The 50,910-nt window shown below is 30.1% G+C and overlaps 6 protein-coding genes and 1 pseudogene across 6 annotated transcripts; 2 read left to right on the plus strand and 5 right to left on the minus strand.

Annotated features, from left to right (window-relative positions):
- Positions 1-219: 219 nt before the first annotated feature.
- LOC145182835 (uncharacterized) lies at positions 220-12,468 on the plus strand. The gene is made up of 15 exons (XM_090085209.1): positions 220-442; positions 1,046-1,210; positions 1,617-2,172; positions 2,260-3,486; positions 4,200-4,230; positions 4,367-4,523; positions 7,259-7,360; positions 7,591-7,668; positions 7,934-9,495; positions 9,843-9,998; positions 10,294-10,441; positions 10,617-11,368; positions 11,655-11,735; positions 11,948-12,039; positions 12,234-12,468. The coding sequence occupies exons 1-15, from the start codon at positions 344-346 to the stop codon at positions 12,338-12,340; spliced, it is 5,313 nt and encodes a 1,770-aa protein (XP_089941335.1). The 5' UTR covers positions 220-343; the 3' UTR covers positions 12,341-12,468.
- Positions 12,469-17,103: 4,635 nt separating this feature from the next.
- On the minus strand, positions 17,104-27,189 carry LOC149890000 (uncharacterized). Its single transcript, XM_090085065.1, has 3 exons — positions 26,888-27,189; positions 22,580-22,752; positions 17,104-17,384 (listed from the first exon to the last, which is right to left on the minus strand). The coding sequence occupies exons 1-2, from the start codon at positions 26,987-26,989 to the stop codon at positions 22,600-22,602; spliced, it is 255 nt and encodes an 84-aa protein (XP_089941191.1). The 5' UTR covers positions 26,990-27,189; the 3' UTR covers positions 17,104-17,384; positions 22,580-22,599.
- On the minus strand, positions 17,438-21,726 carry LOC149890001 (uncharacterized). The gene is made up of 2 exons (XM_090085064.1): positions 21,194-21,726; positions 17,438-21,067 (listed from the first exon to the last, which is right to left on the minus strand). Exons 1-2 carry the CDS (start codon positions 21,462-21,464, stop codon positions 18,819-18,821), a joined length of 2,520 nt encoding a protein of 839 aa, XP_089941190.1. The 5' UTR covers positions 21,465-21,726; the 3' UTR covers positions 17,438-18,818.
- A 2,202-nt stretch (positions 27,190-29,391) lies between the features above and the next one.
- LOC149890002 (uncharacterized) lies at positions 29,392-30,384 on the minus strand. Its single transcript, XM_090085900.1, has one exon. The coding sequence runs from the start codon at positions 30,382-30,384 to the stop codon at positions 29,392-29,394; it is 993 nt and encodes a 330-aa protein (XP_089942026.1).
- An 8,952-nt stretch (positions 30,385-39,336) lies between these two features.
- LOC149890003 (uncharacterized) lies at positions 39,337-40,971 on the minus strand. The gene has a single exon (XM_090085210.1). It carries the CDS (start codon positions 40,969-40,971, stop codon positions 39,337-39,339), a length of 1,635 nt encoding a protein of 544 aa, XP_089941336.1.
- Positions 40,972-42,521: 1,550 nt separating this feature from the next.
- Positions 42,522-50,260, plus strand: LOC149890004 (protein cornichon homolog 1-like). The gene is made up of 5 exons (XM_090085945.1): positions 42,522-42,736; positions 42,899-42,967; positions 49,475-49,587; positions 49,882-50,025; positions 50,108-50,260. Exons 1-5 carry the CDS (start codon positions 42,662-42,664, stop codon positions 50,130-50,132), a joined length of 426 nt encoding a protein of 141 aa, XP_089942071.1. The 5' UTR covers positions 42,522-42,661; the 3' UTR covers positions 50,133-50,260.
- On the minus strand, positions 44,539-46,868 carry LOC145191475 (uncharacterized; annotated as a pseudogene).
- Positions 50,261-50,910: the final 650 nt, after the last annotated feature.

A 50,910-nucleotide genomic window follows, 5' to 3' on the forward strand; every position in this document is an offset into this window, starting at 1 on the left:
ACAATTTCTTAGGCAAATACTTATTCTATTAACAAATCTTACCTAAATTAAGGACTTTAAAAAACACTCTATCAACAAACTAATGAATTTTTGGCTAAAAGAAGCAAAAACCCATAGACGGGTCGAATACGTTTTTTATGCGGCGGTAACCTAACCTTCAGTAAAATCGCCGGGACTGACTGCCGTAAAAAAAACCTTGTTTATTGTACCTCCTACTGTCTTAATTTAAATATTGTTAACCATTGGTCATCTATCCGTTAACAAATTATATTAAAAATACTCCTTACTTTTTAAAGGTTTGTTTGAAGGAGTTTTCCGTCTTTTTCCATTTTCATTTTCTTTGATGGCGTGTAACGGAGAAAGTTTTTCTTTGCCAATCTTGAATCCGCTTGAGGCAACACGGTTTGCTGTTGAAAAAATAACAGATACATTTTTGGGACAGGTAAAAGTTTTATTGGTTTTATAGAATGTTTTTGTGTCTGTTTTATCTATTCTCCTTATGTTAAATGTGGAATAATCAGGAAAGTGAGTTTGTTGACACGAAAGCGAAAGTAATGTAAGTTGAATATGTTTTCTGCTGTTAGTGGGATACGGTATGCTTTATGTGTAAATGAAGTATAATTTGGGAGTTTTTTAAGCCCAAATGTCGATGTATATTTATGACTTATTTTAGGATATATATATATATATATATATATATATATATATATATATATATATATATATATATATATATATATATATATATATATATATATATATATATATATATATATATATATATATATATATATAATTGATACATATAGCATAGAATATAGAAACTACTTAACATCATTTTTTGTGCATATATTTGTATGGTAATGATAATGATGTAATTAGTCTAAATTTGAAATTCAAAAATTATTTTTGAAACTAAATATATTTCTAGCCCAGAGAGCTTTGAAAACCAAAAAAAGTATACATTTAATTGCATCTTTAGGAGCAGAATAATTTATCAAGGATATAATGATTTTTTGAAACTTTAAGAAATACTTTATTCCAGGACAGTAAAGTATACTACAAAGTTCGATGGCAAGAGACATGGGAACCAGAAGAGAGATTAATGACACTTTGTGCTCCTTTAATAAATGATTTTTGGAAGGATTATTATGCTAAGGCTCAGAAGCAACAACAAGTACTCCAGCATGAAGGCCATAGATTGAGTCAGGTACTTTCATTCTTATAAATTTTAATGAATCTAGCTTTAATAAACTAACTTTATTACTTTCTGTTCTTTTTCTCACTTCTTTTTATACTATCTACTAGGATATATTTTTACAAATAATCAATAGTTTCTTAAAAATCAAGCACTTTATTTTAATTGTAAAAGCATGCTTTCTAACCTAGCCATAGGTTATTTGATTTTGGCTGGAAAACTGTCCACCATTTATACTTAAATAATGATGTGCTATTTAAACTATTAATACTCAAAACTGTTCAGGTTGCAGTTTTGCTCAAAATATTTAGCCGTAGTTTTTTAAAATCAACCATTAAATGTTATTTTACATATGTCAGCATTTCTAGTATGTTTTCTGTTATTGTTTGGAAGTCTTCACCTTTAATTTTTTTTTCAGTTTCTACCTGTAAATACCACTAATGAGCAGCAAATATTTACCTCTCCTCTTGCTCAACAAAGCAATATTGTACTTCAACACAGTGCATCTGAACCAACCAATGTTTTACAACAGGATTCACAAAATAATACTCTTCACCTATCTCCCTCATCTGGAGATTTTACTGTTGAAAGCTTGCGAATATTTAACAATCAAGAAAAACGAGCATCAAATATATTTTTACAACCACGTTTTTTGTCACCTAATGCTATTGTAAATACAAGATTACAACTTGTTGCGCATCCTGTGCAAAACACTTTTGACACACAAGAGCAGAGCTCTCATAAAGATCTTACAAAGTTTACTAACAACACAGATGAAGATTTTGTGTGTTTTTTTTGCCAAATTCGTTTTCTTTCCAAGCAAGACCTACGTAAGCATGAACTCAACCAACATTCTTCTTCTTCACTTAGTTGCTTAGAATGTGGGAAAAAATTTGATAAGCGAACATCACTTAGTCGCCATATGTTGAGTCACACATCGATGAGACCCTACGTCTGTGAAGAATGTGGAAAAGGTAGTAGTTTATAAGGTTTTGTTGTTTATTGATTTGAAGTTGATAGAAAAAAAACGTTTCTAATTTCAAAAAAATTTATTTGACTAGGTTTCAAGGAGCGGTCTAATCTCAAAAAGCACCAAATTATCCATACAGGGGTACGCCCCCATGCATGTAGTATTTGTAATGCTCGGTTTCGTCAACTTGGCCATTTGCTGAAGCATCGTTTAGTTCATAAGCCTGAGAAACCATTTAAATGTGATGTTTGTTTTAAGGCATTTAAGAGAAAAGAGCACTTAAAAGAGCACATGATCATTCACTCTGAAGATTTTCCATACAAATGTGATACATGCGAGAAGAAATTTCGGTTCAAGACCAATTTAAAAGTTCATATATTGCAACATAATGGTCGAAAAGATTTTATTTGTAATGTATGTAATAAAGAATTCACAGGGAAACCAAATCTTGTACAGCATCAATTGATTCACAATGTGCTTTTTTCATATTCCTGTGAAGTTTGTCAAAAAAAGTTTAAGCGTAAAGGACATTTACAACGTCACATGGAGATTCATAAAAATCAAAATAGTATGAAATGCGTATTTTGTGATGAGAACTTTTTTAATAAGTCTTCTTTCAAAAAACACTTGTTATTGCACACAGGCTCAAAACCCTTTATTTGTATGTCATGTGAAAAGCGCTTTTCTAGTAAAGCCTGTCTCTCACAACATTTGAAGCTTCATGCAGAGGAAACACTTTTGTTTTCCTGTGGTCAGTGTGATAAAAAATTTGAAACTGAAGATTGTTTAACAAAGCATTTAACTACAATTCATTTAACTTCTAAAGTGTTGCAATGTAATTTATGTCAGCGCCAGTTTAAAAAGAAATCTAACTTTGAAAAGCATGAGAAATTGTGTAAGGGCCAAAAAGAAGTAAAGAATCTGAAGATTGATAAAATAGCAAAGAGATTGACTGATCAGTTTGTAGATGTGCTTGAAACAGCAAGTAGTGGTTCAGAGATACCTGAACAGCTAAGGCATCAATTAGCAGAAAAAATAAATGTTAGCAAACGCAAAGGGCTAAAGCCAACTAAATCAGTTGAGGAAACATTTCATTCAGCTGAAGTTTTGAACCAAGTAGATAATCAAGGTGGTATGATTTTTGAAGAAAATAATATTTCATGCACCAATGTTGACATGAATATTGTCTTATCTCACAATCCAACAGAAAATGTCACAAGTGTTCCTATTTCTAATGGCATTTCTTATAATACTCAATTTGAGAGCTTGACATTGCCACCAAATTACTTTAAACAAAATGAGGAATCTAATAAGCCATAAAGCCTTTTATGGTTTTTATTATTATATATTTTTAGTTTTATAGCGAAATATTAAATTTTTATTTAAGTTTAATTGTTTGTAATTTAACTTATCAATTTTTTGTGCTTAATTTTATGCAATTTATTTGCTTACCATGTTATATTTGTTGTTATTGTTGCAAAACAAATTTATGATTTTTTTTTATCTAAAAAAAATTAATTTGGTGGTACTGTTTAAGTATATTTTAGTGTACATTATCTATTCTCAAAGTATTCATCAAAGAGTATTAAAAAATGTAGATTATCACATATTTTTTTGTTTAATTGTTACGTTTTTTACTTTTATTATTGTAATTTATTTTAGACTTTATTTATATTGTAACTTCAAATTTAATTTATTTTTTATTTATGCACTCTAAAAGCATTCTTGTCTTGTTATTGCTAAGCAGTCAGTTATTTAATTTGCTTTCATTATTTTTGTGCAGATGTACACACATAAAGCACTTCTTTAAGTAAAAAACAGAAAAAATAACAGAATTCGTATTTCCAGAGTTTGTTTGTATTTAAAAAAGTTTTTTTTGAAGCATTGTTAATTGTTTTAAAACCTTATTTTAAACACTAAAAAATTTTTCTCTCTTTTTTTTTTTTAAAAAAGAAAAACAGGTTTGAATAATTTTGAACCAGTCTGTTTTAATCAGAAAAATTGTTTTGCTGAGATAAAGAAATGATTTAGTGACAACTTTATATCATCAATTTAATGAAATGTAAGCTATGATTTAATAAGTTTTTTTTTTTTTTTTTGTTTTTTTTTTCAGATGCTTTTAATAATGACATAATTTTATGCTAAAGTGTGAAATTTATTTGCAAAATAGTACAGAAATTTTTTTTTATTTTTTCAAGGACAAAATTTTCAGATTTAAATGACTGCTTAGAGAAGATAAACCGTGCAGAAGCAGAGAGTATGAAAAGGAATGAAGAATTACTTAGAGAAATATCAAGTGTAATTAAGCAAGCTGATTCTCATAATAGAAAGACAGAACAACTTTTAAAAATTAGGGTCAGTCTTCCTTTATTAAAAATTTATGCATTTTTTGTTTTTTTAGTTACATGTTTTTAGTTACATGTTGCAGAATAGTATTAGAGCTTCTAGTTTGAACCTTTATTTTAAAAATCAAACTTTTTGACAGAAAAAAACAAAAAATTTATCAAGAGAAATTTTCAAAGGTTTGTTTTAAAATTGACAAACCAGTTAGTTTGGTTTCAAACAATCCTAGACTAGAAAAAGCTCTTTCAGGTTCTACGGATGTAGGTAGAATTATTTTTAGGGCTTTAAAAAGTAAATGTGAATTTGATGGCCTTGAATTGCTTCTATCAGAAAGGGTCATTCCTTTTTAAAAAGATTCCATTTTACTCATTTTTCTAAGCAATATTAGTATGTATTATATCTATAATTAAATGCAGATTGCTGCCTTTTATTCTTGAGTTTCTGGTATTATTGCTAGGCAACTAGAATAGTCTCTGGATAAGATTATTGGTTAGGTACATTCTTTTTTTTAATACTATTTCTAAATTTTTCATCTTGGTGTAAAATGACTGGGTTTGAAAATTTTTTCATGGGCTGAATTTAATCTATTTGCCTTCTTTCAACATATCTTTTCTCAAATCATTGTTTAACAATAAGACTGGTAGTTGTGTTTGCTACTTCCAGTTTTTTTCTTAACTCAATTATTACTCTACAATATAAAAAAACATATCTGTTTGAAAGGGGATGGATTCCCAATTGGAAAAGTTTGAGAGCATTCAAAAAGTCTGTATATTTATAAATTTACAGACCTCTTGGCATGGAAAAAGAGAATTCAATATTCATTTCAAACTTTACTTCTGTTTGAACCTTAAAATTGCATTTGAGTATAGCAATAGAGGTGCTCTATCTTGTTCTTGAATTAACCAATCAAGGCTTTTTCTTTTCGAAACTTGTTAAGAATACTTGGTTGAAATTTATCATTATTGCACACTAGGGATTTTTAGAATTTTTGTACCAGTATTATTTTCTAAATAAATTTTTGAAGTTCTCACTTAAACGATGAAATAACTTGAATATCCTCATCATCATCACCAGATTCAATTAGATCTTCATTTTCAATTTTATGAAAAGCTTACTTAAATAATCACTCAAAAAGAAAGAGCATTAGCTTTACCAACCATATTCTATTCACTCAAATTGAATATGGCTGGTAATGCTAATGCTCTTTCAAAGTTAATATTCAGAGAATTGATTAGGAAAAAGATGTTGCATGTCCTGTTTTCATATACTTAGACAATCATCCAAGTCACATTAATGATCATTTACTTTAACACATATCTATTTCTCCTAATTTCACACACATTCTCCAAATATGTAATGCATCAATTTTTTACCAGCCAAATTAGGATGTAAGAAGGAAGTTCATAACTCAAAAAAAGAAAATGACTGCAAGAAGGTTAATGAGATTGACTTAAAATTTTTTTTCAATTTATAAATAAAGTAATTATTACAAAACCAAAAATATATAATGGTTTCCATGGTACAGACATTTTTCTATTGAATATTTTTTATTTTATGCTGTGTATCAACACATTGATTGATTGATTGAAAACATAGATGATGATTCTGAATCTGCTTCCAATTCAGTAGAACAAGTCACTTCTGAAAGTTTTAAATCTCCTACTTTTTCCAACGCAGCTTCATTGCAGTATCAATGTTATTAATAATCAAATTCTTGCTTCTAAGTTAGGTCTTTAAAATACAGGAATATATAGAGCCATCAATTTTTTCTCATAAGAATTTTGTAATAGTTACTTTTAAAAAAAAGCCACAAAAAAACAGATTTCATACCACAAAAATTTGTTTGGTTAGTTAATTTTGTTTTTTAGTAAAGCTGTTAAGGTGCAATTAAGGTCTGATAATTATGTGCATAATACTTTCTCTATTGCACATTTTGGTGAGTGTTTCATTTGAAAAGAGCATATTAAGTCTCTCGGGCATAAATTTGAGGCAAAATTATTGCATTTTATAATTTGATTATTATATTTTCTATTCAAATATTTTGAAATTACTGTTTTGTAGAGCCAGGAGATTGACAAATAATTTTATAAAACTTATACTTTGATTTTTGTATTTCTTATTACATCACACATCAGATTTTTTTTAGATGAACTCTATATCATGAAACATGTCTAAATTTGTAACTTTTTTAAAATGAAGAACTTTTAAAGACTTTTTAAAAATTTATTGAATGCTGCTTTGTTTTTAAAATGATACCAATTTATTTACAATTTTGTTTTCAGATTTTTTTTGTCTTGCCAAACCAAAAACATTACCTCAACTTAAATCACCTTATTGATATTCATCTAAAGTATGGGCATAGGTTTGGTAATTTGAACCTTAGCCAGGTTTAAACCAGAAACCTAGGTGAAACCTTGCTATCACCAGATGCTACCTTCACATAATAATAACATATAACACATTTTTAGATGAATTTAACAAAACTTTCAATTTATACTATATTTTGTTGATTGCATAAATAAATAAAGCTTCTAAACTTATAAGATTTTTGATTATCTATTTACCTGAGAAAATTGAATAATGAAGTTTTCTTATTAGTTTCTTCTTATTAGTTTATTTTCAAAAAAATCTCAGGAGGTTGGTGTTTGTAATAGAGACATTTCCTCAAATTTTCCTCCTCCCTGTAGATGTCACGGATTGAATCATAAGCGATTACAGATAAAATAATAGTATAGCAGCTTTTCTAGAGTGACTATATCAAGCATATTCAACGTTTGTACCCGGAATGGAGCAACAATCTGATTAAAAAAAATGAAGTGTATGGAAATATATCTAGAAAAACAAAAAAGGTAACAACCTGTTAATTAACTTCTTGGTTGAGTATTTTATGGGTGCTAAGGTGTGTATTTAGTCTTAACTTTTGAAAATTCTATTAAGTATTTAAAGTTAGTAAAAGGTTATTGTTTGAGATATAGTTTTTATGATTTTGATTTTGTTAAGTTTTGTTCATGATGTAGTTAATCATCAAATCATTTTTATTATCTAAACCAGTATTTTATCTTGTTTTTGTTATTCTCAGCAAGAATCAGCACAGAAATCAAACCCATCATTTCTAATTAATTCCTATTCAAAGCCAAAGCTCTGCACAACAGAAAAGGTATAGTTTGCAATAATTATTCTCATATACATGAAAGTATATATTTAGAAATATATAAAATATAATACACAATATAAAGAAGTTTAAATATTTAGAATAATGTTTAGTGTAATTTTAAAAATAAATATAAAGGAATACAAGTCTGTATTCCTTTTTTTTTATATTCATTTATCAATGTTTTAATGGCAAAATTTTAACATTTATTACCAAATTTGTTATTGTAAAAATGAGAAGAAAAAAACTCCCAAGTTGTGTTATTTTTTAGGAAACTGAGTCTTTATATCCAGAGTTTGTTCATAAAAAAATGCATGAATGGAAGCATGACTCCTCTTTTTCTACCAGTGTTCATAATAATCAATTATATAAGAGACTTAAAGCAGAAACTAGCTTAACACATGATGAAGCTGTAAAAGTTGTTCATTTTTTAGAAGACTCTGTTCAAAAAGATCAAATAAGTACTGCTGATAGTAGATCATACCTTACTTATCAGCAGCCCCCCTCTTTTAACTGGTCTCAAATGAAAGTTGGCAAATCAGAAAAAGATTTTAATAAACAGTTTTTGAATGAACCATATTATAATGCTCCAATAAATCATACTGATGATGAACGAAAAAGAATTTTTTCTGAATCCCTAAATTCTACAATATTTCAAAGTAAAACAAACCTGCCGTTAGTTGAAAATGAAATAAGAATTCTTCCTCAGCTTGTTGGTATAGCACCTGATGGTCGATTGGTCTTATTACCAATGTCATCTGCCCCATTGAATTCAACTTTTTCTAACAATCATGAAAGTGAGTCATTAGGTAACTCTAGAATCACTTTTTGTGAAGATATGCACTATGACAAGATAAAGTTTGACTCAAATATTCAAGTTGAACAAAAATCTTTGAAACTAAATAAAAATGGAGTTAAAGACAACATGAATCTTAAAGTACCACTTGTTGATAGTGCTATTCAGACATATGATAATTTTTTTTCACTAAATGCTACTGAACCTAGAAGTACCATTCTTCAAACAATGCAACCTGAAAGTATTGAGACTTCTTTGCCATTTATGAATAACAATTTTAATCAGTCAGTTGAAAAATTCAACAGTACTCAAGAAACTGAAATTTTAAAGGAACATATAAATCATAATTTCAGTATAAATTCACTTGACGAATTTAAATATAAACTTGAGAACATGGGAAACACTATACATAAACACAGCTCTTCATCACTAAAGCTTGAAAATGTAGCAGAGCAGTTATCTAGCATGAATCAGTCAAACCGCATAACAACACCAAAAGAACCAATAATTTCTATTAATACTAATCAATATCCATTAGGTAATCACACAGAAAATCATTCAGATTTATCTTTACATATTACAAAAAAATCTCCAACTCTCTCTGAATTTGATAATCAAATGTTAAAATCAACAAACATTTTAAATGAAACAATAAAATCTACTGAAAATTTAAGTCAATCATCAGCTTTAAGTGTTGATTCTTCCCATTCAGTAATGTTGGCTGAAAATTTTATTCAACCAGCATTATCTACTGATAGTTTGAATAAGCCAATAATATCTGAAAGTAAAAACCAATTAGAAATATTAAAGAGAAATACAAACGATGTATTATCTGCAACCAACTTGAATATCCTAGAAACCCATGATAAAGAAGGAAGTTCAAGCTCTAATTACATTGGATCGCAACATGAGAGAGCTTTTGAAGAGTCTGTATTGATCAACTTGCTGGGGTTGCTTATAGAAAAGGTAGAAAACACAAATGAACAATTTGTCTTGAGCTTAGAAGAGGATTTTTCTTCAGTTCATGTTATCTTAGGGTAGGAAATATTTACATAGTACATTTATGCTTTTTTTTCAAAACAGTTCTATAAAATGTAAAGACATTTCCTTTCATAATTTGTCAATTCACTGATTTGTATTGTTTTCTTTAGATTTTTTCAGAAAAAAAAAATGCAAAGAAAACAGTACAAATCAGTGAATTGACAAATTATGAAAGGTTTACTTAAAAAAAGTTTAACTTAAAATAATTCTGTAAATTCATTTTAAAATTAAAAACTATATTATCTTAAGGTTTTTGTACATTATCCTAAGTTTTCAGTAAATTTTTCTTAATGTAATCTGTATCTTGATAAGTGTGTGTTATCGTAGGCACCATTAACTTTAGTGCATTAGATATAGAAGAAAATATGACAAGTTACAGCATTTTGCAGCTATCTATGGCTCTACGTTATTACTTAAAAATGTTTGTGTTGCAAAGAAAAGAGACCCTGTTTGTAATGGGTTCTGTTGACAGAGAAATTAATTTTGAAGGAGATCTCAGGTAATCAAAGAATTTTCAAAAAATGTTTTTCAATACAACTGATGTTTTTATATTCACTGGCAGTCTTAATACTTAAGTTTGTACTTTAAGTTCTATAAGTAATTTTATAAATTTTTTGGATAATTAACTTTTTTTCCTAAGTTCTCGTAAGTTTGATAGAGAATCAGTTTTTGGCTCTAGATGCTCATTCTGTCAAAAAATATTTTAAGCATTCCCTGTCATTTATAGTTAAATTGTGTATTAACAATTACTCAAGTTTCAGTTTGTATTTCAACTTTATATTTCGCTTTTACAGAGATTGCATTGATGAGCTATTCATAGGGGTTTGGGACCTACTCTTTATATTTATGGTTACTATTATAACTAATTTCCAGATTCAATATGAACATGTAGCAAAAGTCTTTGCTTACTTATTGTTGCCGACTGAGCATGAGGCTGAAAAGGTATCAGACCGTCATTGAAATAATACATCTTAACAACATAAAGTAGAATTAAAATGTTACAATAATATTAATAATGTAATAATATTAATATAGAATTTCAAATGAAGTAAATGATATTAATATAAATGATAAAATATGTTTTTAATAAATTGTCTTTGTTTTTTATTTGATTTAGTTAAAGGATGTTTTAGTAGCGATTCTCTCTGGTTCAATGGAGAAATTCTCAGACTCTAACAATGAAGATTCATCTGTTCAAGAAAGTCTATCAAAAGAAACAATCAACAAATCCTCTCTTCCTGATGCTGTTAAAAAAGACAATCTCCCTGATGTTGGAAAAGACATTTCAGTAACAGAATTACATTCTTTTGAATCAAATATCATTCAGCCATCGCCAGTTAAGACCAATGCTTCTTTAGAGGAATTTGGTAATAATATAAAATTATCCAAAGTTTCATCTACTTTTAAACAAGATTCAGATTCATCTATTACAGAGAGTTTGGAGTTAAAAAATTTTAAGCATAATGCAGTAAAGGGAGAGGAGGCAGTGGGAAAAAGTATCAAAATTAAAGACCTAAATTCGTCATTGATGGATAGAGAATCTGATGTAGATCTTCAGCATGGTTTGAGCCTCTCTGAAAGTGACAATGAATCATCATCAATATCCTTTGATTCAGATGGTATGCCAGTCAATAAACCACCCACTACTTTACGTGAATCCAATCGTAGTAAAACTCCAATTTCTAATGAATCCAGCTCTCCTCTGCAAAGCGCTCAAAAAGAGAGGATTCCTCATACTGAAAATCCTCTTGATATAAGTTCAAGTGTCTATGAAAAATTTCGTGAACAAACTTTGATGAGCTCCTCGCATACAGATAGCGATGATGATATCGACATGTTAATGAATGAAAGTTTAAATCTGAGTAAAAGGTAATATTTCTGTGGATATCTTTATTGAGGTGTTTTTTTTTAATATAAATGCATGATTGTGTGTCAATTTTACATAATCAAGCATTTACTTTTATTGTGGTACCATTTTCAATTTGGTTTTTTAGGTTTTATGCGTTTTAGTTCTCTGATGCACTAAGTACTATAATCAATCTTTTTTACTTTGTTCAATCATAATCACTTTTTTTTTGTTTGTTATGTATATTTAACTATTTATGTGAATTACTCATCTAAACTATACCGTTTAAATTTTTTTTTTTTAAATTAGATTGTCAAACAGCCAATCACAACAAAGTTTGAAAAGCGAAAAACAAAAGCCAAAGCAGAACACCATTTCCGATATGAAAGGGTAAATTTATTCAATCTTTGTTATTTGATTCATATGATACATTAAGTATTCATATTTATATAAATAAGTAAATTTATTTTATATAAGAATATATAATATCTAATAATTATGTACTATATTTAATAGTTTTAATATATTACTATTGTTATTATCATATTATAAAATTTACAAGCGAGGAATTGCATTTTTCTTTTTACAATATATATTTTTAGACGCGATGAAAGTCCCTTACCATCTGCCAACTCAGCAAAGTTAGCTCTTAAGAAACCAGGTAACCAATTAAAGTTAGCTCTTAAGAAACCAGGTAAATATGTAATTAAAGTTCCATGGCAAGTTGAATGTTGAGTTTTTATATCTTACATATTTTTCCTTTACGTTTTTTTCCGAATTTTCGGATTTTATTTTTTGAAGTAAGCAGATAGTTAATAATTATTTAAATTATCTTTTGTATTTAAATAGATATTTTAGTTATATAGAAACTTTTTAATTACAAAATAGGTTTTTGGGATGAATCAGAATCAGATTCGGATGTTGCAACTGCACCGATTCTTTCTTTAAAACAAAAAAATGACGACGACGATTTTGACTTTGACTTTTATGAGTAATAAAAATGCATATAAAAATTACGATTGTAAGAAATTTAAGTTTTCTTGTTTTTTTTGTTTTTTTTGTTTTTTTTTAATGCTGTTATTGTTGTTATGTCGTCATTAATTTATGAACTCAGTATGAATATACTAAAGTAATAATATATAAGATAGAATATTATGAAGATTTATCTGATTTTATTGTACATTTTTTAAAAATGTTTTTATAAATATTATTTTATGACAGTAAAAGTGTTTTCATCAAACTTAACTTTCTATTAGTTTTTTTTTTTTTAGTCTTTAAAACTCGTGCTTGACCTTTCCTCCTCATGACGAATACCTTTAAGACAAGAAACAGGAGTTAAAGCAGTTAGCAATTTTACAGCAATTGTTGATTGTTTTCATGAACCATAATTTTTTTTTTACGTTATCGTTAATGTTAACGTGTTTCTAAGAAAGCGCTGTTTTGCTCTAATATCCCACATGCACAGGAAGCAAGCGAATTCACTGTATGTTGGATAAATACATATGAGGTTAATTGACATGCGCAACACCTTACATAAGTTTTAAAATGCTCAGAATAACCAAATTTGTTTTAGATGAACAATCTGGAAATCTCAATTCAAGAGTATTGATAAATATCAATCATACATGCTAGTTTTGTAGGTGTTAAATATGTTCTTTAGGTCATCTCACACGGATTCAATGTGGAATGTAGGTTTCGACACCTTACTTTTTCAAAATCAATGGCTTTTGGTAAAGAATGTGATGATAAAATACTGTATTTCAGCTCTCTATCAGTGACACTTTTAGAGATATAGCTAATTGGAGCTAGGTCGAGCACGAGTTTTAATAAATTTATAAAATTTAAACGTATGAAATTTGGTGGTAGAGTATTTTAAGGGGTGTGGAATCGGAAAATAACAATGAAAATTTACCAAAACAAATTTTTACATCTCAAATTTCTATTTTTAAAATATTTCGGAAATATTTGTGTTCAATGTATAGAGTATATAAATAATATTAAAATAGAGTATAAAAAAGTAAATGCTGGCAAATCAAAACTTTTTGAAATTTTGTTACATATTCTAGGTGTGTTTTTAACTAACTTTGAGACGCCGAATTATAACCACATTTTTAACATGGTTATAATTCGGCGTCTTAAAATACGAAAAATCAAAGTTTTTAAAAAAGAAAATAAAAAATCTATATTAAGTCCCGGGAATCACGATTTAATCACAATTAAGTATTAATCAATGGTACATTCTCTCATGTCAATGTTACATAAAAGGTACTTTACAGCTCCAAAGAATTTTTTAATGTTACAACTACTACTGCTCAAAATGATTAGATGTGAATTTCAATATTTTCTTAAAACTATAATTGTGGAACGTGTCCAGGTTTTCATTTTTGGTCAATTACACTGGTACACACTTTTTGTCACACAAACTTTTTGATGATTTCTTGTTTTTGTCAATGTACCCTCATTAAAAATATAAAATAGCTTTGTTTCAATTACATCCACTTTTTTTTGTGACTGCTACATATTCATTTCTGACCTCATAAATGTGTCTTTGTTTGAATAACATCATTTAGGCGATTGTGTAACTATTGCATTTAATTAACTTGCATTTTATTTACGTTAGTTTTACATTTTAAAAATGCCACGAACGTGTTCCAACAACCTCGACAGTTTTTTTTTATGTATGTGGAGAATTAACTTTTACATCTCAGCGTCGAAATTTCACACAATTAAATGAACAGTGCTGTTAAGATTACTTTGGATTTCCTGTACGATATCAAGATAAACCCTGGTTTCCACACAATTGTTGTGTAACGTGGGCGAGACTCCTATTAGGTTGTGGTAAACAACAACCTAGACATTTGCCATTTGCAATACCAATGGTTTGGACGGAACTAAAGGATCATATAAGTGATTGTTTGACTTAAACAGAAGGCATTTCAACCAAGTCCAAACACATTATCCAGTATCCATACATAACTTCAGCCGACAGACCCGTCCTATATAGTGCCGAACTGTCTGTGCCGAAACCTCGGAATTGATCAGAGAGTCAAGATTCTAGTCCGGATTTTGTTCTAACTTCGCGTAAGGTATAACAAGATAGTGACCCAAGTTATGAATCATCAACTTCAAAAGACTTACACTTAGTACATGATTTGAATCTGTCTAAAAAAAAGGTTGAGCTTTTGGGGTCTAGATTAAACGACTGGAATTTACTTTCTCCTGATACGAAAATTTCTTATTTTCGACATCGTGTGATGAAATAAAACCTTACTTTTCTAAAACAGATGATTTAATCTATTGTAATAACGTTTCTCTTGAATTTACTAAATATAATCCAAGTCACTGGCGATTGCTCATAGACTCCTCAAAAACTAGTTTGAATAAGTGTTGCTACATAACAGAAACAAATTTTCTTTAGTGCTGGTTGCTCATGGTCCTGATATGAAAGTGATTTACGAAAATATGAGATTTCTTCTTGAAAAAATTAAATACAGTGACCACATTTGGGAAATTTATGGCAATTTTAAAGTGATTGCACTTTTGCTTGGATTACAGCTTGGTTATACAAAGTTTTACTGTTCCATTTACGAATGGAACAGGAGAGACAGAAAAAGTCACTATATAAAGTTTTGACCCAAACGTGAATCGCTTACTCACGCCATAAAAATGTTTAAAAGATCCTTTAGTGAACCCTAATGACATACCTTTACCACCGTTACACATAAAACTCGGCCTGATAAAAAATTTTGTAAAAGCATTGCCTAAAGAGGGCAATGGATTTTTATATCTAAAAGAGAAATTCCCTAAACTCATCGAGGCAAAAATTAAGGAGGGAATATTTATAGGTGCACAAATACGGGGATTGATGAAGGATAAAAGACTTGAAGGATTGATGAAGGATAAAAGATTTGAAGAAAAACTGACTGATCAGGAAAAACGCGCCTGGAAATAATTTGTCCATGTTGTCCAGAATCCAGCATATGTATTTAAAAATACATATGCTGGACTCTGTTCTGGATTTCTTTCCAGCAAATTTGGGCGCTGTGAGTGACGAACAATGCAAGAAATTCCATCAGGAAATTTCCAAAATGGAGAAGCGCTATCAAGAGAAATTCGAGTCCAGGATTGCTAGCAGATTATTGTTGGAGACTTAGAACGGACCAACCAGAAGCCAAATATTTACGAAAATCATAAGTATTTATTGAACATTAAGCAATAATTTCTCTAAGGGTAGCTGATTTTTGTACTTTTTACGAAAACATGTTTTGAGGTCAAAACCTGATGTAAAACTTTTTTTATGTAAGCTGTTACTTATCACTAATTAAAAAATTGACAATTAAGCATTAAAAAAATTTTGTTTAAGTAAAAATTATGGTGTGTAAAGATTATGCTCGTAAAAGTAGGTGAATTAATATAAACACAAAAAACAACAACGTGGTGTTTCGTTTCTTTGCATAAATCATACGAATCTTGGAGAAGCATTTCACAGATATTAAAATTCTCCAAGGGAGTTGTGCAAACATTTTATTCCGTAAATACACTAGAAACTAACTGCAAAACTAAAACCAGCTGCAAAAGTAAACAAGTTTTATAATAGTGTAATGTTCTGATGGTCAAACATGAAGTTGCATCAGTTTTGGAGTTTTTTAGGGAACCAGCTACTCGGTGATTTTCTTAAAATCATGGGAACTCTATAGAAAATAGGGATGTCGTGACATTTTAGAATCGAATGCACTGCAGTCAGGAAAATGTTTATTTGGGCAAGAGTTTGTATTTTAGGAAGGATAACACGTTTGTTTGTTGAGTGAAATTGAAATGGATATCCTTAAAAAGCTGACTGAAAGATCTTTATATAAAGTGGCCATGTTTATATAAAGCAGTCATCAAAGCGAATGAATTTTTTGAAGAACAGATTATTTATGCACCTTTCTTCGTACGGAAATATAAACTCATGACACTTCAACTGAAAAGTTAAGTGTGTTTTACTTTTTTTTTTTTCTTGTTAAGAAAATAAAATTTCTCACTATGGAAACATTTTGAGCGATAGTGTATAAATTCTTTAGGGTGATCACTATAGTGTACGATTTTTTGATGTTCATTTTGCTTGATAATGCTCATCTAATTATATGTAGACACACACACACACGAGAACGCATGAAAACACACACATTTTGATCCTTTTATACTGTTTTAAATTGTGGAATCTATGAATGTTTTAAAAATAGCTATAAATTTATGAAAAAAGCTGTTTTTAACTCTTACATTTAAAAAACCACATGGAATATTTTTGTGTTTCCACACTCAATTTACCATACAAGTTAAGGATCATGGAAAAATTGGAAAAAATAAAATTTTGCCCTGGAGCACCTTCTAGCCCACTGAGGCACTTTCCCGTTATTCAGCGTGGTTTTTTTGGAGACTGACCTCCACTCAAGTTGGTACTTTAAAAGAACTTTACGATCAAGCTGTGGCATTATTAGAGAGTTTCTGCGCTATTTGCAAAGGTCCCTTTTAACTTCATCCTTAATGTCACCAAACTGCGCTTATCTCTTGCACTAGCAATTAATGGCCGTCCCAAACGCTGAATTAACGCATGATTTCGGTATATCGATGAGCCCTAATATTTGACGTAAAGAGAATCTTTGTTCGTAAGCGCTGACTATAACGGCTTTGATTTGCGACTTATTAGAAAATTTTTCTTATATCTATACCTATATATTTTAAGATTTTTATATCTTTCAACTTAGAAAAAAACCAATAGTTTTTTTACATAATACTCAATAAGTTTTTACATAACATTTGGTAACTTTTTACATAGCAATTAGTCTACAAAAATCCCAAAAAAAGATCATGACAAATCTGAATTGATAATAAATAGGTAGGAATATCTGAAGATATCAAGCCCCGCGAAATTCATTGGCGGGCAAATACGATTTTTTTTACCCATAATTATAAAACGCTGCATTGATACATGTTGCATAGTTATTTATTGCATAGATACTTGTTGAAAATGTGTAGCAAATATTCCGTTTTTGGTCACTAAAAGAAACACAAAAAAGAAAATTCTTTAATGGTATTTGGATTCATTGGATTAAAATTAAAAAGTATCTAGGCATAAAACTTTTGCAAAAGAAATTTAAAGAGTAAACCCATGTTTACAGACATGCGGTGAGATGTTTGAATTGCGGAGAAAGAGGACTGAGTTATCGAGATTTACTGTTTATTTACACCTTATCAAAAATTGCAACAAATTAAAACTATCTTGTATTAAATCCTTGTTTTATCACACACACAAATCTTTTAGCATAAATTGAAATTTATTAAATTGAAAAAAAAAATTAGGTAAGGGTCATTCCATATGAAATCATCCAGACCATGACACCCTTACATCTCAGAATTTGTTCATTTTTACCTCACTTGCAGTCCATATTAAAAAAATAATAACTGCGAAAATTTTAGTTAAAAATACACATGGGTTCCAGAGATATCATCAGTTAAAATAATGCTGACTCAGCATTTTAGTGATTATCTGAAGCGAGTACAAAGCAACTTTGACATATAGTATCTTCATAATGGCTTGGGGAAATTTCCTAAAATTTGGTACCCCAATAGATTTTAACTTGCAGAATCCAAAAAGAGCACTCTCAAGACTTGATTGTCTCAGGAAATGCCTTGTTTACCCAATTTTGTTCAAAATTATTGACTTGTAAATTCATGATTTTTGGAGGTAAAATGAAGGCTGTGGCCCAAAATCCCGAATAAAAAGTTTAATTGTATATCATTATTTTATCTTAGGTCTACTGAAAAAAATTAGGTTCATCAATTGTCTCTCTAGTACTTGATCAAAATTTGCGTTTAAAAATTGTGTCTTTATAGAAAAATTTAAATTTTTTAACGAAAGCACATGAAATGTTTTTGAAACATTTATTTGAATAAAACGTCAAATAGTGCTATTTATTGACTAGTTTAGGACATTTATAGTCACAGGCCAAGTAAGGGCATGGGAGCCTCTGACCAATTTTGCTTTGCCCCCCCCCCCTAATCTCCCTGGATTTTTTTTTTTTTTTTTTTAAATGCGTTAAAGGATATAATAAATAATTATTAAAATTCAATTTAAAAACATTTTTTTTTTTAAGTTTAAGTTTCAGAAACAATTTTTTTTCATTATTTACCTCTTATTTCAAAGTAAGCACTCAAAACTTAGATCTTTTTACGATTTTAAAAATCATAAATTTTAAAACCAAAAATATTGAAATGTTTTTTAAAACATTTTAACAATCAATATCTTTATGTTATTATTTAACAATCAGTATCTTATGGTATTAATACTAATATAGTCATTGACATAATAAGGTGGACAGTGGGATTTATTTAAACCCTTCTCAGCCTTCCATACAAGGATTTGAAAAAAAGAAAAAAAGAAAGACAAATTCTAAATGCAAAATAGGTAAATAAAATTACAACAAAATTATTTTAAATGTATTTAATTTTTTTTTGTAACCAACTGCTTATATTCTCTAAATCTAAATCAGATATGTTGTACGTACGACCTGATATTGTTGTGGGTGTAGAAATTAGACATATAACTTCAGAATTGAGCACCCAACACTCGTCATTTCTCATTGGCCAAAAGAAGTTTTTACTTGGTCCATGTGGATGCATAAATCTGACTTTTATATCAAGCTCACTTACATCTTCAGCAATCCCTACCCACCAAAATCCGTCATAAAAACATGCAATATAATCCATTTTTTTAATGTTTAATGAAATCTCTTTATCATGTTGGCTTTTTGGAATGATATCAAATATTTCAATACATGTATCAATACTTGTTTTTTTACAACTTATAGTGTTTGAAGCAATTGGAATAAAATGATGATATGTCCTTGTGCCAGGAACTGTTCTTCCACCTAAATATCTTTTTTCTAATTGTGCTCGTGTTTGATCGATTTCATCTTTAGAAAATAATATAAAACAAATTCCATTTATCTTGGCTTTACAAAAGCAGTACATTAAATTAACATCTAAAATCTGCCCAGTAGTTATTTGTTTTAGACTTTCTTGGCATACTACTCTTTTAACAGTCCCACCAATACCATCACAGGGGGATTTACCATGACTGGTAGCAAAAAAAACCCATTCAGCATTTAAATCAAAGTCTTTACTGTGATGACAAAGATTGATAAAGTTTTTAAAATTTTTAAATTGTGCTGCACAACCATCGGAAAAGTATTTCACACTTGATACATCAGGTAGATTTTCTTTGATATATCTAGTTATATCTTCCTGAGTCTTGTAAATAAATCCTGTGTCATGATTAACATCTTCTGAAAGGTAACAAAAAGATTTGTGTTTGAGAACTTTTTTCTCTATAAAATAAAGTACAATTGTAAAAAGTGAACATTGACTTTTACTCCAGTGATAACTTTGAACCTCATCCTGAACAACATATTGATAATTTTCAGCAAAATCTGCTAAAATTAAGCATTCGTTTTGGTTAAGATTTTCTTTACAGTTTTTCAAGTATCTACTTTGTGTTTTTGCAATATATGAATGAGTGGTAAGGTTGTCAATGCTGTCACATAATAAATCATTAAATTCATCAAGTGGCAATGATTGTAATAGTAGTGTTGTACGATCGGTACTCTGCCATTGCTTGAATGCTACATCTTCTTCGAGCTCATGGTCCATAAACTCCTGCACTAAAAAACTTTTTAATGCTTCAATACCAGGGCATTGGTTACATCGATGCAGCATACATTCTGCATTTTCAAGCGAACAAACAATCAATGCCATAAAATCTTTATAATTTTTATTCCACCTAATGGCATCAATGAGAAGTTTTGTATTTTGGTGATGTATGCATACACATACATTATGAGTACCTGAGGCATTAGTTGTAATACACCATTTAGGTTTAAGAGTACAAAACTTTGACAAACTGACTTTGATGTTAGGGTAGTCTTTTTTAAATGCAACATGTAATTCATTAAGATTGAGTAGCAATAATCTTTTTTGAACATGCTGGTTTTTCTTAACACTTACAAAATCTTTTTTTCCTGGCATCATTCTCGAAAATTCATCACTTTGATAAAAGTTAATCACTAAATTAACTGTTTCTGGTGAAAGTGGGTTTCCAGTTTTTTTGGGGGGCAATGAGAGAATTCCATGCTCATTTTTAACTTTTCTCGCAGTTCGAACAAGATACTCAGACACTTCAAAGTAGCTTGATATCTTTGTACGTGTCCATGATTTTGGTGCGTGTGTTAACATTTGCACCTTATGGCGATAAGAGTCAGTCCCTGAAATTTTTTTTTTTATTTCATACATTAAAAGGTCTAGATCATGGTCATTGTTAATGTTGTTATTTGAAATGGGGCTTTTTATTTCTGATGTTAAAGAAGTTTCTTTAATGTTATATGCTAATGAGACCATTTTTGCAACTCTGTCAATAGTGTTCTCAAACTTTTGTTTTGCTGCAGGCAATTTGCTGTGTTTTGAAAGACTTTTTAGTTTGACTGGTGAAATTCCAAGCAATTCTATAGTGGTATCTAACTTAATTTTTTTCTCACTTTTTGATTCCCATTCCTCCTGTGAATTTAAATCTCCATCTGTTTCTACTGCTTTTTTGTAACATTTACTGCACAGTTTCCAACCTGGGGTTACATAAACATTATTTTGTTGCAAAAATTTCGCTAAGTCTAGGGAAATCTTTATATTACCTAAGAAAAAAATTTAGTTTTAAGTTTTTAAAATAATTGAAAATATAAAATTTTTTATAAATAATAAAATGTTTTTCTTTTATTTTAATTTCCATATAAATTCTGTTGTAATTAATTTTAGATTACCTTTTATAGCAATTTTTTTACTTTCCATGTGTGTTCCAAAAGGATTGCAACACTTTGTAATTTTTCTCTCAAAATATTTTCCATAGAATTGCTCATGATAGCAACATATAACTCTTATTGAACAATATTTTTCCTTTAAATTTGCTCGCCATATTATTACTTCTTGTTTTTCACAAGAAAGTTCTTTGAATTGAACAAAACCTTGTTTTCTAGAAAATCCAGTTTTGTGGCAATGAATGTTAAGACTTTTTCCAATGTCACATTTCTCCATATTAAATATATTTATTACTTATAATATTATCTGCTAAAAAAATACAAAAACAATAAAATTCACAATCACTCTTTAAAAAAATACAAACAAGGAAACAAAACATTTGCTTATTTTTGATATAATAAGAGGTAAGCATTCACTGATTTGAATTGAAATAATGAAAAAAAATTGTTTCTGAAACTTAAACTAAAAAAAATTATGTTTTTAAATTGAATTTTAATAATTATTATCATTTAACGCATTTAAAAAAAAAAAAAAAAAAAAAAAAATCCAGGGAGATTGGGGGGGGGGGGGGGGTGAGGTGGGCAAAGCAAAATTGGTCAGAGGCTCCCTGGCCCTCACTTGACCTGTGACTATAAATGTCCTGAACTAGTCAATAAATAGCACTATTTGACGTTTTATTCAAATAAATGTTTCAAAAACATTTCATGTGCTTTCGTTAAAAAATTTAAATTTTTCTATAAAGACACAATTTTTAAACGCAAATTTTGATCAAGTACTAGAGAGACAATTGATGAACCTAATTTTTTTCAGTAGACCTAAGATAAAATAATGATATACAATTAAACTTTTTATTCGGGATTTTGGGCCACAGCCTTCATTTTACCTCCAAAAATCATGAATTTACAAGTCAATAATTTTGAACAAAATTGGGTAAACAAGGCATTTCCTGAGACAATCAAGTCTTGAGAGTGCTCTTTTTGGATTCTGCAAGTTAAAATCTATTGGGGTACCAAATTTTAGGAAATTTCCCCAAGCCATTATGAAGATACTATATGTCAAAGTTGCTTTGTACTCGCTTCAGATAATCACTAAAATGCTGAGTCAGCATTATTTTAACTGATGATATCTCTGGAACCCATGTGTATTTTTAACTAAAATTTTCGCAGTTATTATTTTTTTAATATGGACTGCAAGTGAGGTAAAAATGAACAAATTCTGAGACATAAGGGTGTCAAAAATATTTTTTTTTGGATGATTTCATATGGAATTACCCGTAAATCAATAAGAAGAATTGGTTTGAATTCGGAAAAAAAAATTAAAAATATAAGAATTAATAAAAATCAATTTATCAAATAAAAGTATAATTTTTAACTAAACTAGAAAAAACCAACCTTAAAAGACTCAGAAAACTTTATTTATGTTTTGAGGAATCTATAAGTCCTTGGTCAACTTTCCAAATAGGATCGTTTGAACTTGCTGATCTCTGGAGTGCAGCAAAAACTTTTTCATTTCTTTTCTCAATTTCCCTGAGATTCTCTTCAGATTTTAAATCGCTAGGAAGCATCTAAATAAAAAAGCACACATTTTTTTGGTGAACTGCTCTTGCTTAGAAAAGTTATTTTTAAATACAAAGATCACTCAGTTTGACTCAGTTTTAAAAGTTTTTTAACTTGTTCACTACTTTTTCGCAATTTTTTTTATTAGATGGTTCAAACTTTATTACAGTCAAATTATTTAAACTTTAATATCAAATTGAAGAGATTTTCTCCCTCTATTCATAAGAAAACAGTTCTTATTGTTGATATATAAGTTATATATCTAACCAATATGAGAATATTCATAGTGCTATTCATCTTCAAAAAAAATTAAGAAAACATAATTTTCAATTGTTTATTAGGCATACACACTAAAAATCAGTTAAATTACATATATAAAACATTTATTACAAGAACAAACAAAAATTATGTTTCAATATCTCACTCATTCATAGTGCTATTCATCATCAAAAAACGAAAGAAAACTTAATTTTCAATCATTTAATAGGCACACAGTAAAAATCCCATAAACAAAAACATTTATCACAAGAATACAAAAAATTACACTTCAATATTGAACTCATCTGCATTAGTGTTGTTCAGAATGAAGATGACTTAGTCTTAAATGATTTTTTTCTTCATCTTCATGTTACAATTGTTGTTTTTTTTTTATATCATCCTTCACTTGTTGGCTCAAAAAGTGATTCCATACTAGATCCATAAGATAATTGGATGCTGGTTCCATCACTGAGATCCTCCTTACATAGGAACCATTCTTCTATAAGATTCATTTAAGCCTTATCAGGGACAACTTCCATCATGAAGTCATCAGATAGGACTATCCAATCTCAGACAAGGGTCCCTTCATACTCAAAATGGCAGAAAATTTTTTTAATGCCCATTCCATCTTGTCTCACTGAAAGTTGATATTTTAACTTCATCTATACCTTAGACTTTGCATTCTGCCAGGAGTAATTTGTTGCTGAGAATGGAATTATTTACAAAGTCCTTGCACATAGGAAAGCATCAACAAGGGTTGAGTCAACCTTAACAGATTTATGACCAAAATCGATTAATACATTTTTAAAATCAACTAAGTCAACTAATTTAGTTGAAATATTGGAATAAAAAATTTAACTTAATCATATACTTTAATGTTGCTTGACAATTTATTTTTTAGGTGCTATGAAACAAATAGAACTTTAAGTTAGGACTTGCAGTGTTTCCATTCTTGATTTTGATAGTCTAAGCACAACACTTGCATTTTGTTTCTCTTTCTGAAAATAAATTTTTTGATAAAACCTACATGTGAACAAATCTGAAATAGGAAACAGTGTTTGTTTGTTAAATGGAGCTTTTCAGAAATAATCAAATTTGAAATCAAACATTCTATAAACCAAAGGTTTAAGGTACAGATTTGGTCATAATTCTTAGTAAAATGTAACAGTAGCAAGCAACAATAAATACCCTAGCAAAGCTGGTTAAAATGCTAATTAAAAATCTCTTCATTAAAGAAATAAAAAAACTTACCTTCAATTTTTATGCAGTAATCCCACACAAGTGATTGCATTAAAATTCACTAAGAAATGTTGAAGGAATTCACTCCTTAAGTGTTGTTTTAAGACTGGTGTTTAATTCAAAAATGTCATTCTTAAAGTATTTAATATCAATTTTATATTTAAGTTAGGGAGGCACTATGTCAGTGGGATGACATTTTAACATTAAAAAAGTATACATTTATATTGGTGTGCAAATACATTTATCTTAGTACAAGATTAAAAATGTTTTTTTTCATGTTGCTAAATAACTTTTAAAAATTATGAACGACATTGAAATTACATAACATAACTTGATTTGACATATCCCTGCATCTATGGAATCAATAAAAACATAAATGTTATAGAAATATTAATTTTGATCTATTCATTTTTTTGTGAATTTAAATATATATATATTTTATTTCTTACACATTTAAACTTATCAAATTCATCTTGCATGAAATTAAAAAAAAAAAATTTCAATTTTTACATAGTATTTACATTAACATGTCTATACTAGCTCGTAGCAGGAAAATATAATGTTGAAAACGTGATTTTAAAAATACATCTAGACATTGCATTGTCTAGTGCCTACAGTGCACAGCTCTTTCTCAGCCAAGGAGAGGCTCTTTGCCAAAAATCCATGCTAACAAGCTCGTGAATTTAAAGTAATTCTGGAAAATACATTTAGTTATTATGAACATGCTATCTGCTTTATTAGAAATCTTTGAATTTTAATTCCTCTATTATGCTCGATCAGTGTTTGACAGCAAGATTTTATCAAAACGGACTATAGTACCGATTTACGTCCAAGATTGGCAGATTTAACAACATTGACAATATGTTGGATAGTATAAAATATAAAAAAAACATGTGGTACTGTTACATATGATACAAGCTAGCTTTGATACATAGGACACAATCCACTAAATGTGATTGGATAATTATGAAAATATTGTTAGAAGGTGAAGCAATTATCATATAGAAATGTTAAGAAATTCCCAAGTAATGTCTATGAACTTACACCATGTTAAAAATACCCCTTTTTAACAAAGTTTGTTAAAAATATCTATTAGTATACCTAAAGTATACAGAAGAATCAATAAAAGAACTTGTTACTTTATATGGCACATTCTCAGATATTAAAAGTATTTGCATTGGTATCCCTTAGGGATCCATATTAGGTCCTCCTCTCTTTACTATTTATATCAATGATCTTAATCTTTCTATCAAACATTTGAATGTGTATCATTTTGCTGATGATACTAATCTTCAATTAGTGACAAACCCTCTCAAAAATCTAAATAAATATATTAATCAGGATATGGCCAGTCTTGTTCAATGGCTCCAAGCAAACTTCTTGTTCAATAGCAAATAAAATCTCATTTTAAAAAAACTAACAAGAATCTTCCAAAAAACTTGAACTTTAGAATAAGTGGTCAAAAGCTGCCTTTGTATAGTAACATAACTTATCTTGGTGTTGCGATAAATGAGAAGCTTTCATTTAAAACACACATAAATGACCTTACACTCAAATTATGCTGTTCCAATGGTATGTGAGCAAAAATACGAACAATTAATTTCTGCCCAAGAAACTTCCCTGTATCTTGCATCCAAATTTCTTTGTTTCTATGATTTAATTCAGTTCCAGAGTTGTTCACTTCTCTTGGATTAACAACAGTCTTTTTCATACCATACTTTATAACTACTTTAACAATAGGACAATGCATGGGCATAATCTAAGATCAGTCAGTTGTAATAACTTGATCACCCCACTAAAATAGACAACTAAAAATGGAATAAATTCCATTATATACCAGTGTATCCTTTCTTGGAACACCCTTCCATACACCCTTAAAAACAGATTTTATCCTTAGGTCCAAGAGTCTGTTCTTAATGCCACTCCATTTCTAACTAAAAAGTTCTGCTTAACTTTATTCTTTACCTCTGTTTTCTGTTTTTCTTTATGTTTACATACATCTTATAATTTCTTATTTGTGCATATGTGTATATGCATATGCATATGTGAAGACATTACAATAACTATTTGACCTATATTTTAGCTATTTTAAAAGTCTGTTTTATAAGTGTTACTTATAAATTTTTGTTCTACTTTTATATGAATAGTTTATTTCTAATGTTTTTCTTTTGTCTTTTATTTACCTTATTTAGGACATTGTGTTTTATAAGTGAATTACTATTTGCAATGACCTTTGTTTTTTGTAACAACATTAACACAAAATATATTGATTGATCGATATTGATTGATAGGCATCTTTTTGTTTAATAACATTCCAAGTCTGATGCATTTGTCATGATAAAAAGGCTTTGGAAGTGGTCCTTATGCTCACACTCAGCTCTCTAGGTTTAGTCTTTAGTTTAGTCTTTAGTTTAGATTGGAAATAGTCTTAATGAAAATTTCTTGGAAGGTTTGTTCTAGTGGTTTCTTGTTTGAAATCCTCAGTTTTTTCAAAACCAGCATATTCAAAAAGAACTTTCTGTACTGAAAAAGAAAACTTTAGCCAAACTATAATTTTTGATACTGCAAAGTTTTACATTCTTTAATTAGAAAAACGAATTGCAAATGTAACTTTAATCATTTCAACAATACTTGAAAAAAGGTTACCTCTAATATCTTCTCCTTACTGGGTGTAGTTAACTTCATTGTGGCATAACCGAGTACTACTACCCCACTTGTTACAAGTGTAACCCTTAGTAGATTTTCCATTTATTGTATTTAAAGTATTTTAGTTATAAACTTTCAAAAAGATTAAGAGTTTGCTTGCAATTACACAACATGGATCTGATAACGTATAAGATAATATTGATCTCAGAATATTGACAAAATTTTTAAAATTGAAAAGTTAATTTGACCTAGAATTAGCGTCGATTCCATTCAATAGTCTGGCTATGAAAGGAAGGTTTCAAATTCATAATCTGACCCCCCCCCCCCCTTACCCTAATTGCCTTGTTTATTTAAAAAAAAACCTGATCTTTTCAGAATGATCATCCAAATTTTCCTTCGACGGTTAGCAAGTTTCATACGGGAAGGTCTGGGTACTAATAATTGAGCTGTAGGGACAAAAAATTTTATTGCGTTTGTTTACATTTATAGCAGTTTAAAGTGAAGCAAAATATAGCTAATATAAATATAAACTAATTTACTATTACTGTTATAAATGGAATTAAATATTAATGTAGTTAACATTTCAACTGCATCAAGAAAGATTTGTGTTGAATGGCTTGTTAACCACGGACTGGGTGTCACAGGCTCTGTTAAAGAGTTGCAAGGCAGAATTTTGAAGTTCTTACCATATCCAAAACTAGTTAAGAAACTTTATCTAAAAGCAAAAAAAAACTACTTATTCAAAACAAGCTTACATGTAGACGAGATACCACACATGTCTCAAAATTGGACTGGAAGTGAAAACCTCTACCCTTGTGTAAACTCTGAACTTTTTAAAGAATACATACTCAATAAAAGAGAGGGTACATTTGGACAACAGCAAAAAGCATACCAAATGTTAACTAGCAGAAAAATTATATCAGTTAAAATACATTCAGATAACAATATAGTGTATGTAAGAGCTTTTATAAGAAAATCTTATAGCCATATGCACGCCCTGCTTATCTACTTTTTGTAGGAGGGACACCTCGTAAAGGTTATTGTGAATGCCCCGTTGGTCTTAGTGGGCTTTGTTGTCATGTTTTAGCTATCCTACTTTACTTAAAGCATTATGAGGATACAAAGACAAAAATTTTAGAATTAACGTGCACACAAGTGATACAGAAATGGCATAAAAGATCAAAAAAAGGTTCTATTCCAATGGTCCCACTATCTCATATTAAAGTAAAATCAGTAAGAAACAAAAGCACAATTGAAAACTTAAAAATTACTCCAGCAGATCCAGAAAGTTCATCTTTTAAAAGAGATGTTTTAAAAATGAAGCAAAAAATTAAGGAAGGGCTGAAAAAGGAACCCAATTTTGAAAGACACGTATATGATACTCTTTGTTCAATAGATCTTGGATATGAATCTTCACTAATGGGGCACTTAAGATTTAGATATGACCCTGAAAGTTTTAAATCCCAATTCAATAAGTTAAGTTCTATAAATGCAAAAAGTCGTACTTTAAATAAACAAGCAGTAAACCCACAAAAATGTCAAGATAATTATAGTGAAATACCAACAATATTGCAAATACTAAATCAAAATAAAGTAAACATCGAGGTAATCATAGCTTCGCCTGAACAAGTTATTGTTTTAGAAAAAATTAATAAACAACTTTTAAATGAGGATCCTGTTATTCGCATTGATTTGACAAATCTGATACCATCACAAGGACAATACACAAATCATACTAATGTCAAACAAAATACCCAGGAGTGGATGGACACAAGAAAAGGGAAAATAACGGGGAGTCGATTACCAGCATTGCTTGGAATATATGGACAGGAAAAATTTACAAATTATTGGAAGATAGTTAAGGAAGGATTAAATGAAAATGATATTTATAACACACAAAACATAAAAAATTTTGAGCGTGGTCATAAATATGAATTTATTGCACTTCAGCACTTTGCAAAGATATCAAAATGTTCCCCTGAAATGTGTGGATTTTTCTATCACCCAGATGATTTAAATTATGGGGCAAGTCCAGATAGCCTTGTGTCACATCAAATTATTTTGGAAATTAAAACACGAGCAAAAAACAGCGACAGTTCATTGACCCATTTAAAAAACCAACCTCAGTATTACGTGCAGGCTCAGCTTGCACTACTATGTACAAAATCTAAATACTGCATTTTACAATCTTATCATCCTGAAACTTTAAACTCAAATTTCTTTATTATTCAACTAAATAATTTACTGATGTCAGTTATCAAGGAAATATCAGATAGCATTCTGCATTCAAATCCAATAAAAAATTGGCAACATCATGAACATTCTTTGCTCACTACTCTTGGAAATAATGTTGTGGGGAAAATTCCTGATTTTAAAGAACTAAAACCACTTAGATCGTATATTAAAGAACTTGTAAAAACATCAACTTTTCCATTAAAATTGATATAAATGTTTAAAACAATAAAATATGTTTTTATATGGTTATATATATTCACAAAATATTATTATTTACAAGATTCTGCCTTTGGCCCGATGGGGCGCATTGTAAGGTTTACAACATGACATAACATTTTCCATGTTGAAGAAAGTAAGTCCATTCTTTGTACCGGCCACACCGCATTAAGAATTGACCAATCACGTACGCATCCTATGAATCTCTCTACATGAATACGGGTAGAAGCTATATCAAAATTACCAGCTACATCAGCTTGTGGGAACTGATGGCTTGATTTTTGAGATGGTCGATTCAAATATATTCCTTTTGAAGCGCATAAATCTTGAATTGAAAACCCTCTATCTGCCATAACTTTGTGTTCTTTCTCAACTAGTTCTAAAATATGAGATTGTTCTGTTAATTCATTATCTGTGATCAAACCAGGGTATATGTTTCCAAAAAGCATTCCTGGCCCATGTGGAGAGATTCCAATTAAAGCTTTCCCTGTTGTACAGTTTTTATAACTTGAAAACATTAAAGTATTAAGGTCATAATTGGTTGGTTGTTGAAACTTAAATTCTGTAGCATCCACAACAATATCGGTTTCACCATGGCCAGTTTTTTTAAAAACAGAAGGCATCATCAGGGAAATATAAGTGCTTTCGACTTTTAAATTTATCTCTGAAAATATTGTGTCTAGAAATACAACCCATCCAGTGAAAACACGATACATGGTGCTTTTAGAAACGCCAGCCATAAATCCAATAACACCAAGATGAAGTGCATGTCTGCACAATGTTAAAACTGAAAACAATTCGGTTTTCTTTTCAAGGAATCTGGTTCCTGTACCTTTGCAATCCGGATATTCAATTAAGTGGCAGTATGGTGCTACACAATTATAAAGGAGTTGAAATTGCAGGACAGTTAAACCACATAAATATTTAAACTGCTTTGGTTTGTCTTTAAGTTTGGAATATTTAAACATTCCTTTTTCAAATTTGTCTAGTTCTTTTTTTGAAATTTGATTTCTTACAGATAAAATTAAATATTTTTTATGTAACATATCGTTCTTTACTTTGTTTATTTTTTTTTTCTTTTTTAAGCTGTTTTATATAATTGTTTGCATTGTTTATTTTTTCTAGAAGAATTTTGTTAGCATCTTCTTCTTTTTGTAATTTAGAAAGTAACTGTTGTTTTGTTGGTTTAAGTAATGATAAAGGAGATTTTGTAACATAAGAAGGTCGGTTTGTTGGTTTTTTACGAATAGGACAAGGTTTAGACAAGGATATCATCATACTAAGCTTACGTTTTAACCCTTTCAAATGTTTTTTATCAGCTTCAGTCGTTTTTCTTGATTTAGTTATTTTAGCCAGAGCATTTGCGTATTTTCGTTCCATTATAGCAATTTGGCTTGGTGGTGCAGCTATGTCTGGAATATCAGTGCATAACTCTCTTATTCCAGATGAAAAATGTTCACAACAAATATGCCCATTTCTGAAATTCATTCCCTTTGTATTTAAAACTCGGATATATTCTTTCTGAATAGAAACATCTTTGGGAAGCCTGTAAAACTTTATACGTTCTCCGTTAGTAGTTTTGGTTCTAAAGTTGTTAAAACATAATGCTGCGCCACAAAACCAGTTAACCATTTCTTTTAAGTGATACAATCAATATAGTTTGATATCTAATAATGTTTAATATCTTTTTATTAAAATAAATAATAGTTACATATCGTTAACTTATTTTATTAGCATATTAAAAAAAATGTTTGTTTTGATTTTTACATATATTTTTGACTCGATGTATCAAGTACTACGCTATTTTTAGTAGTTTAATCGAGAAAAAAACTGAATATCACTTAATCTAGAAACATTATCTGATTGGCTAGAATTTTGTCCCTACAGGCAATATTCGCTTACTTAAACCGCTTAAACGGTTTAAGTAAGCGAATATTGCCTGTAGGGACAAAATTCTAGCCAATCAGATAATGTTTCTAGATTAAGCGATATTCAGTTTTTACCTTTTTTTATCCTCACGGAGTTTTTAAATGATTTATGCATTGTATTTTTTAAAATTTTCCATAAAATTTCAGACTTTTTGTTTTATTATCATCTTTATTATCTTTTTTTTCTGTTATGTTCATGGTCGCCTCCAATCATTTAGATAATAAAATTTTTTCTTTCATTTTTTTAAGCTGTTTAAAACCAGTAAATAGTTCTTAAAGGATTGAATCCTCTGACCTTGGATTTAACCAGGGTCAAAATATAATGCAATAAAAATTAGCAGAGGGTATGAAATTATTACTTTTAATTATTTACTTCAAGATTGTTTTTACCACGTGAAAAATAGGTTTGTTATAATTTGTATTAGGGAGGGGGAAAGGTGTTGACTTTAAACTTCACAATTTTTTATCTTTAAAGCTCTCTTTTTACATTTATTCTTTTTCTTAAAAATTTTACATGCTATTTAACTCTTCCCCCCACCCGCCACTTTTCTTAATAAATTTTAAAAAATGAGTTTTTATGGAAGCTGAAAAAAGCTGAACAATGTTGTCTTTCAACTGTATTCAGTAAAGAGCATGTTGATAATCAACTTTTGAAGAATATTTATGCTAAAGAAATTACTAAATTACTTATGAGAACTTCAGATGGAAATCCTGTTTTTTCTGCCACTAACACTTTTTAAAGGAAATCAAGACAATCAGGTATACAAATACACCTTCTGTGAAATAAGAGTTGTTATAAACTTCGAAACTTGGTTTTTCCATTAAACGACAAATAAAAACGAATAAAGTACAAACTTTTATTCCAGTATTTAAAAATAAGTTGAGTTTTCTGAAGTTTGTTAAAAAAGAACTCATTATGCGTTTAAAAAAGCATGATTTTTTTGATTGACAAGTTTATATTCATTCATAAATTTGAAATTTTTGAAAAATGAGTTTTAACGGGTTTAATCAAATAATAATTCAGCGCAAAAGTTTGGATGATTAACACTCAGCCATTGCTTAGAAGTATTTGCTCTGCCTAAAAGCAAAAGCCTATTAACAAATGCTCAAAAATCCATGAATAAATTTTGCTTATGTTCACAAGTAATTTCTTCTACTTTTGAGTGAAAGCTTCGTGTTTCTACCAATAGGAATCTTTTTTCACGGAAATGCAAATATGACTGCAGCTGATTCGTCTGATATTGTTAACAAAAAGAGAAGAGATATCGTTTGCCAATACTTTATGTGACTGCTGATACTTCTTCAAAGAAAGCTCTTGATGTTGAAATAAAGAAAACGCAAGACTAATTAACTATGCAAAACCTTTTATAACTATCAATAGTTATAGGGGAGTGATATTAAGATATTGGTTTAAAAAAATTGCTGACTTAAAAAACAAGGTTTCGAAAAAAATCTAACATAAATTTTATAGGAACAAAGCCTATCAAGCATTCTAAAGCTGAAAAAGAAATTTCTGAGCTACTAAATTTAAAAAAGAAACCTATCTTCACGAAAATTTATGTTAAAGATGTAAATTTTACAAAATCCTGTGTGTGCGTGAGTGGTTATGTGTGCGTATGTGTGTGGTATATATATATATATATATATATATATATATATATATATATATATATATATATATATATATATATATATATATATATATATATATATATATATATATATATATATACATACACACACACATGACCGTAGACAACTTATTTAATCTGGAGGGCTAGAAAGAGTAGGGGCGAAAATAACATGTCTCTTAACAATAAAACTCTTCGGAACTCTGTAGTAATGCCTATACTGTATGTATTACACTAACTTTTTTAAATGTAATATCTTATAGGTCTTTGAAGTAACTTTTTGCCTAAAAATATTTTTAATAATATGAAGTAAAATTTGGCCAAAAAGTTTACGAATTTAAAAATGCGTACGTGATTCGGAAATTAAAATATAGATCAGAAACAGAGACCAAATTTTGGCTAATTTTACAAACTTCAAGTTTTATATAGTATAAGAATTTTATAAAACATTACAGCAGCTTCTAGATTTTTTTTCAAAATTGTCCGAATACAGTTTATGCCACTATTGTATGCATCTCCATTAGCATACAATAGTACATAAAACTGTATCGTTACATTCGTTGTAATGCAACCATGGAAACAGTTTGTACAATTGCTGACAAAATGCAATTTTTCGCTTCTGACTGTCACATGTACGTTTTGGAAAAACTAATACTGTGGTTGATGCGGACTTTTACTTAGGTGCTTTTTTTGGTAGACTGTAACATTGGAGGCGGAGTTAACATCATTGTTGGCTGAGTTAGTAATCGAAGAAGAAAAATTAAAGACAGAAGATGATGCCGAAGTAACAGTGGATACAGAGCCAGCATAAGAAGAAGTATTAGCAGCAGTATCAGGGTTAGCAAGAGATGCAGTAGTAAAAATACTGTTAAAACCATTAGAATTCGAAGTATTATCTAAAAAAAATGCTGTAATAGCTGTAGTTTCAGGGCTTGAGGTAGAGGCAAAGTAAGGAGAAGTTGATGAGACGACAGTTCTTGCATAGAAAGTAATAGTGCGGTTGGTATCTGCCCCTTCCAACAATTCCTTCAGTCGTTTACGACGCTTCCCTTCTGCACCAGACATTTTTCGTTTTAAAGACATACCACTGAAGTAAATAATATAATAGATTGTTACATAATGTTACTATAATTATCACAAACTTATTTAAATCTAATTTGCAAACTGTAATTATTAGATAATAAATATCATCTAATTTAATAATTAAATTGATGAAACTTTAAAACTCTAAATAAAAAAAGGAAATTGCAAATTTATTTAAAAAAGCTGGGGGGGGGCCACTTGTCTACGCTCATTATATATATATATATATATATATATATATATATATATATATATATATATATATATATATATATATATATATATATTTGTAAATTCACTTGAAACAGACACTTTAAAATAAAAAAGTAATCTTTATTTATCTCAATTTTATTTATCTCAACTTAAAAAGTATTATACAAATTTATCTATTTAGAAAAGTATATTGTAATCTACAAAAATTTTATGAAAAAAAGCTAGAAAACAACGCTAAAAAAAAAGTAAAATCCTAACCCCCCGCTCCCCTTGACAGGATATTCATACTTTAGAAAAGGAATGTAGAGAAAGTTTATTTCATGAAATATTACAATTTATTAGGAAATAATGAACCTAGCTAATTAAATTGTAACTAAATGATAGTTGCTCGGAATAGCATTTTCTTCGTAAAATTCTATTTACAAGAAGACCTTGCGCTGAACGCAAAATTTAATGTCTGTTTTAAGTTAACTTAGCGTCAAAATTTGCGTAAAACAGACTGGTAGTATAAAGAATTTCGCTGAACGGACATCATATTTTTTTCTTCATATTTGTAATTAATCAGCTAGTTAACACTTTACTAAAACAACTAAACAATAGATTTATCTAAGATTTTTAGCAAGTTATATTGAGTTTGGCGTAAGTTAAATAGTGTTCGCTTTAGGTGGACTTTTTTATGACTGTCCGCACTAGGTTGAAATAGTGTTAAATGTATATATATATGTGTGTGTGTGTGTGTGTGTGTGTGTGTGTGTGTGTGTGTGTGTGTGTGTGTGTGTGTGTGTGTGTGTGTGTGTGTGTGTGTGTGTGTGTGTGTGTGTGTGTGTGTGTGCTCCGAAAGATTTTGTTCGCTTTTGATTGCAAATTCTGTCGGAGCTTTAAAAACTTTAATTATGACAAATATAGCAAAACGGTACAACTTATTGTCGCTAAGATACCTATGATGAATGGAATTGCTTCAAAGATTTTTAGATTTTAAATAAAAACAAACGCTTTTTTTTAAAAACAAAGGTGATCGTCAAAAAGACATTTAAAAGGTTGAAAGCTGATCGAAAATACCAAAAAATTGTTTATTCCGACAATCAAATTTCGACAATCAAATTTCGACTTGGCGGAACATTCTTTCAGAAAATCCGATTCTGATGGAGTTCGGAGTTTTTTGACACGCAGACCCCTACTAGCAGCTAAGTCAGTATGTATTAAACTATCGCCATGTTCAACTATTGCTGAACTCCACTAATCAACTAGTCACCCAACCTTTGCATTTTGACCTGTTAAAGTGTAAAATAAATTCAATAGGTTATTAGTTTATGCTAAGTAAAATTTAGTAAATGTTTTTTTTTTTCTTTCACTATTTACTGATGCATGAGAAGAAAATTTTAAAACTTATACACGTTAATATTTGCTTACTGCAGCATTTCTCAGGTAGCACTTTTACACAAGTATCACTTTCCACCATGCCAAAAAGAGTTAAATTGCCAGAAGAAACAGAAAAGATAAAAAGCTGGAGCAATGCTGAGCTGAAGCATATTGTGATGTTAGAGCAGCTATTGCTGTTTAAAGTGTTCTCATTAAGAGTGGACTTTGAACACAACTGTTTACCAAATTGTAGATCGAGATGAACATATTATTGAGGCAACAGGAAATTAGTTTTAAAACTAGTTTATAGTTGAAATAAATACTATCTGTGGATTATATTACTCAGATCATAATAGTGCTGAAGCAATTTGATTTCTGCGCTGCTGACCAAGCAGGCGAAATTCTTGCTCATTTTTTAAAGTCATTTACAGGGAAAATCTGTTCTTCTTAAAATAAATTATCTTCGTTGTCCTTAAAATTTAGGTCGTTTAAATGTTTGGCAAAGTTGTGGAGGATAAAGCATGTATTGATACATGTGGCAATCATCTACAAGTTGACTCTTGTCAATAATTTGATAATCGTATAAGAATTAATTTCAGTTATTTTATTGAGGTAAAAAAACTAAATATTTCCACTATTTTAAATTAAATTTGCTAGGAAAACACCTTTACGTAGCTCATGCATATTACTGAGAAGCCTACTACTGAGAAGGTCAAACTTTTCTTTTTTTTCTTACTTTTATTCACAATAAGCATAAAGACGGTAAATTGCGTAAAAATTGCGTAAAAACAGTAAAAATATTGGTAATTCCAGCAATTTGTGATAAAAGTTAGTAAAAGCAGTGATTATGGGTAAAATAGCGTAAAGTTTTAATTTTTTTTTAATTAAGTCAGATTTCGCACTTGCGCTATCATTTATTGCCGTTTTGTTAGTCTACCAAAATCGTAACTTAATAAAATTGCGCCTTAATTATGCTATATTTTCTTAAAGCTCTTGTAGCTGATATTTGGTTCGAAAAAAAGTTCTTTCGCTCATGCGCCATTTTAAGTGGATCTTATTAGAACATGGAAGTTCAATGATTTTCAAGAATGTTCTAGCATTCCATTGTTTTGCATCAACGGTACATCATTTTACAGAAATTTACGTGCAACTATAGGTGATTCACTTAATATAAAATATCAGAGAAGAAATCCCATATTAGAAAATACATCTAATATGAGTTACAGCTCGGCCATTTCGCTGGTGAGGCAAAGCCCAAGGCTAAGACAATATTACAAAATGCACTTGTCAAATTTGGTTTCAACATTTTTGTTCCAATGACTTCTAACTCGAGGATCTTCTAAGATCCGGTCGTCCGACTGAAGTTGATTCTGAACGGTGCACAAACTGGTAGAGGAAGACTCAAGACTTAGTGCAGCTATGTAGCCTCCACACTCCGATTATCTCACACATCAGTGCTGCTCTGGCTTCATTCATTTGGAAAGGTTTTAAAGTTGGGGGTTTGGGTTTCCACAGTTTGACACAACATAACAAGGACATGCACTTTCTTGCTCTCCAAAAAGCAACGCTTTAACTGGTTAGATCACTTGATTATTGGCGGTAAGAAGTGGATAGTTTATGTAAACCATACACGAAAGCGTCAGTAGGTTGATGCTGAAGAGCGAGCAGAACCAAAACTCAAAGTAGATCTTAACATGTTATCAGTGTGATGGGATGTACATGGTATAATGCATTTTGAGCTTTTTCCTTCCTTCATCACCATTACGACTGACTATTATTGCATGTCGTACTTTCACATGTCATAGAAGAGCTTTGATGATGTTTGCCAACTCAAGACTGATATTTGTAAATTCTTTTAGGCGCAGCCAGCCAGCAGGGTGATATCAATTTCTTTAATAATGACGATTATATTGTAGATTGATTGTGTTTATTCAGAGGATTGAAATTGAATTGGCACATGCTAAAAGGCCTAAATCTAAATCAGCTGGTTTTGAGAAAAACAAAAAAAATTGTTTAACCCAAATATGACTCAACATTTCTTTTTGTAAAAAATGTTAAAATTTAGTACTAAAATAGTTTGATTTGTAACTAAGGAGCCAGATTTAAAAAAATTTTTTTTCTTATGAAAAAATAATGATAAGAGTGCTTGACTGAGGCCCTTTTAGCATGTCGTAGGCATTTTAATGAAAAACAGATTGTTTTAACTGATAGCACACGCTTTATTATGCATATTATTTAAAAGAATCAAAAATATTTTGTCAATACAAGTACGTATGTACGTTAAAGACTAACTTATTGACAAAAATGTTAGAAAAAGTTCTCAATCATCTTCGCTGCTGTTGTGTTGAGCGTGTCCTTCAAGGTTTCTGTTCCATTCCAAGATGTCGTTGTAGAACTGGAGGTATTCCTCGGGAAAATATCGCAGCAACTTTTGGATATCTTTGATTGGCACTTTATCAAGTGGATAAGCAATCGCAGTGGATAAATTTAGTTCACTAATTCCTGGTTGTTTTAGGCTGAATGTGTGTGCCACGATTGAGTCTATGAAATGCCTTGCAACAACTTGAGAAGAGAACTTTAAATCAAATGTGAAGTGCATGAACTTGTTAAAAAGTAAACTTTTTTGTCTTTCGTTACAGCTCTGGTCTTAGTTTCCTCTGATATTACCATTTTCTTTTAAAACTTTGGCCACCAAGTTTTGAACTTCATCTATAAAGATACAATGAGACAGGAAATAATTAAATATATTTATATATCATTTTAAACTGTATTTAGTTATGAACATTTTAAGTACTTGTTGAAATATTTTGAATGTTTGTTAAAAAAGTTCTTTAAATTTTATTATATAAGTTTAAAAGAAAAAATTTAAAAATGGAAAAATTTCAATATCGAGCATATATTAAAACCCGTGCTCTACTTGGAGTTTTAGCACAAGCCATAGCCGATGAACTGGTTTTAGTTCATGGTGACCATGCTCCAAAATATAGTACAGTTGCCAAGTGGGCTACTTTATTTAAAGATGGTAGAGAGAGTCTCAAAGATGATCCTCACTTTGTATAGATAATGATGAGCATTATTTTGAACATTTAATAAAATGAAATTAAAAACAAACTCTTCTTTTTTTTTATAGGTGAGTTCTACGAACTTTCCTAACGACCTCAGTAGGTTATGGCAAGACATTGGCTGAATAAGCAATAAACTGATGTAGCAGATAGCTGAGAGTGTACGCTGTGCAATAGTTGACAGACGGCAGTGTTGCAAACTCATAAGCTAGAAGGGCTTCAGTCACTGACTGAGGCCCTTCTAGCACATTCTCAATAATTTAGTGGCCAGTATCTACGCCACCAGTGTGACTGAGATCCTTTTAGCACACAGCAATGGAGCTATCTTTTAAGATGTGGTTTTCATCAATAACTTAATTTATGTATTTTTTTGACTGAGGCCCTTTTAGCATGTGCCAAGTCAATTAATTAAACTGTTTCATAAAAGTATCAAAGAGCTTTCTTTCTGTTGTTCTACGCATTTAAGAGCCATTTTATTTCGTTTCTAATATCTTTATTACTTGTCAACAACCTCGACAACGTTACAAAAAAAATTGTTCGCTATATATAGCATTTAAACATACAACTTGTGACTCTTGTCAACATTTAATAATCGTTATAAAAACCGTTATAATAATAAAATTATGCAACGTGTGAATCTTGTCAATAATTAGCAAAGCTAATTATTGGCACATTATTGACACATATTAAAATCACAACATCTCCCCCAGCTCACCAAGAGCTCATACATAATCTTGATACTTTCGGTTAGGAAACACTCTTCTCCCATATCGAGTGAATCGAACAGGGTGTGTCTCTATCTCACAATTTGTTGGATAGTTTTGACCAGTGTGGTCCGCACTATTGTCAGCTTCACCATCGTCCAGGGGATTTGTTTGGGAACTTGGATCTTCGATTACAACGCGTTCTAAGTTAGTTTTGGGAGGTTTAACCAGCGTCAGGTCGTAATCGTCATCAGTTGTTATGTCTCCTTTCTCGTCCCCACAACGATGCTGCAGATGAGAAAAGTGTCGTGGCAGCGTATGTCCACTAACTTTAACTTCAGCTGTCAAACCATTACGCAGTGCCACTATACTTCCTTTTAACCATCGCCGTGTACACGGCGTCATATGCTTGGGCTTCACCCACACTTTGTCGCCAACTTTCCATCCTTGAAACTTAGTTAGGGGTTTTTGTGTTGATTCAACTTTATCGATTCCAGGAATTCGGACGCGTTTGTATTGTTGGCATAAGATTTCAAGAGGTGTGCCGTGTTTTGATGGAACGTTGTTGATTAAGAATACAGACATGGGTATACCACATTTTGCTCTCGCGTTTGTTCTTTTTACCGTTCGATGAACTCTTTCAACAATTCCATTTCCAGATGGTTTTTCAACAGCTCGATAAATAAGTCTTATTCCCCACTTCAACGCCATAGCTTGCATAGTCTGAGATCTAAACGACTTACAATTATCTAGGAGAACTTCGGAAGGAGGTCCAAGCAATGACCATATTGTTTCTAACGATTGAACAACCATTGCTGCACTTTCATCGCTTAATGGTGACCATAACGTGTATCTGCTTGGGCCACAATCTATACAGGTGAGATATAGCAATGAATCAACATGAGCAACATCGCAGGCTACTCTTTCCCACACTTTACTGACAGCAAGATTTCCTTTATCCCATGAAACCACGTGAGGATCAATTGAATTGCATTCATCATATTCAGCGACAACTTGTCTCACTGTTTCTCTGTTAACGTGGATACCAGCACGCGAGTATAACTTCATACTCTTCGAAACTCCCATGTGTGCTATTGAATGAACTTTTTTAACCTGCTGATTATCGTGTTTATAAATGATATTACATTCTTGTGTTGCAACTCTGTGTTTTAACCATTTTGCTGGCACTCGTGTGAGTTCATCTGCGACATTTTTTGTTGTTGGTATCCATGTAACATTTACATTTATGGCATAATCCTCGACCAATTTTCCAAATATCTGAAGCCTTCGTCGGATTAGCATTTCACATTGTCCAGCACATTTTACAGGCTTGTCACGAGTCAATTCGGAATTCAACCAGCTGAATACGCTATGAGAATCAGTTTTGATAGAGACATCACTTGGATTCCATTTCAATGCCATATTGAGACCTTCAATACATGCATCCAATTCAGCTACGTTGATATGCATTGCATCAGACTTTGATCGGAGCCATGTCGCATCTTCTATTTTTTTGTCACCTTGCATTATCACAACTCCTTTTGCCAGCGAACTTGCATCACACCATACATTAAGGGATGCATTTGGTTTGACATTCCATACGCCTTTGGCCGGATCGCATTTGATGACTTTCTCCACGACCTCCTTTATCATTTCATTAACGTGCTTATCCGTAATAGTTTCATCCCAACCTGCCTCGTTAGTACATCTTTTTATAAAGCTGCATGCGAGTCTCAACCATCCAGCAACTGGTAGATTAGCAACCAGATTACCACACAATGAGAATATCTCTCTCTTAGTGAGCACATTTTTTATAATGGGAATCTCGCGACCTCTCGTCCCGAAACAGTACTACCTACTATCGACTTGGTGATAAACGGAAGAAAAGCTACAGCGCTTGTAGATACTGGTTGCTCGCAATCAATCATCACCAAGAAGCTACTGCCTGAAGGTCCCTGGTTTTGTTGACGTTTGTAACAGTCCTTCGCAGCATGTTTATGCGAGCATTTCTTGCATAAAGAGGTACATTCACGTGCAAGGTGATTTAATGATTCGCAATTGAAACATCGCATTTCTTTCTTTCTCCGAGTATGACTTGTAATTACTGTCCCAGTTGTTCGGTAACTTGCATTTACCTCTTCATTCACAGATAAACATGCCGCATCCAATCTGGTTTGTACAATTACGGATGCAGTCTTTACGCAATCGTCAAAGCTCAACGCATCCTCTCCCCGAAGAATGGCACGCAGAACAGCACCATCATTAACCCCAATGATGAATTGATCACGAAGTCGACCGTCTCTCTCTGAAGGCAAGAACTTGCATTCTTGAGCTGCTCGAATCACTCGATGTGCAAACGTCTGTATCGATTCTTCATTGCCACGATAAGTTTTCCCAAATTCATACCGTGAGATTAACGATGATTTTCTTATCTCCAACGTTTCAAGTTTCACCACCAACTCTTCGTACGAAACGTCCTCTGGCAGTTCAGGTGCTGTTAATTCTTCCATGGTATTGTAGATTTTCGACGGCAGAGCAGCAAGCAAATATGCTACGTGTCGATCTGCAGTAATGTTGTTTATCACGAAGAAAGAAGTCATCTGCCGAATAAATCGCTTTGGCTGTCCATCTTCATATTGCGGAGATAATAGACACGCCCGGTTAGCTTGTTATTCTACGCATTTAAGAGCCATTTTATTTCGTTTCTAATATCTTTATTACTTGTCAACAACCTCGACAACGTTACAAAAAAAATTGTTCGCTATATATAGCATTTAAACATACAACTTGTGACTCTTGTCAACAATAAATAATTGTTATAAAAACCGTTATAATAATAAAATTATGCAACGTGTGAATCTTGTCAATTATTAGCAAAGCTAATTATTGGCACATTATTGACACATATTAAAATCACAACACTTTCCAAGATAAACTTCGAGATAAACTTCAACTTCCTTAAACAAACTTGATAAGTATTACAAACATGTTATAACAAAATATTAATTTTTCATATTTTGTAGAAAACCGTTTAATCCAATAAATAACTATTGCAATTGTTTTTCTTAACCTCAATCTACCTCACCCCCTGCCCCCGCCCCCCCCCCCCCCACTTTTATTTACCAATTTGAAACTCTAGTTCCAATTGGACGTTTAGGTCTGGTTGGTTAGTTTTAGTTAATGTATTTTGAACTTCTAGGTCTTGCTGTCCCAAATAACACAAATAGTTGAACTAACGTTGAAAACTTTCCAAAACACACTAATGAAAACTGAAGTGCACATACAGCTAAGATAGAGTTTATACTGGCTATTTAAATTTTTTGTAGTTTTACAATATTACGCTATGACTTTTGAAGTATTTTGTTTTATTTTATCACTCTTGATTAGTGTTGGGCTGATATTTCTTGTTATATGGAACGTAAGTTTCAAATACGGTGTCCATTCTTTAAAATTCAATATTTGATTTTGATATATACTGGCACTAAACTTGTTGTTTAACATTAAAATAAACGTTTTTTTTTCTTATACTAACTCTCGTGTTGTTATATATAAGTTTACTTTAATTTATTGTGCTTACCAGGTAATTGCTTTTGATGACTTGAGAACAGATTACAAAAATCCTATTGACCTTTGCAATACACTTAATCCAGTAAGTATTTTTTTTTTTTTTTTTTTTTTTAATTTACTGATGAGGTCTAATTTAAAGTTTCAGAGAATTTCCATTAGATTCCTAATCAACTCAGTTCTAATCTAATCTTAAAACAATTTGAAAATATTTATTTAAGAGATGGGTATTGCTTCTTTGTATCGCAGTAAAATATGAGTTGCTTAAGGAACTTGATTAGAAATAAAATAAGTAATCTTTAAAAACATAACAAAATGATAAAATTGCACGTCTATGACTGGTTTGTGATGTAACAGGTTGAATACTATGTTGGGTTGGCATATTTTATTTTAAAAATGCCACAAAATAAACTTTCAGCCTTAAATTCTCATTTTTCTTTTTTTCTTTTTTTTTTGAAGGCAGTTAAAAGTTGATAAAATTTTGAAGGATTAAAATAAGCATTATCAAGGAAATTTTTTTGTTTTTTTTAAATCTTTAACTATTTGATTGAAAAAAGGAAAAATTATCCAAAGGATAAAGTTGTATGCTCCATCCTCCTCAGTTTTGTGTCTGGTTTTTGCATTAGTTTTTTTGTTATGACTACTAAATGATAAATAGAAAAATTTTAAAATTTTAAATTTAGAAATGCTTGTAAAAAAAATCAGATAAGGGTCAAATCATTATATTTCAACCAATGGCTTGTGGGGTACCATCTATGATTTTCCTGATTTTTACATATCATTATCTACATGATGTAAATAGGTTAAATGTGCAATTTCAGAGTTCCAAGTGCAACGGTTTAGAAATTATAGCCTTACAAACACTCTCAGGTAGCCTTGTCAGTTTCTCGAATGGTAAAAATAGAGGCCTTATAACTTTTTTCTAACTTTCAGCAAGTGGCTCATTCTTTCTAGAACTATTTTCTAGATATTTCTGTCTTAAAAATTGTGATTTTCATTAGCTTGTATCATGTTAGAAAAAAACTACAGCCTCCTAAACTTTGGAAAAATTCTGAAAAATGCTAAAAAAAGGCAAAATGAAGTTAACCGTAGTATTTTTCTATTCATCAACAAGTCCTTACATGTTAGTTTTCTAATTAGCTACAATGGTCTACAACAAATTGGCAAAATATAAGCAGCTTGTTACATTTTAGAAATCAGTTTTATCTAAAAATATATAGTCCACTTTACTAAAAAGTCCCATTTTCAGCCATTTGGGGATGGCTCGTAAATTTTTCTAATATTTTGTATTGATCTGATATTAACAGCAAATAAGGCCATTAGATCTAACTATATAAAAATGTAAACATCACAAACTTGTCATGTTCACAAAAAAAATGGCAGCATTTTTTATTAACCCTATTTTTCAATTATCAGGGCTGAATAGTGTTATTGGAAACCAGTGCCCCTCCAACCTGCCTTCTGGCCCATGTGAGGGATGTAACCCACTATCTTTAATTTGTTTTACAAAATTTTATACAATTGCTATAAAAACCCTTTTTAGCCCAGCATTGTTGTTTATGTGAAAAGCATAGTTATCTTTTTTACAAAATTCTTGTATTCTTCCTTAATAACGGCAATACATAATAATGTATATAAACAATTATATATGATAATTCATTTCATCTTTTTTTTAATAAGATAAGAGTAAAATCCTCTAGTGTTTTTGAGCTCAGGCTCATGTAATGTGGCAATAATGTCACTAACTGGATACCAATGGATATCTGTGGTTGTTGGATACTTGAAATAATTGCCTGCTTTTTGTAAACAGCTAATACAAACTGTGTCACCTTTAAGATCAGTTATCTTTCCAGGAAAGAATTCACCAAAATAATTCACTAATACCCAATCATTAATATTGATATCAGTATTCATTGATTTTTGTGTATTAATCCAAGTATCTTCCAGCTTGTGAAAAGAGTAAAATGTACTGCTCATTGATGTTACATAAGCTTTTAAACAGCATGATTGAGGTGAGAAATAATGGTATGAGCGAGTTCCTTTGATGGCAGGAACATTCTAAAATCGTTTAGCAAGCACTTCATGTGTAATAGCAGCTGTTTCGGTTTCAGAAATGTAGATAAATCTGAAAAAGAGTTAACATAAATCATAATTCTATTTCCAAATATGTATTTAGTAAGGTCTTGTTTTAAGGAATCCTTTTCTATACTATTTGATTTTTTATAACTAAACATTCATACATTATTTTTATTATTTTTGGGTAAAAGCCTATTATGATATAGGATACTAGACATCAATTATTTGAAAAAATATCATAACCTAAATGTACATACACTTTGACAATAGCATGATATATATCTGATGTTTTTTATTTTTTCTTTAGCAACTAAGAACATGTCCCTCGGTGTCAAAATTTGATTGCCAATTGGCCTTTGAAGGGATAGGTTATGAGTAACTCTTTTCACTGTACCACCTATTCCATCACATGCACTTTTTCCATGTGCAGTCCCAAAAAAATGCCAGTCTGCTTTTAGTCCATAGTCTTTTTCATGAAAACACAGGTTTTTTAAATTAAACCTAAAATACAATAAGAAAAAAACCTATTCAGTTAAAGATTATCAATTTTGTATCCAATTTCAAAAGCATCATTTCAAGGGCTGAATGTAGTTTGTCTAGAATAGGTAATTGTTATCCAAATTTTTAAAAAATATTGTGATATAAAAATTTAACCTATTTTTATACTGGCTGCTTGCACCATCAGTGAAATAATTGATCTTCTGAACTTGTGGATATTCCTCTTTCAGAATTGGTATGATTTTGGAAACATAACTGAAAACTGCCTCTGTATTGTGAATTAGATTGTCAGATATAACACAATACAGAGGCAGTTTTCAGTTATTTCACAAGAGTTGCTTGATTTTTGGAAAAATAGGATAACTGAACTTCATCTTGTATAATAAATGAAAAATTTTCAGCAAAATCCATTTGCATAATACATTCATTTGGCTTCATGTTTTCTTTGAGCTGTTTTAAAAAGCATGTCTGTGATTTGCTGATATAATGATGTTTTGTGAGGTTATATAACTTGTCTGTTAACTCTTCTAGAAACTCATCAGGACTTTTAACTATAGTTTCCAAGGAGCATCTATCAGTCTTCAACCATTGCTTATAAGTTATTTCATTTGCTGAATCCCCTAACAGTTCATTTAACTTTTTTTCAATTCTCTTTTTTCCAGGACACTTCTCATACTCATGAAACATACATGGTTTATTTTCTATTGAACATACAGCTAAGGCCATCAGATCTTTTGACTTTTTAATGATTTAACCATAAGATTTGGATTTTGATGGTCAATACAAACACAGACTGTGTGCGTGCCAGATTTTCCTGCAACAATACAATGTTGTGGCCTTAAAAGAGCAAATGATGTCAGTCCCACCTTTACTACACAATTAGGTTTTGATTCTTCTAACCATTTCTGGTAAAGTTCTGAAAGATTGCATAGTATGAGTCGTTTCTGAATGTGCTGTCTACCATCAACTGTCTTTATGCTAATGTAATCCTTTGCTCCTGGCAATAACCTGCTCTTACTATCATCCTCATAAAAGTTGACAATTTGATTTACAACTTCAGTAGTCAATTTTTTAGGATTTCTTAAGTCTGTTGATCTCTCACCAAGGATTCCTTTAACATCCCGCAAAGCTCTAGCTTGCTTCACCATATATTGTGTTGTTTTAAATTCATTTATTGTTTCCTGAATAGTCCAATGGACTGGAACTAAAGTGAGCAATTTTATTTTTTGTGAAATGTTGATCTCATTACGAAACTTTTGTTTAAGCTGTTCTACAATAAAATCTAAAGAGGAACTTTTGAGCATACTAATTTGTAGCTCATCTCGTTCAGATGCATTCAGTGATTCATTTAGCAACTTTTTCTTTTTTATTTTATTGTCTATTTGTAGCATACTCATGCTGGATGATCTTTTAATAGGAGACACACCAAATTTAACAAGACAAGGATTTATAGTATCAACTTGTGTGACAGAGTTATCAGGTGATATGTAATCTGATTCATGTCTCTTGACAACTTCTTCAACATTCTTGATTTTTCTTACACAACCAAAACATATTTTTTTCCCAGGAACTAAATTAGATTCCAGTTGATTATGCTCCAGAGTGACAGTTGTCAGGTTTCCTTTAACAATCTTTGAATGAATTGAACGGGTCACAACATGATTTATGGTATGTTGAATAGTAATTAATAAATTGTAACCTATGGTGAGTGCAAACTGTATGCAAATGAATATTTCTTATTCCAGTTCTTAAGGTCAGCAGGTATTTATCTTCATTTACTATTTCTGAAATTTCAGACTGACTGCAGTATGTATTTTTATGACAATCTAACTTTAGTTCAATACCAATAGAACAAGTATTCATGTTTATCTAATAAATTTAATTAAGATGAAAGATTATTGAACCTTCTTATGTATAATTTTATATGAAGTTATATAGGATAAGTAAGTTCAATAATGATTTGATTACATATATATATATATATATATATATATATATATATATATATATATATATATATATATATATATATATATGTATGTATGTATGTATATATATGTATGTATGTATGTATGTATGTATGTATGTATGTATGTATGTATGTATGTATGTATGTATGTATGTATGTATGTATGTATGTATGTATGTATGTATGTATGAATGTACGTACGTATGTATGTATATATGTATGTATGTATGTATGTATGTATGTATGTATGTATGTATGTATGTATGTATGTATGTATGTATGTATGTATGTATGTATGTATGTATGTATGTATGTATATATGTATACATACATGTATGTATATATGTATGTATGTATGTATGTATATATGTATACATACATGTATGTATATATGTATACATACATACAAACATACATACATACATACATACATACATACATACATACATACATACATACATACATACATACATACATACATACATACATACATACATACATACATACATACATACATAAGATCCAACAATTAAAGACACATACAAAAAATGTAATGAAAAAATTGGAAACAAACTGCAATAGCAAATTTAATTGAACAGAAAAATATCAAGGTAAGTTATTTTGAGTTATAAGTGCTTATATATTTACATTTGCAAAAGGGTATATTATATAGAATCATTGCATTTTTAGATAAATAGTTAAAATTAACTAACAAAATTGAAACTCATGCTTTGTTAAAAAATTTATTTATTTAAACAAAACATTAAATCAATATTATAATGGCTTGATTAGTCTTGTTATACTTCATATTGCCAGTAATGTATGAACCCACTGTCCTACTATTGCCTTGAATTATTAGCAATTCAATCAACTATAAAAAAAATCGTCATAATAAAGATTAAATCGCAATTTTATGATTAACTAAATTTTTTTTTGAGTGTCACCTTTTAAAAATAATGGAGGCTCTATATAGTTATAACCCCTTTAGTTGTGCTCCTATCCAATATAAAGTCCAGATCAGGGAGAAAGTAACCAACCATATCTTTTTTTTTTTAAGAAATGACTTATGATAGGCTACATCCCTCACATGGGCCAGAAGGCAGGTTGGAGGGGCACTGGTTTCCAATAACACTATTCAGCCCTGATAATTGAAAAATAGGGTTAATAAAAAATGCTGCCATTTTTTTTGTGAACATGACAAGTTTGTGATGTTTACATTTTTATATAGTTAGATCTAATGGCCTTATTTGCTGTTAATATCAGATCAATACAAAATATTAGAAAAATTTACGAGCCATCCCCAAATGGCTGAAAATGGGACTTTTTAGTAAAGTGGACTATATATTTTTAGATAAAACTGATTTCTAAAATGTAACAAGCTGCTTATATTTTGCCAATTTGTTGTAGACCATTGTAGCTAATTAGAAAACTAACATGTAAGGACTTGTTGATGAATAGAAAAATACTACGGTTAACTTCATTTTGCCTTTTTTTAGCATTTTTCAGAATTTTTCCAAAGTTTAGGAGGCTGTAGTTTTTTTCTAACATGATACAAGCTAATGAAAATCACAATTTTTAAGACAGAAATATCTAGAAAATAGTTCTAGAAAGAATGAGCCACTTGCTGAAAGTTAGAAAAAAGCTATAAGGCCTCTATTTTTACCATTCGAGAAACTGACAAGGCTACCTGAGAGTGTTTGTAAGGCTATAATTTCTAAACCGTTGCACTTGGAACTCTGAAATTGCACATTTAACCTATTTACATCATGTAGATAATGATATGTAAAAATCAGGAAAATCAGAGATGGTACCCCACAAAGTTTTCTTGAAATCGATTTTAAAATTCTTCTCTTTGCTCAAATAGCTATGTCATCAAGATAGTTGGTTCTTTTTACTAATTACGTCAATAAGATGGAGATTTCTAATGTGTACTTTAATTACCCTATTTAATATTTATAAACAAAAAATTTTACTAAACAGATTTGATAAACAAAAATAGCTAAATGATTGCTGTAATGAAATATTATTGTGCATTTATTTTTAATTTAGCTTGTACTTCCTGAATATGCACTTCACGGTTTTTTAACAGTATTGTTTTTGTTTGGTGGTTTTTGGGTTATGCTACTTTTCAACCTACCTCTTCTAGCTTATCATGTTCATAGGTTTGTTTGTGTGTTTTTTTTTTACAGTATTAAGCAGCAATCATTGAGTTTTACAAATCACTTTTTTACAGTCCACTTTTTTACAGTTCATCAGTTGTTTTTTTATGCTTAAATGAGTAATATGATTACCTTAACACCCATTTAACATTATTTTTATTTATATAAATGCTAACTAAAATTGAATTAATGATAGTTTTATAATAGGCCATTACTTTGTATCTTAAAGTTGATAGAATTTATGTTAATAGTCAAAGACATTTTTTTAATGTTTTGAAATGTTTAATATATTTTTAGGTACTTATCACGTCCTGTCATGAGTAATTTTGGAATATATGATCCAACTGAAGTAATGAACTCATCTGAATTAAATCGCTGTCAGCGTGAGGGTTGGGTTAAGCTAGCATTCTTCCTTATAAGCTTCTTTGTATATTTGTACAGGTAGAATCATTTTTCTCTTACATTTTTCTCTAAATATTTAAAATTCTAATTTTATTTACTTTTATTTATTTTTTCTCTTTAGAATGTTGTATGCACTTTTATCATAAGCTTCAATCATAAAACTTAGTTTGTACAACATTCTGGATCAAGTGTCTCTATCTTTATAAAATATTTTATTTGGCGTAGATAGTTAATTTTTAAATATGAATTTAACCAAAAATATCTTGCTTTTGTGTGAATATCTTTTAATGTACAACTTTAATTTATTATCTTTGGTTTAAAAGCATTGCTTTATGAGAGGTTAGGGAGAAAGCGATGGTGCTATAAAATATTATCATGTTCTTAAGAAAATTAACCTGTTAGGATCACAATATTGTTTCTTAATTCTCCCTTGCTCTAAAAGCAATCCGCATTTGCTAGAACCTTTTTTATTCTACTCTAAAAACACTGTAAGTATTATCAGCTGATTTTTTGAGCCTCGAATTTGTTTACCTTTGATCAAGATTTTTGACTCTTCTACTAGAACCTGCTAGAAACATTTTAACATTTAGGAATTTCAAAAAAAAGAAAAGAGCTGCCATAGCATTACGTAACAATTCTCAATAAATTTTGTGTTCATTAAATAATAATAAAAGTGGATGAAATTATTTCAAAATTATTCCAACCATTTCTTACTTTTGCGTTCTTTCTTCATGTTGCTCATATGGAAATCGATATGTTTTACTGTTTGTTCCTAAATAATTTATTCTTTTTAAAGGTTTTGTAACTAGAAAACACAAACTTTTCAATTAAATTAGAAAGGAAAATGTAAAAACCCAATGACGCTTGAGCAAACCCAAGGTCACTACGCAGTAAGGAGCGCCAAAATACAATGCAATTAAATTA

This window comes from Hydra viridissima, unplaced genomic scaffold (assembly GCF_058129835.1).
Source record: "Hydra viridissima isolate aposymbiotic clone 2 unplaced genomic scaffold, HvirCarnegie_v1 scaffold_4, whole genome shotgun sequence".
Lineage (NCBI taxonomy): Eukaryota > Metazoa > Cnidaria > Hydrozoa > Anthoathecata > Hydridae > Hydra > Hydra viridissima.

Bases quoted from the DNA above. Each gene is read 5' to 3' on its own strand.
- LOC145182835 (XM_090085209.1), top strand. From the start codon at position 344: ATGGCGTGTAACGGAGAAAGTTTTTCTTTGCCAATCTTGAATCCGCTT. The intron at 4,231-4,366 runs GTAAGCTATGAT...TATTTTTTCAAG, and splicing joins TATCATCAATTTAATGAAAT to GACAAAATTTTCAGATTTAA. The intron at 7,361-7,590 runs GTAACAACCTGT...TGTTATTCTCAG, and splicing joins TATCTAGAAAAACAAAAAAG to CAAGAATCAGCACAGAAATC.
- LOC149890001 (XM_090085064.1), bottom strand. From the start codon at position 21,464: ATGGAGAAATGTGACATTGGAAAAAGTCTTAACATTCATTGCCACAAA. The intron at 21,068-21,193 runs GTAATCTAAAAT...TTTTTTTCTTAG, and splicing joins TAAAAAAATTGCTATAAAAG to GTAATATAAAGATTTCCCTA.
- LOC149890000 (XM_090085065.1), bottom strand. From the start codon at position 26,989: ATGGAAAATCTACTAAGGGTTACACTTGTAACAAGTGGGGTAGTAGTA. The intron at 22,753-26,887 runs GTAACCTTTTTT...TTTTTTATTTAG, and splicing joins GTAAGGAGAAGATATTAGAG to ATGCTTCCTAGCGATTTAAA.
- LOC149890002 (XM_090085900.1), bottom strand. From the start codon at position 30,384: ATGTTACATAAAAAATATTTAATTTTATCTGTAAGAAATCAAATTTCA.
- LOC149890003 (XM_090085210.1), bottom strand. From the start codon at position 40,971: ATGATAAAGGAGGTCGTGGAGAAAGTCATCAAATGCGATCCGGCCAAA.
- LOC149890004 (XM_090085945.1), top strand. From the start codon at position 42,662: ATGACTTTTGAAGTATTTTGTTTTATTTTATCACTCTTGATTAGTGTT. The intron at 42,737-42,898 runs GTAAGTTTCAAA...TGTGCTTACCAG, and splicing joins TATTTCTTGTTATATGGAAC to GTAATTGCTTTTGATGACTT. The intron at 42,968-49,474 runs GTAAGTATTTTT...TTTTTAATTTAG, and splicing joins TTTGCAATACACTTAATCCA to CTTGTACTTCCTGAATATGC.